General features: G+C 39.4%; 1 protein-coding gene across 2 annotated transcripts; it reads right to left on the bottom strand.

Moving 5' to 3' along the window:
- Positions 1–12,986: 12,986 nt before the first annotated feature.
- On the bottom strand, positions 12,987–49,584 carry MAP3K7CL (MAP3K7 C-terminal like). 2 transcript variants are annotated; one of them, XM_081074562.1, is made up of 5 exons: positions 49,314–49,584; positions 47,139–47,247; positions 33,510–33,571; positions 23,624–23,739; positions 12,987–14,157 (listed from the first exon to the last, which is right to left on the bottom strand). In XM_081074562.1, exons 2-5 carry the CDS (start codon positions 47,206–47,208, stop codon positions 13,977–13,979), a joined length of 429 nt encoding a protein of 142 aa, XP_080930688.1. In that variant the 5' UTR covers positions 47,209–47,247; positions 49,314–49,584; the 3' UTR covers positions 12,987–13,976. The 2 variants fall into 2 exon arrangements, with proteins under 2 accessions (XP_080930688.1, XP_080930689.1); XM_081074563.1 differs by having other exon boundaries at positions 23,624–23,700; positions 49,314–49,569.
- Between the last annotated feature and the right edge of the window lie 22,505 nt (positions 49,585–72,089).

The raw sequence follows: 72,089 nt of genomic DNA, 5'->3' as shown, positions 1-72,089 counted from the left end.
AGACTGGTTGAAGGGACAGACATGTAGAACCAACTGGTCCTATACCCACGTGTGACCATTAAAAATCAGGGGTATATCTCAGCTGTGGAGGTCCCCTGAAGGAGCAAGGGGTCCCAGCACCACATCAGGCTCCCCAGTCCAGGGTTCCAGTGCCAGCAAGAGAAGTCCCCATAATTTCTGGTTCTGAAAACCAGTGGAAATTGTAGCTGAGACAGAGGGTGGCTGGAATGCCAGGCATTCCTCTTAAATAGACCATGCACAGACTTACTGATGGAATCACTGGCTCTGAGCTCCCAGAGCTGGGATAGCAGCTGGAGAGGTGACAGAGATGTATGGGGGAAAACTGAGTTGGAGGGTCAGCTTTTTCCTGGACAGAGGAGCTGAAGGCAACTATTGTTTCTTTGTTGAGCCCTCCTTCCCAGCGAGCAGAGGCAGACAGCCACCATATCCGAGTCTCCATCAAGTTGGTTAACATCATTCATACATCATGCCCTGATGATTCGAGATCCCACCCCATCCAACTTTCAGACACACTCAAGCTGCTTCCAGTGGCTTTTTTGTACAAATCATCTGCTATGGCTCATGCTACAGAATTTCCTAGGGTCTCTCAAAAGTTTGCAAAACCCAGACAAGCAGCATCTAGTTTGAGCAGGTCCCATACCTCTGACTGAGCAGCCCTGAGTGTGGCACTAGCTCCAGCTAGCCTTGGTTCACAGCTTGGCGTGTCAAGGCAATTCCAAGCATGGTACAGGTGGCGATCATCTGTGGATTGCTTTGTGGTTCCTGTCGGGTGGCCTGGGTGGGACATGGGCTGTGGCTGAACTCAACCTACAGCAGGTCCCCTGGGGATGGCACGACCAGTGGCCAGCTTCTAAACAAGCCAAAGAATCACTGAGCTGCCTCCAAGGACAGCACACCTAAGTGGTGGATTAGACAGGCACCAGAGCCCTGCTGAGGCAGATCCTGCTCTGTAAGGTCAGCCCCTGCACCACAACTCCTCCATTGTAGTCAAGGCCAGCTCTCACAACCAATGAGCTTGACAGTCAATACTTCCCATTGATATGCAAATAGCAACCTAGGCTCAACTACAAGAGGAGGGAATGCACAACTTACACAAGGCACACACCTGGAGTGCACCACTCACGTGACCAGGGATATTGTGCCACTGAGCCCAAAAGCACACCTATTACATAAGGCCATTCTACTAAGACTAGGACACAGAGCAACCCTACCTAATACATAGCAACAAACACAGGGAGGTGGCCAAAATGGGGAGACAAAGAAACATGTCCCAAATAACAGAACAGAACAAAGCTTGAGGAAAATAACTATACAAAATGGGGAAAAAAAACAATCTACCAGATGCAGAGTTCCAAACACTGGCTATAAGGATGCCCAGTGATCTCAAGGAGAACTTCAACAAAGAGATAGAAAGCATAAAAATGGAGATAGAAAACATAAAAAAGAACCAGTCAGAAATAAAGAATTTAATAACAGAATGAAGAATACATTAGAATCAACAGTAGATTAGATGAAGCAGGATTGAATCAGTGATTTGGAAGCTAAGGTAGCAGAAAACACCCAAACAGAACAGCAAAATGAAAAAAGAGTCCAAAATAATGAGGAGTGTTTAAGGGGCCTCTGAGACAACCTCAAGTGTACCAACATCCACATTATAGAGAGAATCCTAAAAGCTGCAAGACAAAAACATTTACTTACTTACAAGGGAGCTTGTATAAGACTATCAGTTGATGTCTCGACAGAAACTTTGCAGGCCAGATGGGATTATCAGGAAATATTCAAAGTGATGAAAAGTGAGCATCTACAACCAAGCTAAAGAGCTTCCCAGAGAAGAAAAAGCTAAAGGAGTTCAACACTATCAAACCAGTGTTACAAAGAATCTTAGAGGGACTTCTTTAAGACAAAAAAATAAGAATATGAATAATAAAATGGCAATAAGTACAAACCTATCAACAGTTACTTTGAATGAAAATGGATTGAATGCTCCAATTAAAATATAGGGGGGCTTAATGGGTAAGAAAACAAGACTCTTACACATGCTGCCTACAAGAGACTCATTTCAGATCAAAAAACACAGACTGAAAGTATGATTGGAAAAATATAGCTCATGAAAATGGAAACAAACAACAAAAAAAGCTGGGGTAGAAATACTTATACCAGACAAAATAGACTTTAAAACATTAAAGATTATAACAAGAGACAAAGAAGGACCTAGTAATCCCACTTCAGGGTATTTATCTGAAGAAACCTAAAACACTACTTCAAGGAGACATGCTCATTTATATGTTCATTGCAGCATTTTTTACAATAGCCAAGATATGAAGGCAACCTGAGTGTCCCTGAATGGATAAATGGAGAAAGAAGAGGTGGTACATATATACAATGGAAAATACACAGCCATGAAAAAGAATGAAATCTTGCCATCTGCCACAATATGGATGGATCTAGAAGATATTGTGCTGGGTGTATTAAATCAGACAGCGAAAGACAAATGTCTTATGATTTCACTTATAACTGAAATCTAAAGAACAATATAAACAAACAAATGAAATAGAAACAAACTCCTAGAAACAGAGAACATTTTGATGGTTGCCAGTTGGGAGGAGGGTGGGGGTGGGTGAAAAAGAGGAAGGGATTAAGAAGTACATATTGGTTGTTACAATGTAGTCATGGGGATGTAGAGTATAGCATAAGGAATATAGTCAATAATATTGTAATAACTACGTATCATGTCAGATGGGTACTAGATTTGTTGGGGTGATAGATGGAGGGGGTTGGAGGCAGGGTGAAAAAGGTGAAGGGATTAAGAAGTACAAATTGGTAGTTATAACATAGTTAGTTATGGGAATGTAAAGCATAGGAAATATAGTCAATAATATGGTAATAACTATGTATAGAGCCAGGTGGGTACTAGTCAGGGAGATTACTTTGTAAATTATATAAATGTCTAAGCACTATGCTATACACCTGAAATTAATATAATATTGAATGTCAACTATAATTGAAAAATTAAAAATAGGGGGAAGATAAAGGGGAATAAAAGGTTCAAATTTCCAGGTATAAAACAAATAAGTCTTGGGGATATAATGTACAGCAGCATATAGTCAATAATATTGTGATAGCGTGGTACCGTGCCAGATGGCTGCTGGACTTATCATGGTGATCACTTCTTTAGCATAGGGAATACAATCAATAATATGACAATAACCAAGTATAGTCCTGCATGGGTAGTGTTGAATAGCTCTGATGTACACCTGAAACTGATATAATATTGTGTGTTAACTATATTTTAATAAAATTATTTTAAAAACTAAAATAAAAACAAAAAACATAAAGAAAAAAAAGGAAGAAAGAAATCACCCCAACCTACCCATGACTGATTTCTTGCTTTTTCCCAGCTATTTTTAACTAATCAAAACACGATAGTATCTATGGCATTCTGGAGTTTGCAAGGCTTGTGAGTCACATCCTTATTTACAGGAATGATGGGGGGAAAGTCAGCATGTTCAGCATTTATTTCATTTTTGAGAAGTGAGCAGGCAATGAAGAAACTATGGAGAAAGCTGTTTCATATAGAATTTTACCTTGTCCTACTAGCTCTTTATCTTTCCCTTTTCAAGACTCACACCTCAGAGAACAGCCACTGCCCAGACACATTCAGTGATGGATCAAATAGGTTGCATGTAGCAGACTGCACATACGAACTCTTCCTCATTTGGCTATTGAAAAACGTGGTTCCTCCGTTATTCACATTGGCTCAGTCCTTCTGCTCAGAATCTTTTCCTAAACTCCCTAGTCCAAAAGGAGCCAATGAAAAGTTTTCATTGACCAAGTCCTCAGGGGAAAACATATTTTCTAGCTTATGTGACTCAGGACATCACCTCACAGTCATTCTCTTAGTCGGGATAATCTGAACTCATAAAATAATCTACGCTCATAAAAGCCACTCCTTTTATCTCCTGCCCCAGAACTGCCTGAGAAGTGTGCTCCACAGAACTGCTTAGGACAAACTTTCAGAGAGCAAAAGGAAATGGGTGTGATTTTAACACTAACTTAATTTCAAACTCTCGACTGTCACACCTTTTTACTTCAAGGAACATTTGTTTGGAACCATGACAAAGAATATATTCCCATAAATCTAACCAAAGATGTAAAGGATCTGTACTCAGAAAATTATACAACACTGAAGAAAGAAATGAAAGAAGACATAAATAGATGGAAACACATTCCATGTTCATGGATAGGAAGAATTAATATAATTAAAATGTCCATACTGCCTAAGGCAATATACATATTCAACGCAATTCCTATCAAACTACCAACGACGTTTTTCACAGAAATAGAACATATAATCCTAAAATTTATATGGGACCATAAAAGACCCCGGATAGCCTCAGCAATCTTGAGAAATAAGAACAAAGTGGGAGGTATAACGATACCTGATTTCAAACTATACTACAAGGCTACAGTAATCAAAACAACATGGTACTGGCATAAAAATAGATACATAGATCAATGGAACAGAATAGAGAGTCCAGACGTAAATCCATGCCTATATGCCCATCTAATCTACGACAATGGAAGCAAGAATGTACGATGGGGTAAAGATAGTCTGTTCAATAAGTGGTGTTGGGAAACCTGGACGGACACATGCAAGAAAATGAAGCTGGACCACCTCCTTACACCATATACAAAAACAAATTCAAAATGGCTTAAAGACTTAAATGTAAGATCTGAAACCATAAAATATCTAGAAGAAAATATAGGAAGAAACTTCATGGACATTACCCGGAGTAAGATTTTCACTGATATATCCCCTCGCGCGAGCGAAGTAAGAGAAAAAATAAACATGTGGGATTACATCAAACTAAAAAGTTTTTTCACAGCAAAGGAAACCATCAATAAAACAAAAAGGGATCCTACTCTATGGGAAAAGATATTTGCCAATGATATATCTGATAAGGGATTAATATCACAAATCTATAAAAAACTTACTCAACTCAACTCCAAAAAAACAAACAACCCAATTAAAAAATGGGCAGAGGACTTGGGGAGACATTTCTCTAAAAAGGACATACAGAAGGCAAGAAGACATATGAAGAAATGCTCAACCTCACTAACCATCAGAGAAATGCAAATAAAAACCACAATGAGATACCACCTCACTCCAGTCAAAATGGCTATTATCAATAAATCAACAAACAACAAATGCTGGCGCGGATGTGGAGAAAAGGGAACGCTAGTGCACTGTTGGTGGGACTGCAGATTAGTGCAGCCACTATGGAAAACAGTATGGAGGTATCTCAGGAATCTGAAAATGGAACTACCCTATGATCCAGTAATTCCACTCCTAGGCATCTACCCGGAGAAATCCAAAACTCCAATTCAAAAATCTGTATGCACTCCTATGTTTATTGCAGCACTTTACACAATAGCCAAGATATGGAAACAACCAAAATGCCCATCGGTAGATGACTGGATTAAGAAGCTGTGGTACATTTATACAATGGAGTATTACGCAGCCATAAAGAAGAAAGAAATCTTATCATTTGCAGCAACATGGATGGATCTAGAGAACATTATGTTAAGTGAAATAAGTCAGAAAGAGAAAGACAAGTACCATATGATCTCACTTATATATGGAATCTAAAGAAAAGACTATGTGAATGAACTAATCAGAGTCAGTTTTGGGGACGCAGAGAAAAAACCGAGAGTGGTTAGATGGGTGTGTGGGAGGGGGTTGGGGATAAGGGGAAAGGTGAAGGGATTTGGAAGCAGCTGGTAACCACAAGATGGCCTCAGGGTTTTTCTTTTGAAAATTAATTTGGGGAAGGTATTCTATAATGTTGTAAAGATTTTGTTGGGTATCCGATGGACATGCGTCCTATTTGGGAGACCACCTCAGGGATACTGTGGATACCTGATCATGGCATTGTACATCAGAAGCTAAACATTAATGAATGCCAACTATAATTTTATATATATAATGTGATGGTTCAGTGTGAGGTCAGAGGGATAGTGGATGGGGGGAGGGGGGTTCACAGTATGAGGGATATAAATGATGAACGTCTAAGTATTACCTTGTTTTGTACACCTGAAACTAATAAATAAATTAATTAAAAAAAAAATTATAAAAAAAAAAAAAAAAAAAAAAAAGAATATATTCCCAGTTCATTGAAACAAAGAATGTTAGAATTGGAAGGGTCTTCGAAGAATCTGAAGGTTAATGCTATCAGCTTCATAGGTTATTTAATCTCTGCCTGCGGACATTTCACTTTCCTTGTTCACGTTTGATGTGATCTGCACTCCTATCTCTGATTATTTCCCTCTTTAAAAGTAACAAAAAGACAGGTGAAAAATATTAAGAGTTCTAATAGCTTAGAATATTTTGTTACCTGCTCTGGGATCAGCAACCTTAAAGATGAGATAAAGTATTAAAAAACAGGGGGACTGTAGAAATTTTCATAAAAAAGCAGGGTTATGAGTGTCGATTAAATATGTTAATGGTGACGGTGGAGATGGACTCAGTCTATCTTTTATTTGGCAGGCCACATGTTACTACTAAGGGTATACTTATTCTGTGGGGACAAAAATATTCTTTAAAATAACCAGGTAAAATATGTAAAATAACCCTATATAAGTAACCCATCATCCATCTGTCTGTCTGTCTATCTATCTATCTATCTATCTATCTATCTATCTATCTATCTATCTAAATATGTACATACAAATAATACTACCATCATGTACTGCTTAACAACGTTTTGGTCAACAACAGTCTACATACACAACCGTGGTCCCATAAGGGAGCTGAAAAATTCCTATTGCTTAGTGATGTCATAGCTGGTATAACATCATAGTATTAGGTTGGTACAAAAGTAATTGCCGTTTTTGCAATTATTAACTTGTTAAAGTGCAATTACTTTTGCACCAACCTAATACAATGCGTGACTCATGTGTTTGTGGTGATGTTGGTATAAAGAAACCTACTGTCTTGCCAGTCATATAAAAGTACAGCACAGACAATTATATACAGTACATACACCGGGAGTGCCAAAAAAATGTTTACAAGTGGACACTGGTCAACGTTGCTCAAGCAGAAGTGTCTGGATGCTGATGGTAACCACTGTGAGCACCTCCTGTAATTGCAGAAGTCAAACGTGACCTGTATTTATCCTTTGTTATTAGTATATATTGAGTATTACAATTTTAATAGTTTTTTCCTTTCTTAAAATGTGTGTACATTTTTTTGGCACCCTCTGTATACTGGATAATGATAAACAACTATGTTACTGATTTATGTATTTACTATACTATAGTTTTTATTGTTATTTTAAAGTGTACTCTTTCTACTTATGAAAAAATTTTTGCTGTAAAACAGTATGTCATTATGATCACTTAGTAAGTTATGTAAATGTCTTATCACTATGTTGTACACCTGAAACTAGTATAATATTCTATGTCAACTGTAACTGAAAAATAAAAATTACTTAAACATAATTTTTTTGAACAGTATGCTGTGTTACCACGAGCAACCACCTCAGACATCTCGTGTTTTCTCCGTCTCCTCATTGCATCATTTGCTCTTTTGCTTTGGTTTAATCTTGTGTCACTTGGTACAGTAACGTGCTACAGAGGCCTTTAGCCTGGGAGCAAGAAGCTGTACAGTACAGCCTAGGTGTGTAGTAGGCTATGCCATGTAGGTTTGTGCAAGTGCGCTGTACAAGCATGTGATGTTCACACAATGACACAATCATCTAACAACACATTTCTCAGAACGTAACCCAGATGTTAAGCGGTGCATGACTGTACATAGTACTCAAAGCAACTTAGAATGAGATAACTTAGGTAACTCTTATCTTAATATTGTTACCCTTGTGCTGAAAATTCTTAATGACTTCCCAATGCTTTTAGGATTAAGTCCAAAATCAACGTGACCTTGAAGTACCCACCTTATTCTACAACCTCAGCTTGTACCACCATCTCCCTACCTCTTTAAGCTCGGCCACATCAGCCTTCCTCCAAGTCTTTGAACATGCCACAGGGCCTTTGCACATGTTTTCACGCTGTCTAGTCACCCTCCTCCATCTGCTTTCTCTGCCTCCTTAGCTCTGACTCATGTATCTGGTCTTGGTTTACCTTAAGGAAACCGCACCTTAAGGAAACCATCCTCCAGTCCTCATCTCTCTTACATTCTTTCTTATGTGCATTCATAAACTATGTGTCTTCTCTGTTTGTCACTGACCTCGTTCACTTGGTGTATTTGTTATATATTGCTGCATAACGAATCACCCCAAAATTTAGTGGCTTAAAAGAACAAACATTTATTATCTCCAAGTTTCTGAGAAGCAGGAACCAGGAACAGCTTGGCTGAGTTGTTCAGAGTCTCTCATGAACTTACACTCAGGATGTCAGCCAGCCAGCCTGCAGCCATTGGAAGTCTTGCCTGGAGCTAGAGGATCTGCTTCCTGGTTCTCTGGCGGGGCCTCAGTTCACTGCTACATAGGCCTCTCCATAGGCCTCCTTGAGTCTCTTCAAAACACGGTCGCTGGCTCACCCCAGAGCCAGTGATCCGAGGAGAGAAGGAAGCTCGTATGTCTTTTATGACCTCGTGTTAGAAGCCACATACTGCCACTTGTGCTTTATTCTGTTAGAAACAAGTCTCTGAGCCCAACCCACACTACAAGGGAAGGAGAATTAGTCTCTACTTCATGAGGAGTTTTTTTAGATACATTTTAAGTCTATCCCAGGTGGATATTTAGGTAAATGTTTCCCTCCCTTACTAGACTAAGGGCAACTTGAAAATATTGTTCTGTTGTTCACTGCTGTGTCCCTGCCATCTTCCAGAATGCCTTGCAAAGCAGAAGCATTCGATAAATAGTTATTGAAAGGAGAGAGAAAGAGAGAGAAAGAGGAAGGAGGGAAGGAAGGAGGGAGGGAAGGAGGGAGGGGGGAAGTTTGTATTTAAATCCCAGGTCTGGGGAACTTTGTACAAATTACGTAACCTTAGTTTCTGGTTTTGCAGAATGGGGATAATTCTAGCTTTCTCTCGGGTTGTTATGAGAATTAAATAACCTATACAAAGCACGTAGTTTAGCCTGGCACAAAAAGGGCTCATTAAATGTTACTTCTCTTCATTTTCCTTGCTTCAATTACACATGCAATCCATCCCAAGCCACATGGATTCCACTTCTCATTATGTCTCTCCCATCCCTTAGTCTGTTACTGCATTTCAATTGCTACCACTCTCTTCTTGCACAGCCCTTTCTATTAGCCTCCTAACCACTCCTCATGCCTCTCATCTCTATGTATCTAGTGTGATCCTCCCACACACTGTAACCTTGTCATCTTCAAGTCCAGCCCTGACCATTTTACTCCTCTCTTCAAAATGTTTATTTTGTCCAAACTACCCCTGACATCCAAGGTGCAGTGCAACTTTGCAACTTAATCTTTCACTATCTCCCTCCACATACCCTATGGGAAGGCTACTTCCTGCCCCCAAATATGTGGCCCTCACCACATGCTTCCCCACCACTGTGCCTCTGCTCAGGCCAATCTTTCTTTCCTTGAACCCCTATTATAAACTTTATCTTATTGTCATGATGGGTCCTGCTCCCCTCACAAAAACGCAATATATGGTGAGACCAAAAAAGAACATGAATGGAGCCATAGATAGGGGGTTCGTACCACTATTTCTCGCTGACAGCTGGGTTGGAGACACAGGAAGCAGGAGCCGCACGATCCGCCATCTGCTTCTCTGCCAACCAACCAACTCCCTAGCATAGCCATGGTAGTTATATTAGTGGCTAATGGCTAATTAGTAACAGCTGATGGCCACCCAGCCACAGCGGGTGGCCATCTGATTAAAGCTGATGGCCATCTAACAATTGAGCCAGCACCTTCCCACGTGAGGCCGAGAGCCTGGAAACTGTTCTCTGGGTCTCTGTCCCCACACTTATTGCACCTATGTTCATCCTTGTCTTCCAGGATCTAGAATGTATGTGCTATTTCCGTTACCAAATTGGGAGCCTCTTGAAGACTGGGATTGTGTCATTCATTTTTGCATCTTCTATTGTTCCTCTGCCCTACACTTGGTATGTTGTTGGGGAAGGTCAACAAGAAGATAAATTATAATGGCATACACCTGAAACTTATGTAAAGTTATTAACCAATGGTACTTCAATACATTTAATTTTTAAAAAATCCTTACATCTGAAAATAATTTGTAGGTTAGATTTTTCTCACTTATCCTGAGTATCCATATTGATTGCTGAGAAATCAAAGTCATTCATAAATTAAATATGTAGCCCAGGCCAAATAATTTCAAAAGCAAAATCAATAAACTCCCTTTATATTTTTACAGTTAAAAATAATTTAAAAAAGGAATTGACCACAGGTTTGACCCAAAAGCTGGACCCAGGCAGGCCAATTGGATGCTCCCCACCCCCTGCCGTCCTAGGAATGTGCATTAGGCTTAACTTCCCTGCTCCCAGAACCTGTCCCAAGGATACACCTTGGGATAGAATGTAGTGTTGAGACTGTCTGGACTGGATATGATCACTTAAAGCCCCCTGGATAATTGACTGAACCCTCTTAGGGCCTCCACATAAACTTTTAAGATTTGGTGGGAGAGGGTGGAAAACAACTCGCCTTGTGGCCAGCCAAGACAAGCCTCATAAGTAAGTTCCCTGGTTGTTAAAGCTGCCACCACCTATCTGGAGTGGTCTGCCTTTTTTTTAGGTCTCTTCCTGCCCTCTGCATATGGGGGTGTCGTGAGGGAAACCCTGCTCACTGTGCCATTTGTCATGCGAGGGACCCTGCTCGCTCCGCCATTTGTCCTGTGAGGCAGCCTGTGGGGCCTCTGGTCCCACTCCCCACATAAGAATGCAGGATATGATGAGGCCAAAAAGGAACACCCACGGAGCCATAGGTAGGGGAGTCACACTACTATAGGGGAGGCTGGAGTCACATGACCTGCAACCTGCTCTCTGCTTCTCTGCCTGCCAACCAACCGACTTACCAACCATCACAGCCACGGCAGTTCTATCAGTGGCTAATTGGCTAACTGGTTACAGCTGATGGCCAACTAATCACAGCCAACGGCCATCTACTACCTGAGCCAGCACCTTTCCATGTAAGGCCGAGAGCCTGGAAACTGCTCTCTGGGACTCTATCCCCACAGGGGGCCAGTTTCAGATTTTACCTGGGAAGCTCCCAAAAAGGTTGTGACCCAATGTAAGTGTATAGCACCCTTACACTGAATTGAATTGGAATTCCACATCCCTTTTAGTGACTTATTTGTGCTGAGGTAATGATACACCCAAGCTCAAGTACCAGGATGATATAAACATGCTCTGCCAACATCAACGATTAGAAATTTGACTTCCAGCCACGTGTAACCACATTCTTTTCATGTCTACATAAACTAAACGCCCCACAAAGAGTAAATTCTTTAGTAGAGCAATGCAGAATATAACGCTGGTTAGATTTTCCTTTAATTCTAGCTCAAAAGCAAGCACGTTGACCTTAATAGTGATGGGTCTCTGTGTTCACCTTGATACTGACGGGTCTCTGTACTCCGTTTTAATGCTCTATGACATTTTCATTATGGCTAACAGCAGGGTTATTGTAAATGTATTTGAAGATAGTAAATTCTTAAGTGATTATGCATTCTATAGATAATATGCCGTGGTAAATAAGATTGAGGGAAACTTGCCAAATGAATGGAAAGACTGATAATGTAAGAAATTTTGCTTTAAGATTTCTCTGATTATGTTACCAAAATAGGTGATGTTTTCATATCATTAATGAATAAAAGCCTGCTTGAAACACACACACCTAGAGGAATGCTTGCTTTTGAGTCACCAATAGATATCTTTTGGAAACACACAGTAAAATTTCAGGCTGAGACTAGCACAGATATGAAAACTATTTACTTAGTGTCTCTTGAATGTAATATCAGTAATGTTCAAATATTTTGACCCCGTTAAATCATTTTTATTCTGATAAAACAAGGAGCTTTTGGAACTACATTTCCCTGTCCCCCATTTTCTATAAGAAGTCATGACTGCTTGAATTCTGTAAATATATGTAATCCTCTTCAGATGGGCAGCTACCAAAAACGAATCCTGTTCTGAAAGGTTTGTAATGAACGCTTATTACTCCCACTCCATTAACCCCAGATTTGTATAAATTTAGTGAACAACCCTTTCTTTGTATTAGTGTTTATAAGCCTTGGGGTTACTAAAAAAAAAAAAAAAAAAGTTCTGCCAAGATAATAGGGACTTTGACCTTTGGTCAAACGCTAAAGCAGCTTAAGGGTGAAGAGGGTCGCATGACATTAAACTTGATCTCTGGAAAAGCTTCACTTTACCAATGAGGAAACAGGATGCTTGCGGACCTCACGGACTCCACACCACATGGCAAGACACCCAGGGCCCTGCGAAGTGCTCCTCCTTCTTATTTGCCCAAGCTGCCCTGATTAGCCTAGCCCGAGTCAAATCAGCCTTGACACCACTGGCCAGACAATTTTTTGTTGTTGGGGGGCTGCTCGGGACACTGCAGGATGTTTAGCACCATCCCCAGCCTCTACCCTCTGGATGTCAGTAGTACCCACTCATCCCAGTTGTGACAACATCAACAAAAATGTCTCTAGACTTTGCCAAACGTCCTCTGGACATAAAGTCACCCCCAGTTGATAACGACTGGTCTTTCCCAGGCCATCTTATTGTTTTAATAAACTATTCTCTTTTATGTTTTCTGGGCAAATACCTAAGACGCTAGTACATCACATTCAGTATTAGAGGTAAGTTGTTTATACTATGAGAAACCACAGTCTTTCCAAGAAAAGGGATTTTGCTGCTTTTTTGGCACATGCCAACACAACTAAGAACAAACTCTGACTAGGGTTAGCCAATTCCAACTTTTAGCATAAGGGAGGCTAACAAAGGGGCAAAGTACAGACTGACAGTTTTGATCCATGTTTAATGAAAAAGAAGTTACATGAATAGAAATGGACATAAAACAAAAGAGATCAATTTGGGGAAATATCGTAATAGGAAGAACAAGGGGAAAAATCATTTTAATCCTGAATTTACTCAGACATTTCTGTTAGTTATTACTGATCCAAAATATCTCCTTAAATCCAAAACAAAGTCATAGTTATAATTTTACTGATGTTTTCATAGAAACTCGCCAAAGTAATGTCTAAACAATTCTTTTCCACTTTCCCCATGCCCCAGAACACACACAAGCAAAGGCAGAGATGTTTGCTGGGAAGTAACGTGGCGTGAAGAAAATGTGGCCTTATCTGCTTTTTATTACAACAGCAAGTTTGCACTGGCAAATGTGTTTTTGGCACAAACATACTTTCTGCTAATGCTGTCATGAGAAAGCTTTTATGATATACGACCATTTATTCTTAGTACAGTCAATCACTGGGGGATTAAATCTAACTGGTGAACATAAATATATGAGGAGAAGTTTCTGACGGTTCAGATTTGAGCACAATTGAAATAGCAAAGACGTGAAATTTAAAAATGCACAGATGTGGAACTGCAGTGAGCATCTTACCGGTTTGTTTCACGGCTTAATTCTGTTTATGATTCTTAGCGGCATCAGTCAATATTCTATTTTTATCGTTTTCTACCCTGACGTATAGTATGATCATGTCTTCCTAAATAAGAAAAAAAAAAAAAAAAACCAAAACCTTTGGAAATGAATGATGATCTCTGAAAACATCCTGGTAATAGGTTTGCTTTAATTGTCTTATTTAAAATAAAATATCCCTCCTCTCAAACTAGATTTAGCAAGCACTAAACTCATTACAGACGTTTGCCATGTGGGTAATAAAGAGAAGTGACAAGATTTTATTCACTATCCCTACAAAATACAAATCTTTTGGCCAGCACACAGCAGTCACCAACGTCTTGACGCGCCCACTGAATAATTTAAAGTTAGGACGAGCCCTGTCTCTTCTGATACTGTATTCTAAGTTTTTCCAGTTGCTCTACACACTGTGACTGGGCCAACTTCAAGGTCCGATTCTCCTCCGTCAGCGCCTCAAATTCCCGAGCCAGCTGAGCAGCATCCACCTTCTCCTTTTCCGCCTGATCCAGCTTGGCAATGAGCTCCTTTCTGCATGTTCGGGGGCAGTAAAGAAGAAGCACAAAATGTAACACAAATAAATTCAATTGTACAGTGATAGCATAACGGAAGCAGAATGTTTTGCTCTGCTCCTCTAAATTTTACCCATCTCTACTTGCCCGCAATTACTTCCTTTTATTTTGCCAGTGTCACGAGTTTTAGATCCTTTATTTTCTTCTAGCACCTCTAACCAGACACATCTAAAATACTACACATACATTTAAAAATGCTCAATAAATCCTTTGACAGTGAACAAAGGTGATCTTTTTAAGACAACAAATGGTAAAAATTCCAACTAGTTTAGGGGGAAAATAAAACAGAGTAACCTGTTTATAATTTAAGATACTTTCTATTGTCTTATGGGTAGGAGTACTATGTTTGTCCCTTACCTAGTCTTTGTCCTCCAAATTCAGTTATCTTCTGTTGTTTTTTTATTCCTGAGTTTAACAAATCTTTACTAGTTCTTTGAACTAGAGAATTCCACCTCCTTCCTGCAGATATTCTCTTCCATGGCTTTCCCTAGTCCTCACATATCTCTTGCAGCTCTAATTAACAAAACAATATCCACAACTGGTGCTGGCCTGACTATAGAACTCAGGAAGTGACTAGGGTTATTGGAGAGAACTTGCAATGATAACACCTTAAACAGATTCAGTTCTCAGTAAATATTTGTAAATAATTAATTGATGTAAATACACACAATAAGAAGCCCAAGATTTGCAGTCCAGGTTTATGTTTCATAAACATGAAACCCCAGAACAGGTCCATTCCCCTTATGTGGGTCAGTTAATTCTAAACTAGATCTGAGTTCTTCTTTGCCTCAATATAAGCGTATGTCACATGTCTTCCTTCCCTATAGGGAACAGTGCAGAGAAACCTGGAAGACTATGTCAATCAAGTGATGGAAATTGACGTCACTCGTAATTAGCTAGCAATTTACTAGTGAAATACACGTGACTAGCAATTTACTAGCAATTTACTAGTGAAATTGATGTCACTAGTAAATAGCTATCACAGGCACCAAAACACAGCACCCTTTCTGTGACATTCCTGCCCAAAATGCACACACCAACCTCAAAGGGAGAGAAATTCGACACAATTGCTAGCCTATACTCTTCAAAATGTTAGGAAATGTTCCATATTTAAAAAACTACAGATAATTGACAATTAAGCAATGTGCAATTCTGGACTGGGAAGAAAAATAGCTGTGAAGGACACTATTGGGAAATTGATGCAATTTAAATATGAACTATGAATTAGAATAGTGCCGTATCGATGCTAAAATTCTTCATTTCAGTGATGTTACTGTGCTTAAGTGAGCGAGTGCCCTTGTTCTTAGAAAAATACTGAAGTATTTAGGGCAGTGGAGCATGAGAGATACAACAGGGACAAAGGGAAGATAATCTGGAACACTGATATGCACACACACAAATTTCCTCTAGGCTCTTATCGATCTTTGAACATCCATGGTGTTTACAATATAAAGGCTCCCAATAAATACTTGCTGAATGAATAAGTGAAGAGTAAGTTACCTCAGAGACAAATAGAATATATTTTAAAGACAAAATAGAAATTCAATTTAATTGAAAATGTCATACAGCTAATACTGTGTTTCCCTGAAAATAAGACCTAGACAGACAATCAGCTCTAATTAATCTTTTGGAGCAAAAATTAATATGAGACCCATCTTATATTATAGTAACATAAGACCAGGTCTTATATTAATTTTTGCTCCGAAAGACGCATTAGAGCTGATTGGCTAGGTCTTATTTTCAGGGAAACATGGTAAGAAAGAGTCAGATGTTAAAGTATTTTTAGCAAATGTTTAGGGCTCTTTGCCAATAAGCATAGTTGAAGCAGAAAATGTTGACAATTAAATATTAGTAAAGTCCTTTATATAACTATGTTAAATAAATTGATTAGTAAAACTTACATAAGTAAAAAATGAAATAAGCCTCTAAACCCTCCACCCATCAGCTTATCTATTCTTTTTCTTTTTTTTTCCATTCAAATTAACTCTGTTACACATATAATTCAGATAGAAATAGAGTTTTGCTTTCAAAACATTACCAGGGAGTTGGCCGTACTGTGTTCTAACAATGGCTACTGTCCTGGTTCCATAGCTGAATTCATTTAAAACTCCTGAGGACATCTGTTAGTAGTTTTGACTAGTAGAGAAAATAAGTCACAGATTTTACAACTAAAAGAAATGGTCATGATTAGCTAGTCTAATCTTCTTAATATTGATTGAAGAAAATCAATATTAATTTCTTCCTTACTGGAATCAAGAAGACTTAATTGATAGGTTTCTAAATTAGTTTCATGTATTTGATAAGCAATTATACATATATTCAGTGAATACTGTCCAAATGTCTATTGTCCCCTGTCGAAGACCTATTTATATAGACATATTTATGCTCATCCATTAACAATTCATAATTAAACCTGGCACATCAAGCTACAGAGACAATCTTATAAATAGATGATCTTAGGAACAAATCAATATCTATAATTAGCTAGAATGTGGTCCTGCCTTTGCCTTCTTGTTTATCATTTCTATCATTTCCTTCTAGATAATGTGATATGGGGGTAGAAGACCACTGTTGCAGGAATCTTATTTCTGAAGTCACCAACCTGTAACATATGTTTCTACATGAGGTACTTCACCAGTGAAAAGGTCATAATCTGAGTACCCAATAAATCACCTGCTGTCCCCATCCTAAGCCACATGCCTGAAAAAGGTCTTATTTGCTAAAACAAATGAGGGAAAGGGAAGTCTAAATGAATTGGTCAAGAGAACTTTGAAGCTCTGTGGAAACTGATTCCAAAATGAAGGAGATTCTTTATATTGTAAGAGGTTAGGACATGGTTTCATCATTAGGACATATATGTCTCTGCTTCCAGAAAGACCACTACCATGGTTCTCGAACTTTCAAAATTGACTAAAGACTTTTATTTGGAAAATACAAAATCCTAGGCAGTTTGGCCCCAATGAGCTAAAGAGTTCTGGATAATATAATAAAACTCTACCTTCATCACAGGGAGAGTTTTATTTTAAGTAGTGATGTAGACTGCACTGTTGGTTCTTGAGAGATGTTTGTTCTAGTACAAGTGTTTATACACAGGAGAGAAGAAGTAGATGCCTTAAGATGAAAAAAAAAAGCACGTGAAACTCTGTCTTCATTTTAAGCAGGTGAAGGAATGCTACTGAAGTGGACTTGCCAAAGCACAGTCTAGACTGGGGTGAAGACCTACAAATGAATAACGCATAAGGAATACATATATTCTACGGGGTCTGACAATTAAGATCGTGAACTCATCCTAGAAAAAGTGCTACATACCCCACTGCTGAATATCACTACAGTCACCTTCGAAGTGCTCCCCTTGGGAAGCTAAGCACTGACGCCAGCGTCTAGTCCACCCTTCAAAGCAATTTTGGAACTCTTTTTCTTGAATGGCCATCAGAGCTCTCCTTGTATTACCCTGGATGTCCTGAATGTCATCAAAATGTCTTCCTTTCAATATTTCCTTTATCTTTGGGTAAAGAAAGAAGTCATTGGGGGCCAGATCAGGTGAGTAGGGAGGAGGGTGTTCCAACACAGTAATTTGTTTACTGGCTAAAAACTCCCTCACAGACAGTGCCCTGTGAGCTGGTGCATTGTCGTGATGCAAGAGCCACGAATTGTTGGCGAAAAGTTCAGGTTGTCTAACTTTCTCATGCAGCCTTTTCAGCACTTCCAAACAGTAAACTTGGTTATCTGTTTGTCCAGTTGTTTCTCCAGTCCTGGAGTTTTGCTAGCCGGGTTAGTCTCAGGAAACAATCTCTCCTGATGGAAAATGAAGTGAAATCCTGTACCATACCCAGGCGGCGTTTTACTATATCAGACATCTTAGGAAAGAGGACAGAACTTTTCGCCCATGTTGCTACATACTCTGCAAACACTCGCCAGGTAATACCTCCATTTATTGTATCTTGATGACACTGAAAATCTCACTTCTGGGGGCTGAGTATTTATTTAAGAAAATATTCTTGGAATATAACAGTGACATTTGGTTTTCAATGTTTTATAGTTGTGGGGTCCTTTTCAAAGAAAATCATACCCTGAAGCAAATAAAACAGATAAAATTGATTTCTCTGCCTGGCTATTATACAGTTCCTTGCCTGACACCTCCCCATTCCCAATATTTGAGAGGTTCCCCAGAACACAGTTTAAAACCTCTGTCTTTGGGAATGTCCTAAAGAAATAAACGTTTCTGACCAAACATAAAAATCTCTTGTTACTGGGGATTTCAGAATAAATTAAATACCGTGACTAAAACAGGGCTATTTTTAGACTATGCTTTTACAAATTACATATGCTGTCTTGTTCCTCATCTTTATATGTTCCTCTCAATGAGACTGTTGCTCCCCCATTCATTACTTTATGTATTTGTAAAAGACATGAAAATATGTCTGACGTTGATTCTGGTATTTCCATATGAAAACTCTTCTCTGATGTTTTTGCGTGAACCCACTAAAGTTCTATGACATTTTTTTCAACTTAATAATAAAAAAAGACAAATAACCCAATTAAAAAAAATAGGCAGAGGAGCTGATGGGCATTTCTCCAAGAAGACATAGAAATGCCAAAAAGCACATGAAAAGGGGCTCGACATTTTCAGCCATTGGGGAAGTGTAAATCAAAACCACAATGAGACATCATTTCACACCCACTAGGATGGTTATAATCTGAAAGATATTATAACTGTTGGCAAAGATGGAGAGAAACCAGAACTCTCATACATTTCTGGTGGGAATATAAAATGGTGCAGCCACTTTAGAAACAGTAAGGCAGTTCCTCAAAGAGTTACTTACGCATTGACTTATCATGTGATCCAGCAATTCTACTTCTAGGTACACAACACACGTGGCTTGAAGGCGTATGTCCACACAAAAACTTGTACGTGAATGTTTTTACTAGCAGCATTATTCATAATAGCCAAAAGGCCAAACAACTCGAATGTCCATCAACTGATGATATGGATAAATAAAATGTGGTCTATCCATACAATGGAATATTATTCAGCAATAAAACGGATATGAATTCTGACGCATGCTACGTGGATGAACCTTGAAAACATTATGCTAAGTAAAAGAAGCCAATCACAAAAGACCATATGTTGTTTGATTCCATTTGTATGAAATAACCAGAATTGGCACATCCACAGAGACAGAAAGCAGATTAGTGGTTGCCAGTGGCTGGCTGGCTGTGGGAAGGGAGGAATGGAGAGGGATGACTCAAGGGTACAAGGTTTTTTTCTAGAGTGATGAAAATGTTCTAAAATCGTGGTGATGCTTGCACAACTCTGTGAGTATACTGAAAGCCACTATTTTTTTAAATTACATACCATTTACAACCAGACTTTTCTAAGAGTTTAGCACCTTTTCTTACATTCCAAGTCAACCTTTTAAACGCCACAGCACCCAGTACGTCATATAGTAGAAACAGACAAGTGGTTTCTCCTTTGAACAAGATAAAATACTCTATCTAGATCAAAGCAACCTTTACTAATTGTAAATCTAGCTGTAGATCTAATTGTCGTTTAATGGTATACTTTAAAAACTTCCTGTCAAACAATTAGATAATACATTTCAAAAATAGTAAAGTGTCTGTATCTTACTTCCATGTATTTCCACTACATAAGCAAAAAAACTATATGCATTATATAAAAGCTTATAATATTTATTTTAAAAAGCATGTGCACACATGTAATTATAGAAAACATTTATTCACATACAAAAGGCCTAGAAAGTAATAGGCAAAATGATAGCAGGATTTCTGTAAAGATGTCAGAATTCTTGGTAATTTTTTTTTTTTTTAAGGAGGGCGCAGCTCACAGTGGCCCATTAGGGGTTCGAACCAGCAACCTTGGTGTTATTAGCGCCACACTCTAACGAACTGAGCTAACCCATCACCCCCTTGGCAATTTTCTAAAGCTTTCAATAAAACTGACTTTTTTTTTTCAATTGATAAGAAGAAAAAGAAATCCTATGAAAGTAAGAACAAGGTTTTCTTACATTATTGGTCAATAAGCCAGAAGTGATTCTTTAAATTCATTCCATGCTGAGTTTATAATCCTAGGAAATGTTTGAATCTCTTTATCCATCCAATAGACATGATTTAAAATAATAGTTATAAGCAACTCTTCTAGCAACTCTGCAGTCTCCCAAACTTGATCCAGGGAGACCCCCTCTGGAGAGGAGAGAGAAGTTCAGCTTAACCTGCGCCCTCGTGACTCCAAAAAAGAAAAACTCTTTTCCAAATACCTGAGCTAGCATCTCTCTTTGTGCCTAGTAGCTTACACTAGCCAGTCACCAGAGGCAGTAGGATCAGACACACTTTATGAAGTGATGAGGAAGAAATTTTCATCCAAATCAGCAAAAAACAAAGAGCCAATCACTTGGATCAAATCCAAATTATTTTGCTTGAAAACAAAAATTGTTTAGGAAAATATGTGTTCCAAAATCAATTTCCATTTCAGTAAAGTGCTAATGAAAACAATGATCACCCTTGGAGTGCTAATGAAAACAATATACACCCTTGGAGGACCAACCTCATTCATTTGTAAGTATAAGATATAACCACACTTCCCATCTTAACATTTTAGCTCAGCAATCCTTTAGAGCTGACATTGACTGCATATTTTAAATACAGACTGTAGAAATTACAAATAAAACGTGTACACAGAGGATGTTCCTATCTCCTGTAATCAGCCGCTCTAAATCACCCTCACTCATACGTGACCCTAGGCAACCCTCCCTGCTCGGTGATCTGGATACAATGAGATGTTAAAGGGTGTCCATGCTTGTAGGAAACTATGAATATACACAGTCAGAAATACAGTACACAGATTTACTCATAAATGGGTAACTACTGATAGCAGCATCCTACAAAAAGTGCCAACAGTATCATTGCTGTGAATTTTCCTTTGCTGGGGAAGAGAGCTGACCACGGTGGGATGGTTGGGGTGGGGTTATGGGCCAAGCTTTCCTCAAGGGAGGGGAGCACTGGGCAAGCTTAGCGGGAGGAAGGAACACTCTGAACCTCGAGCTTCGTGGGAGCAAGGGCGCTGGGGCAGGACAAGTGCATAGTCCAGGGTAGTTCAAGACTAAGGAGGAGATTGAACATTCCACAGAGGTACTAAAGTCATATTGAGGTAGGTCTTGAAATCCAGATCAAGAACTCAGTGTCCTGTTCTAGCCATGGGAAACCATAGGCAGGGAAATGGGTTACAATATTACATTGACCAAGATTTGAAGTACCAAGTCCCAATCCCAAATGACAGAAGCAGGAATGGAGAAAAAGGAATTCTTTCTTTATGAAAAAGAAAGAAAAAAATAACAATAAAAGAATTTGGCCTTTGCCCCACACCTAGCCAATTATTTAGGAAGGCTTATGAATAGCTAAGTTGGGGGTTTGGCCAACATCTTTGTGGTTTGGCAGGTTGTATAAAGTACACCCACTTGTCTGCTAGACACCTTCTTTCTAGAGGTCAGCTTTGCCTTTCTTATTTTGATACTGTGGTAATAGGTACCCCCATTTATCTTCGCTCTAAACACAAGCAGCAGGAATATGTTTCAATCAAAGACCAGATAAGTCACGCTCATCATTATCCTATCATATTTTTTTAAATGCAATATTAAAATATACACTTATAAAACATATAACTTAGTGGGTGAGTCTTGCATTGTCTCCCCCCAAATAAAGAGCCACACATTGGTTAATTTAAACATTAGGTTGGTGCAAAAGTAATGGTGGTTTTTGCAATTTTTTAAAAAAAACCTTTTAAACCAATTATTTTGCACCATCCTAATAACAGTCAACCAGGACATTCAATCTAAAGAGTTTACAAATAAGTACATAATTATTGGTTGTTGTTTTCTGTTGTGACACCACAGTTCACAAACACACACACACATACACACACACACACACACACGAAGAGACATTTATAGACTAGAGGTTATATAAGTCCTCCTTCACCTTCACCACTGGTCATGTCATTAATAAGCTTCTTCAGTTCCTTTATGAAAATTTTCTTAGGACTCAGAGTGGGTATAAATGTGCAATATGCATACTCCAATCAATTTAGGAAATCTCTTAGACCAAAAAGAAAGTCTCAGACATATGAGGAGAAAGTTGTGTTTCTGATCTCATCAATACCTTTCAATCCCCTGTAACCAAAAGTCCAGGTATGATTGTATGTTTGCAATACCCCAGAGTGAGGAAGTAAGAAAAGGCTTGGAAGGTGGTGACTGAAGCCTTACAGTAAGTATAGGAGTCTGGCCCTAAAATGCATACCACCCCCACCATGTTGTTCTGTCCAACCACCACTCTGGAGGGGTCTCCAAGGAGTTCCAAGAATTTCGTAAATTTCTCAAAACAAAATAGAGCTCACTTGCTTTGATTTAAAAAATCAGTGATAAATATACATCATAGATCACTCCTGTAAGAAGAAGGAGAGAAGGAGTAAGTTAAAGACAATGCATTTGGATTATGTGTCACTCATTCAACATAAACTTAGCCGGTACTGACATGCTATGGACTGTGCTGGACTTCAGGAAAACAATAGCGACCAACACCTGACACTTACCTCTCCAGGAGATGGAAACATCAATGAAAGGTTTCCCTTCCCTAATAAATGTGTTATTACAAACTGACCAGTGCTGTGACAGAAAGTTGTCTGATGCTTTGAAAGTATGAAAGAATAGGGATCACTGGGATAAACATCAGCAGAATTGAGTTCAATTAAAAAGGAGAAGAATTCTGAAACCAAAAGTTATGAGTGAGTAAAATTCCAGTGCTTTAATTAATAAGACTGTATAATTCCTGATGGCTGAATATTAATAGTAATAGAAACTGACAAGATCAAAACTTACTCAGATTGTTGGACTATACAATGCAGATGGTCTACTAATACATAGTCAACTAATACATTTATCTGATTTCAAAGAGCTATCTCAGTGGCTCCTTTACTTAATGTGGGAACTCCACCATATAAGCGTTCTTTGAAATTCAGCCTCAGCCTAAGTGTTCTGGGTATTCTGGGCATATTCACAGGGAATGTAGTATGGCTCCAGGTGGTATTTTGGCATTTTTAATTTCCTGAACTAAAGATGCTCACTAAACCTTAAGTTTTGGGGAAGGAAGCACTCTTGCTGTTCCTCTCACTATTCATAAAACAGTTAACCTACAGCAGTGCTGTTGGGGTCATGTCTATAATCAAACATGACATAATGGAAGTTGCCTAGTAACCTCTGAACCCTGGAAAGTCGGTTTTCCTCCAGCCCTTCTCCCTCCCTGTCTCCCCATGCTCAGCCTGTCCCTTCCCTACTTGAACCCCACCCCCAACTCCCGCACCACCACCACCCAGCCCTTCCATGACCAGTAGACAGTGGACAGCACTCAGTACTTACTTCCTTTCCTCAAGCAGAGCGATTTCCTTTTTGACCTCATGGTATTCTTCTGCTATTTGGCAGTGCTGTTTGAAGACCTGCATGGATTCCAGGGAGTCATGACAAGGTGGCAGAGGCTTCACAAACAACAAGAAGAAATCAGTCCATTTTCTTGCATCAGAATAAATTACCAACCATTTTTGCTTTGCTGACGTTCTTTAGAGGGAGAATTTTTTTGCACGAGAATAGCATTGTCAGTCAACAGAATTGGGCTGATTCTACTTGACTAAAAATAGAGAGCTGGACTGATATTCCCCCATGCTCATCTTCCAATGTCACTCACTGGCATTCTCAGGCCCGAGCCAGAGCTGAGAGACCCACTCACTACACGTCAGTTACCTGCCATGCGTTTGAGTAAAAATCGGTTCTCATCATGATTCTGCACTTCCCAGAAATCTTGATCTCTGCTTTAGAGTGGGCAGCGGTGGAAAATATTTCAGTTGTCTGTTTCAATGACCCCTTGCTTTTTGGTCCTGCAGCCTAGAGGCATAGTCTCATCTTGTAGAGTAGCCCTACAAGAAAGGCTGTTTTCTGAGAAATGCATCCAAACTGAAGAAATGGTGCGCTGGAAGTGATACTTGCAAGGATTAAGGAACCATGTGAAAGACCAAACCCCAAGCAAAACGATGCTTGTAACATGTGAGCGCATGGAATCATTTGCTTTCCTCCCATCCATGAGGGAATTGAAGGTCAGCAGGGCAAGCCTTGCTAAACCATAACTTTTTGAAAATCCTACTTTTAGAAATTCTTTTTTAAAGAACTAGCTCAGAAGTTCATAATTCTGATTTCTAGTTAGCAACATGTTATTAAAACCATTACATTTAGAAATGCTAGTTAATAGTCATTTAAGGAGTTTTTTAACCACCCTTTTTAATTATTTATAGGAAAATGCTATATAATATCAAAAATACAATTTCATTGTTAAATAGGCTCTTCAGTCTAATCCTTTCTTCGTAGTAGTCTATACATGTAAGGGACATATATGACTACGTCATAGTCTCACTAATTTTATATCAGTAAATTGAGAACTAATGAATTAATCACAAAATACCAGAACAGATACAAGAAACTTGCTCCTCTCAATGACACAGATTTCAATGGGTGTCATACTTAGCGACCCCACCCAGGATGCAATAGAAATTCTACAAAGTTTATTGTCTAACTGATAGATGAGATGACTTTTCTTATTTATCATGAGGCTTCTGAGTAGAGATCTTCTAAAGGAAATAAAATTCAAAATAGATTTGGAGGCAATTTACCTCACATGGAACATCTGTTGTGTTCTAATTCATGGAAAATCCACCAATAATTACTTTACATAGTATCTTTCCTTATTGCCCCATGAAAAAACTCACAGCATAAACTCAACATGATGGAACCATTACCTCTTTCTATCTAGAAATAAATTGGAAAGTAATGCCCGGTACTACTACAGTACAACTCACCCCGTGAGATAAAGCTGTTGACAAAGGAATTCAGAATTCCTGGCTCCTCCACATGTGTGTCATTGAAATCACCACCCCATCATCAATTCTCACCTGTTACACTGGCAAATTACCAGGTATAACAGTAAGGAGAATGAGAGCAATTTACTCTGGGCACTTTAGCCAAGCTGCTATTAAATCATCCATGCCCTCCCTGTAAGAAGGCTCCCGAGACGCCAGGTACCCTACCATATTTTGCGGTGTATAATGCGCACAAATCTTTTTGGCCCAAACTTTCAGGGGGAAAAAAATCTTTTGTTTTAATTTTTTAATTCAAATTTTTATTTGTTTCATTTGTTTTAATGTTTTAATTTGTTATTTGTTTTAATTTGTTTAATTTATTTGTTTACATGTAGGTATTTGTTTTTTGTATTACAAGGAAATTTTAGCATTTATTTTTTAACATATTATGGTACAAAAAATTTTAGGTCACAAATAATTACAAAACACTAGAACAGATACAAGAAATTTGATGTACTGGTAACAAATTTACAATATTTACACATCATAGAAAGCCAAGAACTCTTCCGTGTTGCAAGTTCATCATAAGTTCAACAACACGGATTATTATCGTATTCCAGGGTATTATTTTGCATATGGATATCGTTATTGGTTTCTAGAGTTACACTTTTAACTCATAAGCATAAATAAAAGAATTAAAAACATTTATATAGATATGGAATTAATACTACCCATGTGTAAGGCACACCCTTATTTTTCCCTCACAAATTTGGGCAAAAAAGTGCACATTATATACGGCAAAATACAGTATTTCCTGTCCTTATGAGCACTATAAACTATACTGAATTCAATCTACAATTTGCCACACGTAGGTACCTGAACCATGATTCAGCATAGTTAACCTATGTAAGATCCAGAAGATTCTATGACTCTGGATAAAGGTGTGCAGTAAAGAATATAGATGAAAGCAGCCATATAAAGGGAGAAGTGCCCTTTGTGCTATAATTAAAAAGGAAAACTGAAAGTTACATAGATAACTTTCTTAAGAAGAGAGGCCTCTTTCCCTCCTTTAGCTTGCCACGCTGCGATGCTTTTTATTAAATGGGAATTTTTCTCATTGGTTGTATTTTTGTTAGTGCTTCTGAACTGTGGAAAATTTGAAGATATTATTATATATATGGTAGCATCATCATGCTGCTAAGGGTATATGAGATAGGAAATATTTCAAGATATATTCAGTGTCCTCAGATACTCTTAGCAGGATAAGCACGCTACTAATACATAAAAATATTTTCAAAGTTTCCCACAATTAAATAGTGCCAATTAAAAGAGAACAAGAGAATAATACTTAATGTTCAGTGTTTCAGGGAGTAAAAGGATGCCAGATATCACTTCAGCCCCTAGCTATTTCAAGCCCTCGCTTCACCCCAACCTGACATATAAACTCAGCACCAGTACATGTTCTCCCAATTTTCATGAAAGCATTAAAGAGCAATATAGATTTTTTAAAAGCAAAGACAGACGTTATATTGCACAACCCACCATATTGTAAAATTGTCTTATTTGTTGCCAGGGGCTGGAGAGAGGAAGAAATGGGGAGTTGGTTAAATGGGTACAGAGTTTCAGTTTTGCAAAATGAAAAAGGTCTGGAGACCCGTTGCACAAGCACAATGTGAATGTATTTACTGAACTGTACATTTGAGAAATGAATAAGATGATTGAGATGTACCATGTAAATATAAACACATCCTATCAGGAAAAAAATAATTAAGATGGTAAAATTTATGTGCTGTGTTTTTTACCACACACAAAAAAAGTTAATGCGAAAAAATTATCCATTAAATCTTTCTGCTGCTGCCAGCCCATCTTCTAAGCATTGCTACCAGGACTTCGCACCTGAGGCTCATTTCATTGGCACCCAACCTTTCTCCCCAAGGAACTTAAAATTTCTCACCCCTTTATAATCCTGGGCCATTCATCGTTAACCCCAAACGTTGCTGGACAAATCAAAGTGCCCTCTGGTCAGCAGGACCCGCTGTCCTTAGAAGGCATTTGACATATCTGGACGTTTATTCCAGCCCAGGAAATTCACCAAAGAAGTTTTTAAGCACATATGTTCTTATCTCAACAGGAATTCTGGTGAATAAGAGTACTAAGATATTTAGGGTTTATACCTGATATAAAAAGTACAATTATAGAGTGATGGAATGTGTTGTTCTGTATGATATAGAATACTCTGATTACTTTGTGATATAATGTGTGTTTGTGAACTTGTGTGTATGTGTGTAGCATCTTAAGGTCCTCACTGATAGTGACCCTCTCTTACCTTCTTAAAACCCCTCGAAATAAGAGACAATGTATGACCAACAGTGTTCATTGATGTTTTTGCCTGAGGAAATAGATTCCTAAAATTCAAACATGAGAATCAAGTTTCCAATTTAAAATAGAGCTAATAGTAAGCTTATGTCATGTGACATTTAAAACATTGGCACTCATGAATTACTTGGCCACACATGGGTTTAAGATACTGTCTAACACACGTTCACATTAAAAACTAAAAAAATAACTTAAAAGAATGCCTGTGGTAACTGGATGAACAGAATCTATTAACTTCTTGGAATAAGAATTAACACTTTTATATTTATTTCAATTCTAATTGCTTAATTTCAACTATTCTTGTCCAAGAGATTTTTGGAGTTATGATATAATCCAATGCTGGGAATGGACAAGCAATAAAAAACTCTTCACGCTGATAGGGAATTTCTTTTTGCATCTGGAAGAGAAAATTTCCTTGTTACTTTCTCCATAATTACGCTACAATCCTCCCATATTTTGGGTACGTTTATCCCATACTCTTGCTCAAAGAATAAAATATTACATTCCAAGGAAAAGGAATCCAAAGATACTCGATTTGAAAATGAGAAGGTGAAGGCATTCTTCCTGTAGTAGCATACGATTCTGTGGGATCACAGAATACTTTTCAGACGCACCCAATGCCAGGGTATCTGGTCTACTCACAACACAGCCAGTTCTAAGAAGGTTAAATTAAGACAATCTCCTAACAGTGTCTCAAGGCAACTTTGAAACACTTTTCCAAGACACAGATTGGGGTTTGAGTGAGGTCAGAGCCCGGGAGGGAGCACTTCCTCTTCACCCCCTTTCCTCCATCTCCGCCTCCTCCAGCTGCTGCCTGAGGACAGAGCTTGCAAGGGCTTTAAATTACATGCCATTGCGGGTGAGCCACTACTATCTCTGGTATCCACCCCACTCATCAGGACCGATTTAACAAGATGAAGTAACAGAGAAACCACAGGCTCCTGTTCCAAGAATGCCAGCTTGAGCCACATCATCCCATCTCCACTCTATGCCCAGGGCCATCAGGTTATAGCAAGCTCCTCCTGAAATGGACTCAGGCCTCTGGAAAGGGCCCCATGGGAAAGGACCCAGCCAAGCCTCTCTCCACAAGGGGCAAAGCCAGCTTAAGCGTTTCCGTTTTCTACTTGGCTTCTTCAAACACTACTGGCCCCATCCACTTCAAAAATGTAAGAATTTAATTTTCCTCTCCCAGCTTCCCACACACAAGATATATTTAGGAAGCTAAATATTCTACAGTTGCTGAGCAGACTTTGTATGTATTCCTTGATTTCTCACTGTTACCTTTACTGGGGGGGAAGTAGAGGTGTCTGGTGTAAATTTGTGTTGTACTTTTAATGTCCCCAAATTAATAAGCATAATTTGTTAAAACTAAATAAGAAAACATAGTCAGGACTAAATGCAATATTTGAAAACTCTATTATCTTACAATTTTAAGTACTTTTAAAAATATTTTCAGAACTGACTTTTTTACTGTCTTTACATTATGGTCAAAGTCAGCACTAGTAAATATGTGGCATATCTTATACATTATATAACATTGGAATGAAGGATGTTTAAGTCCTTTCTATCGATGTTAGCAATATTAAAGGGAGCAATAACTCAAGAATGTCTCAAACTTTTCCAACATGGTATGTCCTAATGACCACTGGGTTTCTCATAAATAAATAAATAAATAAATAAATAAATAAATAAATAAATAAATAAAGGTACCATTGTAAAGCTCCAAGTATCCATATATATTTTCTCTGTGGTCACAGCAGCCACAGAGCACAATAAAATACCTTTCAACGTGTGTGAGAGAGAAAATGGCAGACATCTTCAGTGTTTCCTATGGGACTACTTCCTAATCGCGTTTCCAGCTGGATGTTCAAGAATCCTGGAATGCTAAGACCTCCATTTTCTACTATTTTCCTTTCCCAGATATCAAGCGATATATTGATGCAAGACCTAAAAGAAGTGTCTGGAGAGACTCCGCAGATGACAGGATATAATAGCCCACAACTGAAGTTCTGAATTGTTTATTTGTGGAAGTGACATCAGTTTCTGGACTTACCAGACACTGTCTGAGAGAAGGCAAGCTCAGTGTGTGCCACAGAGACACCTGTCACTGTCTTCTCAGATTGGATGGGAGGGCTTCAGGAGGAGTTGAAACTATTGCTCCGTTTGGTTAAAAGAAATAAAAAGTCATATTGCTTGCCAAGTACCTTAGCTCAATGAAAAGAAGAGGGCATCAGAACCTCTAACCCTAACTCAAAACTCCAAAGAGATGCTTCTCTTATTTCACTTTACACATATAATTATAAATGACTAGCCCTTAAATACTTCATTCGATAAAGGATTACACTAGGGAAGGAAGTTTTTGCAATGTACTTATTAGCATGTCCTCTGATTATAAAAACATACTCCTCATTCCAATGCTAACAATTAAGACCACATTGCAGCTTAGTTTTGGATCATCTATAGGTCAAACCTGATCTCCAAAACATCACAACATTTTTAAATTTGAAGACAAATTTGGTCCTGACTGAGACGCTGGGCCTATTAAAGGATTGTGCCATCCTTCAGATGAGAAGGAGATCCGTCATTACCTCTTTTTCAAATAGAAGGAAAATGAGGTCTAAAGAAAAATAATGGTTTTTCCTTCATTCTTAGAAGTAGACATAAAACTGGGCCTCCTTTCTTTTTGACTGTATGGTCTAAACTAGCTCTACCCAAACACTGCCTATAACGGTCATGGAGAATTTAGAAACCAATTTCCAGGAAAGGAATCCGCACAAAATAGAATCAACCTACCATCTGCCCCTGGACTGAGGCATAAGGCCCACAAATGAACATCATCAAGACATGTTCATTTTAACACCTACCTTGCCCCAAGGTCTCTTGCCTAACATTCTGCATTAATAGAGACATCAAGAGAAATGTTTGTCATTGCTATTCTTGCACAAGGCTTTTTTTGGCTTCTGTGAAAATAGAAGCACCATGAATTACATGCTCAAACATGTCCACATTCTTGGCAAAGCAACAGAAAAATCTTGGGGGTCAAATTGGTGATAGAGTATCTACCAAAGAGATATTTTATAAATGACAACAGAATGTGTCATGGATATAGAAAAGTCAGAACAGATTTTACAAGGTTCTTCTACAACCATATCATGGCAACTTTGAAAACCTGAAACAAAAAAAAATCTCCACCTATTAAATAATTTAAGCAGTCTATAGGTTCCCCAAAAAGTGTAAGGGAAAAACGGCTACCTAGATCCAGAATCAGAGATCTAATCTGAAGCAGAAATTTTATTTAGACCAAAATTTGACCTCATGCATGTTTCTCATCTCTAAAGTGGAGACATAATAATTAGCTTTTACAATTGTTGCAAGTGTCAAATGAGATCATTTGTGGGGAAATACCCCTTCCCTAGTGGTCTTCAATGTGCATGGGTGGGATTTAAATCAAAGAGTATGCAGTGAGTAGGGTTGGCAATAATCACCTGGCATCATTTACTTTTCACCAGGCAACTTTTTAAGGCTCCAGTAGAGATAATCAAGGGTCAGTTCTTCCTCAAGCAAATAGTGACAACCACAAGGCACTTCATCACTTAACTTTTATTCTTCCGAAGAGGATTACGATGGTCGGTAAAATTTCAAGAGCCATTACTATGTGATGAAAGCACATGAGATTGACTGTAAAGATGACCTACTCCATGAAATGGATTGTTCCTTTTGTACATAAAGCATTTTCATTGCTTTCAGTACAGAGACTTCCTGCTGCAGAATGGCTTAAATGTATATGCTTATGCTAAGCATGGAAACAAGAATCTCCTTTCAGATGTAGTTTTCTATGTTAGCTTTCCCCTCTCAATCCCGGCCATCTTGGTTTTTTGTCACTCATGCCCTGAGTGGAGAATAAAGGTAACAGGCAACAGCCCTAGACAGCGGCAAAACTAACCAAATGGCTTGACAACTGGTAAATGTTTGTAACAAACTCAGTCATATCCTTCTCACCCAACAAACAAGCAATTACTTAAACGCTTTGAGTTGTAATGCTGGGAATGTTCTCTCTGCTTATGAAGAGGAAAAGCAATACCATATTTTAAGGGTGGGGGAGAATCAAAATCCATGAGCTAAAAAGCAGGTTCTCAACTGCCTAACTCATTAAAGATCAATAAGGATGAAATGGTCTCGATGGATTAAAATAATTAAATGGACTTAATTTCCAATATATGTCAAGTGGAAATAAAGCTATAAAATTCAAATGGATCTTGCAATGCTTTAACAGAAATACTACCTGGATAATTGCCAGGGGTATTATGAATCCTGTGGAGAATGATCTATGAGCCAGGGAAGACCATTAATGTTCCCAAAGGAAAAAAATTCTTTGCCAATACAAAAAACGTAGAATTAATGGTCCACAATTTGATGGGGGAACGAGAATCTGAATATGCTTTTACTGTTTGATTTTCAAAACACGTTTCCTCCTTATTTTCATCTAGCTTCCGTGATAATAAAAGAGCTTTGGGGTGACAGTAAAACAATGGAGGGACAAAAAACTGTGATGGGGAAAAACATGTAATTATTATTTTACAATCCCAACTACACCACCAACTGCACACGCAGCCCTTCTGTGATGACAGAGCTGATTTGTTCTCCATGGTGACAAGAAGAGATATTGGAGGGATATGGTTAGATATCAGAAACCAGGACAGCTGGCTGGGTTGAAGACCCTGCATGGGGCACAGGAGAAGAGGGAGATAAGATGGCTGATAGCTACAGAGAACTTTTAGAAGAGGACAGAGCAGTCTATGAGGTGATCAGTATAACCCTCCCACCTCCTAGAAAATCTTCTATAATCTCTACATAATTGATATTGTCTGTTGAGTAGACAGACAATTGGAGGGCTGTGGCAAGGCCCAGGACTATGGCAGAGATGAGAATGAGGGCTCCGCTAAGAGGCCCAGTCACACATGAGTAGTGCTGGGTTGATTTTTAGAGGTCACTTCAGCAGTGGAGCACCAGCTTCCAGGTTTTCAACTCAGTGAACTGGGGACTGAGACAAGAACTGGAACCAACGAAAAGGGACACCATCTTGGCTCTTCCCACCAGGAGGGGCTGTTCAGGACCCGGGGTCCCAAACTCAAATGACTTCAGGAGACCAAGCATACCCACTGATGGGGAAAGCTTCTGGGAACGTCAGGGCCTGTTGGGATCTGGAGGTTTCAGAACCCTCCTAAAGGCTCTCCAAAGCAATATTTAGAGGGGGGAAATGGTGACTACGCAAACTTCTGTGCACGGCATTCAAAACCCCTATTAGATTTGTCTAAACGTGCCTGCAAAGGGAAGCACTCAAGTGAACATCCGACCCAAGGCTAGTATCCAGGAATTTTAGGCAGAATGTCTTCCTAAAGCTATCTTTGCCTGGACTCACAATATAACATCCAAAGAAAATTAAAATGTCATTAATTAGCTCCTTCCAAATAATTCTGGTGTATTAAAATGGGACATCCTTCATAGGTCACCCATAAACTAAGCACACGAAATGTCTTTCTCCTGGGTCAAACCAGACAGTACTCAGAAGGTTTAACATAAAATAACCATATTCTATTAAATGCTGTCAGAGAACTGGGAAGGGGAGAGGGTGGAGTAGAGAAAGGAAGTATTCTGAAGTCCTGCCACATGTGAAAAGTATCAATACAGTTTATTACTAAATCACTAACCCCAAATGGGCCCAGTCTGCAATGCAGTCGATCCATCCACAGAAAGGAAAGCAGGGACTAACCCTGTTCCCAGGCTACGGACTCCTCAAACTTAGAGCTGGTTTACACCGCACATTCTTGATATTTTGGTGCTGCAGCCAGATAACCAGACAAGGATGTTGCATGAGGTCTACAGCCTGACTTTGGAGCTCTAGAAATGCAAACCTTGATGAAGTGAAAGCTCCCCGCTCTGTCTCTAGACTTTCCCAGTTAGGCCACTCCTCAGTTCAGTATATTTTGTGCCACTAAAAATCAAAGAAAAAGTAGGAAAATCCTTACCTGTAGCTGCTGGTCTAATTCTGGAAAGGCCAGAGGAATGGAGTCTTCAGGAGGTGTATCATCTAAAATATGAAAATAAGATGATCCTTCACTACAGAGCCCTTTCTCTCACAGTTTTCCTGCTATTAAACCACCTTTAGACTTGCATAGGTAAACCATCCATATCTACTGCTTCAGTTATTTTCATCATATTAGTTGGGAACAGATAGAATGCAGAAGACAATTTCACTCATTTTCAGTACAAACAGAAGCATGGAGAGCTTAGTCGGCTAGACCAAAATTTTGCAAACATATCAGAATCTTCAAATGTTCTCTGGTAATTCTCCAATTAAGAAATACTGCTCATCTTTCAATACTCCTATGTTAATATATATATATATATACACACACACACACATATATAATATAATTATGTATTATATTTATATAATTATATAATATATAATTGTATATAATATAATTATATAATATATTATATTGTATATACATTACATATTATACATATATACACATACATATATACATATATATGTATGTGTGTATATATATACATATATCATATATATGATATACAGGAAAGTGCTTTAACAAGGTACTAAAGAGGGGATCAGAACAACCTTAATTGGACACAAGAACATGTTAGTGAAAAAGAGAAGCGTTAGTTCTGCTCTGATTGACTCCCAGAGTGACAAGCTTTGATGGTTTTGCTCTCTGCTCTTACCACAAACCACCACTAAATGGCAGTTAACCAGAGCCTCGTCCTGGGTTACAGGAGGCAACAGGCAGGTACCCAATCAGGGTATTCCTTCCCAAGGCACCAGGCTGCACCCCCAACCTGAAGCCCAGTCCACTGCCCTGATGCAGGAGAGCCTGAAATGAGAGAGATGGGCAGCTGTCTTCAGTTGCCTTAAATTGACTGACTGGCAATAGGCAGGTGTGGCTGGATCAAAGATACAGTTCTCAGAAGCATCAGCAGAAACCTGAGGAAGTTTGACCAAATATCCAAGCCACCCCCAATCTCTTCAAGAATGTACTGCTGACCCAGCCCTGGCACGAGAGGTCAACCCCTTTATCATCAGAATTGCCATATCTCCAAGAGGACTCTGGCTCTGTCGTTCCATTGGCCATTCATCTCCCACCCACCCCACCCCGCCTTGTTGACAACACCTATTCCAGGACACGAGACTGGGAATAAGACAAAATGTAGGCACAAAGAATAATTAAAAACCAAGGCTAATTTTAAATTATAATAAAGGCAAGAAATCGTTTTTACGTTCTCACTACCATAATCAAATTTATTTACGAAAACCTTCGATGTTCTGTTTGAACTAGAGGAAGTAACCCAGGTCATACGCAATGCAGAAGCAAGTAGCTGCTCTCTACTCACTGGAGCACAGTCTAAAATAAAGCGCAGCAGCAGGAGTGCCTGGCTGCTAAGGGATTACATTGCTTTGAAGGCACCGAAGATCATTACCAGAAAGATAATTCAAACAAGGACAGTAGTAACCTCAGCCAAACACCTCAAGGGTCACGTCACCTAATAGCTCTGGTATATATAGTCAAGAGTGGTATAATAATACTTCCATTTAGAAGTGGCTTAAGACAGGGACAGTGCATCCCCCAATTTGAATCCATTTGTTCCTGTACCTGGGCCAGACAACGGAGGCCCATGGGTTCACTCATGCTAATTAGCTTCACAGAGCCAGTAGAAATGGGAAATCTTCCCAAGACCCTTGCTGCAGGCTGGAGGACTGTCTTAAGAGGAAACAAGATCCAATGCCCAGGCCCTCTGAATGCTCTCCTTCGACTCAGATTAGAGGTGACAAATTCTGCCAAATACTGTGGCTTTTTAAATCCACCCATCCTTTGCAAAGAACTGGACAAAAGACAGAAATATTCATTTGTTGCCAACTGACCCTTTAGAGGTAGCCTTCATTTCAAAACCTATAGTTTGTAAAACTGATTTGGGTCAAAGGTGATTTAAATGTACTTCAATAAAATATCAATTAACCCAGACATCATGATTATTTTAGCTCACTGAGTTCAAGGCCAGAACAATTTGGCATGGGTAAATGGGAACATAGTATACTCTGGCGTCCCAACCCTAATAATCATAGATGAGCAGGCACTTGTTGGAAGGAGAAACCAACTACTTCAGTAAAGTACCAGAGCAGACAGCACAGGCTAGAATTTTAAAAGACAGCCAGGAATGGAACTCAAGGCTTAACGGGACTTAATCTACCTTGCTCCCTCTGAAGTCACACTCCTTCCTGCTTAATTATAAAAAGGAAAAAAAAAGTTATTAATTTGCTGACTCTATTATATATATGGTATACATATATACATATATGTTTATATATATATACATATAGAATATATATACACATACATATATATACATATACATACCAGAGGTGCCAAAAAAATGTACACACATGACTTGTATTCATCTTTTTTTATTGATATATATTGAGTATTATAATTTTAACAGTTTTTTCCTTTCTTAAAATGTGTATACATTTTTTGGCACCCTCTGTGTGTGTGTGTGTGTGTGTGTGTGTATTTTATACATATATGTAATATATATATAATATATATATATATAATACCTCGTATGACACAGAATGAAGCCCATTTTGAAAATCTACATCATTATTTATAGTTATGCCAGATAGGGCACAAATATGTGACTGTGCTGATAATTTTGCAGACAAGAAAAGGCTTAAAATTGGATTCCTTGAGTTGGTAGAAAAGCCTGATTGATTTACATAGAAATGAATATATACTGGGTATTTTAGAACAACTCAAATAAAAGTAAGACTTTTGTTTAAACACGAATCAAGTTGGGTTAATCTAACCAAAAAACGGCAGGGCAAATAAGAAAACCAAAGACAGATGTAAGGAGACTACTGAGTCTGAATGCCAGTCTTGTATGTCACTGCTCGATACCATCTGGTTTAGCTGGCATCCCTGCCAGCCAAAAATTTCCGGGCTTGCGAAGCTGCTTACCAAGCTGCCCCACGTTGATGTGTGGTGTGTTTACTTTTAAACAGAGGCTGCTGTCTTTGACTGGTTTTAAAAATAGGCAAATATTCTAAAAGCAGAATGATGAATCACAGGATTGGGCCAAAAGGAAAGAAGGAAAATGACTCAGACAGACGAGGAGCACAGCTGTTCCACAAACATTTGGCCGAATCGTTGTAAAACATTTTGACAGTGATATTGGATCGGAGTTCCTGAGAGCAGTTAAGTTTGTTTTGACAATTCCAGAAGCACAAAGTGGATTGTACAGTAGCTATGCAAGATACACCCTTGGCAAATTTGCCTTTTTTAAAAAAAGAAGAGCAGTTGCCAGATACGTGTATAATGTGACAAAATCAGTATGCAAGCACATTTTTATTAAAATGTACTTATTTACCATAGATTTATTGAATACCTATTATATGCGAGGCAATGACAGGAGCTCCCTGCTAAATTGGCAGATTGCTTTACCATATTTTTTAATGCATTAAAGGAAATAATTCAGGGCTTCTTTTTCAAACTGGTACGGTGGGCTTGATGGACCAAGCAACACATACCCAACACATACCCTAAGAAACGTTTTTTAAAGAATGAAATATAAATCAAAGAATTAAAGAGGATTTTTTTTTAATAAGCAGATGTTTACTGCCTGTTTTGCAAACATGACGTGACTAAGTCAATGGTACTTAAAATAGAACTCTCTTATTGGTATCCCAACCATTCTGACATACCATAGTACATTTTATGATGGGCTCATCTCAGTATCTACTGAACAGCTGTTGGGTTGTTTTGGTGGTTATTCTGTTCCAGATTCCCTTGAAATGCCTTCTCTGCATTTCTCCATGAATCAAATAAGTGGGACCCACTGGGTCTGTAATCCAAATCCTCACTGTTAGGTAGTACCTATCGCCATGCAGTCAGAGTTCTCAGAGAACGCTGCATCTGGGAGAGGTTAAGCAATCGTCTGGACCAGTACTCTCAGTGTACAGCAAGAGGCCAGGGCCTCGAGGAGGGGAGGCGTCTCCTAAAACTATGGGGTGCCTCCCAATCCGGGGCTCTCTGCGATACCATTCTGTCTTTCTTCACCTTCTGGTCCACAAGTTTCCACACTTGTGTATTTCACAAGCCAGTAAAGATTTCCCCAAGACACTGGGAACCATGCCTTTTAGCGTCCACCTTTTTATTTAGCTAGTGAAGATGATTTAAAAATGACTACCGTGTATCATTAGTATATCTTTATGACAGAGGGAACATTTTAGCACCAAAATTGTAAGACAGACAAACTTAGGAGTGTCCATTCTATGGGATCAGTTTAGCTTTATAGACAAAAACAAACACACAGAAACACCTCACGGCGTGTCCTTATTTCTTTTTTACATCAGCGAGGTGAAAACTTCATGAAAGCCAGACCAGGCCCGCGACCCGGCATTGGAGAACCTGTTCCAGACAACAACTTGACTGGACTTTGGAGTCAATTATACCCTTCCTACTGCGCTTTCCATCCTAGACATGATGGGGTCTAGGCTGGGGAACTCTAAATTCACACACAGAAGACCCCAGGAGAGCGAGAAGCCACACTCAGAGGGCATTCCCAAGCTCCACCCCACCCCTTGAGAGACAAGCCTGCTCAGAATCCACTCAATCTGTCTACATTTCCTGCAGCCACTTCCAGCTTGGTGGGCAGGCGCCTGTGCAGTCGCTCGGAGCACTTTGACCAGGCGGGCCCCACACTTGGCTTACTGACCTGGCTCTAATGTCTTGAAATTCTTAATTTTTGACCAAGGAGCTCCACAATATTTTTCACTGTCCCTCCATAAATTATGTAGCCGGTCCTGACTGCAGTATGACCCCTAGTGCTGGTGTCCTGGAGGCCATCCTTCAGGGCACCAGGGACAAGTTGACACTTAAAAGGTAAGTGAAAGATTGAAAAGGGTGACTGGATTTGGAGCTGGGCTGCACCCTCCACAACCAGATTGAAGGACAATGACCTGGAGCTGATGGGCCCTGGAGAAACACACTGTTCTCCAATATTCCCCAATAAAATTAAAAAAAAAAAAAAAAAAGGCAAGTGAGTTTGGGCAATGGATACAGTGTTGAGGCTCGGGCAAAAGACTTTCCTGGGAACTGTTTCCCTGTGAACACTCCTAATCACTGAAGACCCAGTGGGCAGTTCAACAATCTGTAGCACAGAGCAGCATTTGAAGCTCAGGCCAGCCACTTTTTTTAACCGGTGAATGTGGATGGTCAACAGAATTTCTTTGAGACTCAGTATTGTCCTCTGCAAAATGGGCATGATATTCCCGGTCTCAGAAACTTGTTCTTAGTCATGGAATACATAGGTCAATCATTTAGCCTAAAGTCTCGCACCTAGGAAATAATCAGTTATAATAATGAATGCGTAATATAATCAAATTTAGTTTCCATTGCTTTTCACCATAAACCTGACCAAAAGGGTGATGGGGAGGCAATGTATAAGGGCGTGTGCATATGTGAGTATCTGTGCAACGGTGGGGATTGACGGTATTATTCTTCAGCATCTGAATAATATAAAAAGAACAGGCAGGCTTTAATTAATTAGTTCTCCCCATGCCAGCTAAGGGAGATTTCCCAGGTGTGGCAACAACTTCCGGTCCTGTAGGTTTACTCTTTTCAAATTTAAATCTGAATTGAAGAAGGGTCTTGCTTTCACTTCCCTATCAAAGCAAACACTTTATATATGAAATATTGACCAAAAATATTTAACTTATGCATGAAAGGTCTTTGAGTACTTTCATTTTAAATCTAAATCAAGATTAATATTTTATTCATAGAAATAAAATAAGTAATATAAGGCTGCCAACCCACGTTAATAATATATCAAACAACTTTTTTAAAATGTCTAGATATCTAGGTTTTCATTAGAGTACCACATCATTTTGAAACACATCGAAAGCTTTTTGAAACTTTGTTTCCTGCTTATTAAGCATTAAAGTTGTGAAATTTGTGGACGAGGTGACCGAGTGGTTAAGGTGATGGACTGCTGGAGATGTGAAATTTTTAATACACATTAGATTTTCAGGTCCCATAAAATTGACAGTATAGATACAGATACGTATATAGATATAAATACAGATATGGATACAGGTAGATATTCGGTATGACACCTGGCAGGTTGTCAATTCTTTATAATTAACAATGATTGTCATGTTTCCTCAATCAGTACCTAAAATTATCAGGCAAACAAGATCATACATCAAATAGATTAAATGCTATTTCTCTGCAGAGAGAGATCTGATTCAGTTTACAGACAGGTTTTATGTTTCTTAGAAACATTGGTCTAGTCACTATTATTGTAGCAATCACTTGTGGATCTTATGGATTTATCCTTTTATAAGAATAATTTTACTTATTTAGATTATAACATACTCGCCCAGAAACATTTGCTTCAAAAAGAGCCTCTTAGCTCTTTTTATTCCTCTGCACACCACTAAATAAAATTTACCTCTACTTTTCTTCTTTCCTAACTCCATGAAAATGTATCAGAGCTAACGTTCCTCCTTCATTTCCCATGACCACTGGGGAAGCTCTTTGCTGTCAGAAGCATTCATGCTTCTCTCTTATTACATGGACTCATCCTCCAAATGGGTAAATACAAAATACAAATAAGAAAGACAAAGTAAAAACAGCTTCAAGGGCCTGACTTTGAATCTCTTCCTATTATTTATTAACTACTTGATTTAAGTTTCTTAACTTCTCTTAGCCAATGGTTCACGTCTGTAAAATGGGTATAATAATATCTTCCCGCAGAGTTATTGCCGGTACTAAATGGATGAAATGATACAACTAAAAGCACATAGGCAATTAATAAACAATCGCTTCCTTTCTGGCCTTTCTTTAAGGCCTTAAGCAACAGATTCCAATTAGTAAATTCAGTTGTATCTCAAAGAATCTTCATCGGATATTAGAACAACAAAGTAGTTATAGATATTGTATTACTGACTTCATAGTATTTGATAGTTAAATTTCTTTTTTTAAATTTATTGGGGTGACAATTGTTAGTGAAATTACATAGATTTCAGGTGTACAATTCTGTATTACATCATCTATAAATCCCATTGTGTGTTCACATAGTTAAATTTCTATTATGGTTCTCCGCTTGGGGTCCTGTAAAAGATATAACTATAGGAGACCCCCCACTCCCACCCCAACCATGAGGAGATTGTTGTCACTGCATGCTGAGGCAGCTTTAAAGGTAGGGTCAGAGCTGAGACAGAACGGGACTTGAGAGAGTTCAAAAAGGCTCCCCTACTCAGCATAATGTTCTCTAGGTCCATCCATACTGTTGCAAATGGTAAAATTTCATTCTTCTTTACGGCTGAGTAATACTCCGTTGCATAAATGTACCACAGTTTCTTAATCCAGTTGTCTGCCTAGAGAATATTATACTAAGTGAAATAAGTCAGATGGAGAAAAACAAATACCATATGATCTCATTTATATGTGGAATCTAGAGAATAGAATAAATGAGCAAACTAAACAGAAAAAGTCTCAAAGATATAGAGAAAAAAACTGATGGTTGCCAGATGGGAGGGGTGAGGATGGAGAAGAAGGTAAAGGGATTACAAAATACAAATTAGTAGCTACATTATTGCCACAGGGATATGAAAGACAGTTTGGGGAATATAATCCATAATGTGGTAAAGATTATGTAGGGTGTCAGATGGGCACTTGTCTTATTAGGGAGACCACACCATGGATTGTGTAAATGCCTCTACAAATGTACACTGCGCTCTACATTTGAAGCTGAAGCTGAATAGTGTTGAATGTCAACTATATATAACTAAATATATATTAGGTTGGTGCAAAAGTAATTACAGTTTAAACGGTTTAAAAAAAAAAATTGCAAAAACCGCAATTACTTTTGCACCAACCTATCTATATAGTCACGGGATGTGGAGTACAGCATAGGGGATAGAGTCAATGGAATTGGAACAGCTACATACGCTGCCAGAGGGGTAGTAGATCGGGGGCGGGGGATTAACACTTTGTGAGGGGGGTAAATGTCTAACTATTACATTGCTTTGTACACCTGAAACTAATTTTTTTAAAAAGGCCCCTCCAACCCCCACTTCCCCAAATACTATCCTTAGCAAGTTGGCTGGTAAAAAGTTGGCACTTTATCCTTTGACTTCCTACTGATTCCCTTATGGATATGAAAAAAAAAAAAAAAAAACTCTGAGAGAAGTAAAAAGATAAACATCAATATTCTACTGTTTAGTGTGAATGAGGTTTTCCAGAGAACTAGGATTGAGAGCACAGAGAAGAAAGTGCCACAAACTTTGGGGCCCTGAGGAGGGAGAGGGAAAAAATACCAAAAGGCACCACAGGTAGAAAACATTAAAGGAAGGGAACAATGACAAGAGACAATTCACTTGCATCAAAATTGTGCTGAGAGCCAGTTTTGCAAGTTACACACAAAAAGACATTCACACAATACCCAGTTAAGTTAGATTCCAGAGAAGCTATTTCAGCCACTGCACGTACTTCCTGCAAAACTACCCTGATATGTGAGGAGAAAACAGTATTACTTAAAAGAGACCAACAGAATGGATCTTGGATTTTTTTTTAACCAAATGTCATATGATTATTTCAGGCCTAGCTATGAAAAATTCACATAGTTGAAAGAATTTTTTTTAAATAAAACATTGAAAGCTACCAGATTGTGCTGATACCAGTATCCCTGACTCTTTCTAAATAAAAACTAAAAACTTAAAAAAAAAAAATTAAAAAAAACCAAGGGCGAGGTCTAACTTTACATGCCAGATTTTAGCTCTGCTAAAGATAAAGAAAATTCTCAAGTAATTGACATGAAATCCTCATCTCAGTCCAACTCTAAATTCTCTCTAATTGGAGAAGGGCCAGTGATTCTATAATAACCCAAGAGGTGGGATTCTTATGTTTCTTCTGCACATTTTCTATTGGGAAAACTAACTCCACCAAGGTGCCAATTTAGAAAGTTAACTCTTTAGAATTCCCAGTTTAGAAGTAATGCCAATCATATCATTAGTTTATTAAAAACAGGTATTGTTGCTTCTGTGAATTATGGTTAACTGCGTGCTACTTAATGAAGGATTCTGATGATAGGCTTAAAATGGTGATGGTATTTTTAAAGGGCTTTCCCCCCCATAAAGCTTGCTTCCTTTATTTAAGCCCCTGGAGATCCATGGTCTGGAGTCTTGTGGCTCATCTGCTATCAAGGAACCATGACCAACTCCGCATGTACCAGGGCCAGTCTGTCACCGAGTCCTTTCAGTCCTTCCTTCAAAACATACTCTAAATTCCGTCATCCCATTCCATTCTTTAATCCAGGCTCTCATCACTTTGTCTCCATACCATTATAAAAAAAACCTCTTCCATTTTCTCCTCTCCACATTCCAGACTATTCCACCAATCAGACATTTACCGTTTTCACCATATTACCCCCTTGCTCATGAACTTTTGGCACTCTATTGCTTCTGATCAAATCCAAACACTTTTGTTGAACTTCTCAGACTGGCTTGGTAACGTAGTCTACTGCTATCTAAACAGGTACATATTCTAGGTGAGGCGACAGCACAAATATCTGGCTGAAAGCAGGGCTCAGTGAAGGGCATACTACTATTTCACACTTCAGACCTCTGTTCCAGTTGACAAGAGTTTTAGTATTTCTGACATATTAATGCTTTCCCTGACTCTTAGGTTTTGTTCATTCTTTGTGTTTAGAGAGCAAAGGAAGAATTGTTAAAAGATGTATAGCCCCCCTTTTTGGTACATACTATCCAAAAATGATATCTTTCTTACACTGCCTTTCAATACCCTACCAATCTGCAAGCCTAGGTTGACTGCCATGTCTTCCAAGAAGCTGTTCCCATCTGCTCTGGGTAACACAATCCACCAGCTGGATAACTAATCCCAAATTATTGCAGGTCACTTGTACTGTAAACTCTACCTTGACATAAAGTAGAAGTGTGAGATGTAGGCAGGACACAAAACTGCTTAGGGGTTCATATTTTCTGGAATACTCCAAAATCGATGATTATACAGGCTCCAATTGAGTACATGTGTATCAAGCACTATGCTAAATGCTTCACCTATAGGGTGTGATCTGATTCTTACACCAACTCTGTAAATTACCATACACATCTTATGGGAAACTGAAGGTCGGCAAAGTTGAATGCTTACCCAAGGTCGTACAAATAGTGATGGAATTGGGCTTAGAAATCATGTCTTTCTGACTCCAAAGCCCTATGTCCTGAACCTCTATATCAGGGGTGTCCAAACTTTTTTCAACGGTTTTCACCAAGGGCCATATGTGATAAAATACACAAACAGCCAGGCCACTCACTCGTCGTGAAGTACGTATTGCCTCACCTGGTTTATTTAAGTAAACTAAATATATTTTTGGAATTTGCTGCAGGCCAATTACCAAGGATCATGGGCCGCAGTTTGCCCACGGGCTGCAGTTTGGACACCCCTGCTCTATACCAAATCATTTCAGAGAAACATGCAAAAAAAGAAAAAACAGTCCTAACATGACTGGAGGAATGAGCACTGCATTGGGCTCATGAGAAATGGACAAGACAACCTTCTCAGGCACAGATGCCTTCTTTTCTCATGGATCCTTCTTATGCTTCAACCATAAATTCAGCAATATGGAATGACTCCCTAAAAGTCCACCTCAGTCGTCCCATTTACTACGAAAGTCTAGGATGCTTTCCTTTCTTTGCTCCATTAAACATGTGGTCTCTTTGCCACATGCACTGGAACTTATTTTATTTATTTTTATGAATTTGTGTCTTTATTTTTAAGATCACAAGTAACACAGTTAACCTTTTTTTAATTAACATTTATTGGGGTGAGAATGGATAGTAAAATTACATAGGTTTCAAGTGTACGATTCTGTAATACCTCATCTATGTATCACACTGTGTGTTCACCACTGCACTGGAATTTAAAAGGCATGCACAGTGTGAATGATGGCAAATGTGCTTCAGTGTGACACTCCACATGTTCCTTATCCAAGAATTCAGAGGGAGTGTCCCCAAATATGTGCAAAGCATCTTTCCCTGCACTTGCAACCTCCTGTGCATGCAAAAAACAGAACAGATTTCTGGACCTACTGCATCAAAATATACAGGAGTATACCCTTGGAACATGTATTTTTTGATGAGTGTTCTCAGGTGATTATTCTAAGAAAGGTAAAGAAACACAGAACCCCAGTTCCTGCCTTGCATTCTCTAGTTAGGTGCTCTTTCTAGAGATATGGGGACACACTGATCATAAGGGGAAAAAAATAATTTTGATAGCTTCTTTATAAGGCTTCCTGTGTATCTTTTTGTGGAACTACAGCGTAGGAATTGAAATAAATGACCACCCCTAGTTGAAGCTATCAGGTAAAAAAAAAAAAATTCAAAAGTGGGAATTCTTGGCACATTTGAAAGACACCAGAACAAATCAATCTAAAGTAAGAAAGATGAAACAACATGCAAGAGTTCCCAGTCAAAGGCCAAGAGACGTCAAAGGATGGTGGCAAATTAATCATAACCTGTATATCTTGTTATTCAAGGAAGAGTCTATTCATGCAACCCCAAGATCAAGATTCACCTCTCCACAGCTTTCTTCTGTACATAAATTCTATTAAAATAAGACTAGGGAACAGTACATTTATTTGTCTTGTCCTAAATTATGATCTAATACTTTACTTAGAATATAAAAGATATACTGAAATTGTCTTTGCATTGCTGCTGATTGTAACAGGACTTGCTCTGCTTATATGGGACCTGAACACAAGGAAGAAAACTATATATCTTCTTTCTCCCTGGATTTGGGTTTACATGGGTCCATCTTGAGAGCTAGCCACTCAAGCACTATTCCTCAAAATCCTGCATTTACAAAATGCATAAAAACAAAAGGGGCTTTTCCTTTCTGTTTGCTTGTTCTTAATCAATGGACTATTTTTTTAGAGCAGTTTAAGGTTTACCGATAAATTGAGCAGGAAGTACAGAGTTCCCACCCTGTCTCCCTACACGCACAGTTTTCTTTTTCTTCTTAGAGAAGCAGCATGGAATGATGCAGAGAGTTCAGACTATCAAGTCTAGGAACCTGAGTTTAAATCATAACTCCATTACTCACTAATAGGGTGGTCTCGGGACCTTAATCTCCGTCTCTGCCAATTGGGAATACTACTGCCTACATTACATGGCTATTTTAAAGATTAGAAATATCGCTTCTCGGCCTTTTGGCTAAGACCAAGTGTAAAGATTAGGAATAATATATGTGAATGCCTAACACAGAAGACAAATGAAACTAATGCTAGTTTCATTTCTATGTTGGGATGGGTTGGTTTGCCTACTGAGAGGATTTCCCTTCACTACTGTCATCCAAGGGGACACATACAAGGACATATTATATGTGTGGAAATGAATGGGGATAAAGGACAAGAGCAGGGCACGGGAAGAGTGTGGGAAAACAGATGATGAAGGTCGAGGCTTCACCGCTTCCTACTCTAGAACCAATCCTCCACTAGGGGCTGCACAGTCCTGGAACCCAGGGATAGATGTGTCACCATCATAATCACTGGTATAGTAAAGCCTGAATTGCCTATGTCAGACTTCACATAGCCCGGGTCCTCACTTTGCATTATCTGGGGATGAACCTGTCTCTTTTCAATCATTGCTTTTTAAAGCAATACCTTTACATGTGCATTGTAGAAGGAAGGGAGAGAAGGAAGGGAGGGAAAGAGGGGAGGGAGGGAGGGAGGAGGAGAAGATGAGAGAGAGAGAGAGAGAGAGAGAGAGAGAGAGAGAGAGAGAGAGAGAGAATCAGTTCTTAAAAGACCCAAAGTTTAAATGGTAATGTTGTTTGAGCGTGTGATTATGTGATGTGATATTAACAGATGACATCAGACTGAGGGCGACGGCTGACACCAGTGGAAGAGATCCAAGCCTTCCTTTTCTCACCTCTGTGACCCCACACCACCTGAGGGCCCCTGTGAGAGGTAGTGCAATTCAATATATGTGTTAAGAGGTCACTGAGGGCAGCCATGACGAAAGGCTCTAAGTATGGCAGCCTCACCTCAGACCTTACTATTTCGAGAAGGTCCGCCTCACCTGTCCCATTCATCACTCTGGCTGAAGTCTGTTTATTCAGTCGGAAGTGTGGGAGCACCAGTGAGAAACCAGCGTTAGGAACTTAGGCTTCAGGAAATGCTGCTGGAACTGGGACAGTGATATTTTTATATCCCCCCCAACCAACTGTCAGCTCTTAATAAACATTTCCTCATGAAGTGTTACCAGTGACATACTTTGCTATCGTTAGAAATTGTTATAGCCCCATGAATTTTATAATAAAGGAAAGCTAAAATGGGGAAAGAAGAAATGTGCTAAAACAACCAAAACATGGGAAACAGGGGAAGCATCACCAGAGGCACTTCTGGAAGCCTCCCTCAAGCAAGTCATGATGAAAGCCACACTCTCCATCACTAGGTCATGCCAGGCATGCATTTTTAAATGCCTGCTGTGGAAGTAGAAAAGGTGACAGTAAAAAGGAGGCAGGCAGGGAGGCGGCCCTTTCTCCCTGAGCAGAGCGTACCTGAGGCATTATCAAGGCTGAAGGCAATGCGTACTGGCTTATCCGCAGGTACCCTGGCTGTGCTGATCATGTGGGCACCTGAGCCACGGCCTTCCCCTGGGTCTTCCAGCTGTGAGGACAGAGAGAGCCATTGTCACTTTATCCAATGTCATCCCTCAAATACTCAGAGGCCCTTGGAAATTAGGGGAAAGTCATTAAGCATGGCTTTCTTATTTCAAAGATACTCCTAGTTCTTAGCTTTCGTTCCCTACATTCAAAGTATTCACCAGCCCCATTTAAAATACTTTTTCTGGCTTATAAAAAAAAATGCTTTGGAAACATACATGTAGAACGAAGTGTACAAGATGGAGCAAAATCTCCACCCAGCTCACTTTTGTAGTATCCCTTCACACTGACCAGTCCAACCTTGACCCTTCAAGGTCTCATATTTTATTTTTAATGGAGGGGGATAAAGATATCTTAATAGGGCATCACACGGAAAAGTCGACATTGGATGTGAATTACTGATCTGGGAGCGGGAAAGAATGAGTATCATGAAATCATTTGAAGACTATCAAAGACTATTTTAAAATATCCCACAGTTATATTATAAATATTATATCCTTTAAATATCTGATTAATTACCTGTAAATCTATCAACATTTCTAAGTTTGTTCATCTTAACAATGCACGATACAAGCAAAAGACAAAACTTGAAAACATCCTATTGATGTTTGACCACACTTATTATATTATCATTTAATTCACAAACTAAGGTAGAATGAATGGAAACATATCCTACAGGTAAGATGGGTTGGGGTGGGCAAAAGCACATGACTATTTCTTTGTTACAATAAGAGAATTTAACCCAAATATATTTTGACCAAAATACATAATAATTTTTGTTCACTGGGACTAGGAAAATATATTGTTATAAATACATATCTTTGTTATTTAAATAAATATATTTAACTTTTCTATTTTCAGTCAAGTTTCCCCTAAACCTTCTACTTTCCTTCTCATGTAGACAGTAAACCAAAAACTCTGAATGATATTTTAAGGAAAATGTCTCTAAAAATGGCAAATATAAATCATCTCTTTAGCCATCCTTAGCAAGATTCTGGGAACTGCTTCAGCAGGACGTTTTTCTCACAGCAAGGTTTCTGAATCTTTCCCATAACTTTTCTTTATCTAAAAATAGTGTCTAGAACACTGAATTTTGTTTTTACGATTATTTATAGCCAAAGAGAATGCATGTATATATGTGTGTGTGAGTGTACACACACACACACACACACACACACATTCAGAAATACATACATAAGAAATCATCTTACCCAGTATATGGAAAAAAAAATAGGCTTTTGTTAAATATGTAGCATAGCTTTGGAAAAAAAAATAGCAACTGTTTACCACCCAGTTAGAATCATATTTGGTCCATTCATTTAACACTACAAATAGCAATGAACCCTAAGCACTCAGAGTCATGTCATTCTAAGTCAGAAAAGTGTAGTAAAATGAAACATTTAACTTAAAAAAAAAAAAAAAGGTAACATAAAATCACTGTTACTTGACTCAGGATTTGTTTTATCTCAGCCCTGAGATACATTTCTGGGTAGTTTCATCTGCTTAAAATCGAGCATCTTGTTAGCCACCTGTTCCTGGGGAATAGAATAGACTGTCTCAAATTTAACCAAACAAACAATAAAAGTCCCCTTAAAGTAGTAGCTAAAAGAAAAGGTCTTATTGTTATACACTGTACAACCACCAAACCATTTTATCATAACATCTCAGGATGAAAAGCTGCGCTCCACTTTTGGCTAAATCTCCCAGTGCTTTCCTGAACCAAGAACTAAAGCCCAGGAGGTGGAAATTTGCCTCTAGGGTTTTGTAAGTAGATCTCTGGTACGATTTCCAGCAACTGGGAAACAGAATTGATAAACATAGCTAAATGGGCCCCTCCCCTCCGCACAATTTAGAGCATCTGTCTGCCTCGGAAAGGATGCCATCGGCGAAGCTTGGGGGGATTTTGAGTTCCACACGGGCGCCGACCACAGGAGCCCCTAAACCAACTTGCCTTTTCATCACACCGCCTGGGGAAACGGGCCACTGGTTCTCCTTTGGGCTGTACCAGAGCTTTGGTTAAGTTGCGGGTGCGCCGAGAGTTTAGTTGGGTTTTCACACCTGTTGCCTTACCTCACTTAGTTGAGTGTCTGCACTTGTGTAATCCAGGGCCAGCCACTGCCTTGGCCAGTCGCTTCGTGTGTGGAGCAGAGAGTTAGTGAGAGCGCAGGCTGCACCTGCTGCATTGCAGCCACTGACAGTCTGAGGAGCGCGGACAGCTGTCAGGGCGGCTCACTGCTACCTGCTCGCCCCCAGACCCGGCGTCCCACGGGGCCGCCCTGCTCCGCTTCCCGCTACAACCCCTCTCTCCTTTCCTTGCCTCTCCAACAGCCAGGATGTTGTCATGCTTCTAGAAAAAGCAAGAGCAAAAGAAAACCCTCCTCCTGTCAGAGGCATTGATAAACAGCAAGTTGTGGAGAGTCCAAATGTTTTAATTCATTAGTCCTGGCAAACCTAAAATACAAACAGACTTGCTTCACAAGACAGGAATGTCTTCAGCGTGACCCAATCGGTGTCTGTGTCTATTCCAGCAAACTGGCAAAGATAGCATGACTCCAGTCAGCAAAAATGTCGGCCGCTCCAATCAGCTCCATGAGAGCCAGCCAACTTGGACCCACTGTGGCCGACTCGCAGATGATAGTAGCAATGATCCCGGTTAAGAACGTGAGGGTTGAGGTTGAGCCGTTGATGGGCTTGATGACTTGATCCCATCTACAAATGCAACCGACCACAAAATGAGTCAATGGGACGTAGGAAGGGAGTGTGCGAGCAGCGTTCAGCCTTTTGAACAGCTAGAAACCTGAATGTCAATAGTACTTTAAAATAGTGATGGTGATGGGGAGGTTAAATAATTAAGGAGAAACAAGTATTAAGAGAATTCAAAGACAAGCCACAGACTAGGAGAAAATCTGCAAGATAACGTATCAAATAAAGGACTGGTATCCAAAATATGAAAAGAACTCTTAAAACTCAACCACAAGAAAACAGGCAACCCAATTTTAAAATGGGCAAAAGATCTAACAGGTACCTCACAAAAGGAGATATACAGATGATAATGGAGTATGTGAAAAGATGCCGAACAATGTATGTCATTAGGTGATTGCAAATCAAAACACAATGAGATACCCCTACGTTCCTATTAGTACAGCCAAAACCCAAATCACTGACACCACCAAATACTGGTGAGGGTGCAAAATGGTACAGCCACTTGGAAGACAGTTTGGCAGTTTCTTACATGACTAAAGGCACTTTTACCATATGACCCAGAGACCATGCTCCTTGGTACAGTGGTACCTTGGTTTTCGAACGTAATCTGTTCCGGAAGACTGGTCAAGTTCCGAAACATTCGAAAGCAGCCGACAGCTACACCTCAGGATCTTGCACTCAGCGGAAGCCGTGTGACATGTTCGACTTCCGAGGCATGTTCAAAAACTGAAGCATTTACTTCCAGGTTTACAGTGAGTGTAAACTGAAACGTTCATCAACAGAGACGTTCAAAAACTGAGGTACTGCTATATTTACACAAGGGAATTGAAAACTTATGTGGAAAACAGTTGAAACAGGAATTGAAAACAGTCTGGAAAAGGCAAAATGATGGAGGCAGTAAAAAGATCATTAGTTGCCAGGCATTCAGGGAGCGGGAGAAGGGTAGCTAGGTGGGGTACACGGGAAGCTTCTGCATGATACCCTAGTGGTGGACACATGTCAGTATACATTTGTCCAAACCTACAGAGCGTACATCACCAACAGTAAAGCCTAAGGTAAACTATGGAATTTAGTTAATACTAATGTGTCAATATTGGCTCAATTGTAACAAATGCACCGCACTAACGCAAGATGTTGATAGCAGGGAAAATTAAGGGGGAAGGGAACATATGGGAACTTAACTTTTCACTCATTTTTGTTTTTCTGTAAACTTCAAGCTGCTGAAAACGATGTTAAATAAATAAATAAAAGTTCTTAGTAGGTTTCTTTGACCTAATGAATAAAAGGTTAATTTGTTATGATATACACAGCAATAAGCTGCATGGCTTCAGATGATTAGAGCACTCACGTTTCTAACTGCAAATCTTTCCAGGAATTACTATTACTGTTATGATGTTATTTTATAATTAAGAAGATCACCGTACATGATGCATTTATAATTTAGCAGCAGAATCTCATCCAGTCTCATCTTCATTTTCTCAATGATCCTATAAAACAATCATGATCTGTGTTGCCTATTGTCCAATAGAAGAGCAAACTGAGACTCATACAGTTTAAGTAACAGGCTCAAGGTTAAATGATCTTTATGGAACAAAGGACCCAGATACGATCCAGGTTTTTCTAAGTTTTAGTTCATGCTATTACCACTACACCAGAATGTACTCTGTATGAAGCATTTACTTCAATTGTCTCATTAACAAGAAGTCTGGCTCTCAGCTTTTGGCTTAGAGGAGACAAGGGTATAACTTTCTTTAACGTCTAGGCTCATCTGACAGCAGCCATCTTTACCAAAAACCCCAAGGAAATGAAAGTTGTAGATCTTAGGTCTGCTGGTGGGGAAGTGGATACCACACCTGCACTGGCTCCTGGGTCTGCCTTCAGAAAAGCTGGTGGTGACCGTGATATTGCCAAGGTAATCAGTGACTGGAAGTGTAGGATTCCAGGGAAACTGACCCTTCCAATAGAAAGAGCCAGAGTGAGTCTTGCACCTTCCCCTCTGCCCTGTTCACCAAAGGGAACCACCGAGCGATAGAAAGAGGCAGTTACACATTAAACACAACAGAAATGATCACCTTTGATGATATTGTCAAAAGCACCTGACAGATTCAGCGTAGATCCTTATCCAGAGACTTTTCCAGCATCATTAAAGCAATCCTGGACTGCCCAGGGCATGGGCCACAATGTCGATGGCTGTATCCTCATGACATCAAAGGTGACATCAGCAGGTATGGTAGATGCCCAGCTAGTAAAGGGCTACAAAGGAAAAATAAATTCAATTAAAGGATAACTTGACAACAACAAGAAACAAAAAGAACACATCTAAACAGTCTAAATGTGTTCTGTCCAAGTCTGATCACATAAATTCAAGATTTTCCAATTATAATTACTATTCACCAGGTTTTCTGTTCCCATAGGAGCAACGACGTATTTCTTGGCTCTTTAGCGAAACACTTCCAAGAAAGTAACAAATCTGAAATCCCTTCTCACAACTGTAACCCAAAATAACCACATGGTATTTTGAGAATTCAATAGAATTACGCTAATTCAATCCAGAAGGCATTGTGTGTGTCAAAATATTAACAGATTGACAGTATGGCTCTGCGTAGTAGCAATATGTATAATTTTTACTTTCTTCTTTTCAGCAATAAATGTATTTTTACTGTTATGTGGAAAGTTATTTTTAATAGCATTCGAGGAGCTTTTCAGGGAATGAACTTGCTTCTGAATTAGGGTGTAGAACACGCACAGCAGCTCATGGTACAGACTGTTGTCACCACTAATGTGATTTCATTAATTCAATAAGCACTTTGGGAAGACTTAGTATGTTCCAGGCTGGCTCCCAAATTGGCCTCCATACTGGATTCAGTCTTTTTAAAAACACCAGGCTTTGCCATGACAGTGACTCAGTAGAAACCGGGGTGGGCACAGCATTTTGTAAATATAAGCAAGAAACACGAATGTCTATGCACGGCGTTTAGAGAATGGTTTAAAAGACATTTTCACCAACACTTTCAAGTTAGCTCTCCATTGCTATGTGATGTATGCAGCCTATAGTCTCCCCAAAAGAAATATTTCATGATGGTAAAATAATCAGTCTCCTTAAAACCATCAGTCAGGATTTTTTTTTTTTCTGTAAAGAGCCAGATAATATATGTTTTACACTTCATGGGCTATTGCAATCTCTGTTGGAACTAATCACCTCTACCATTGTAGCCCAAAAGGAGGCACAGACAAGACGTATTTGAATGGATGGGCTCCGACTTTATTTACAAAAACAGAAAACAAATGGGTGTGGCTATGTTCCAATAAAACTTTATTTACAAAAATGGACAGCAGCCTAGATTCAGCCCTCAGGCCATAGTTTACCAACTTCTGCCTCAACTTACCTCAATCTGAACATCCAGTGGACAACCAAGGCACAGCTGCCCCACAGTGCCATGTGGCACAGGCAGAGTCTTTTTGGAGAAATATAACTTCTGTTTTTCTGCTACTCTCAGTTCCCTCTCTTCCATTCATCCCTCCAACTCCATCCTCACACAAAAAATTCTAGCATGTCATATTTTCTTCAGTCAGTGCCGTGAAAGCCTCAAGTTACTTATTAACCCTACTGTTCTATAAAGCACTGATATGTCTGTTTGAAACAAACACAAATGAATAAATACTTAAATCAGTAACTACAAAGATTAAGCAGGTTTCCTTGATCTAATGAATGGAAGGCTGATTTGTTAATGATAGACATCACAATAAAGCTGTACAAATTGAGACCCTGAGATTCCTCCAGTTGGATCACAGGACTGCAGGGACTTGCTGTATACTGTGATCTAGTCTCGCGTGATTGTTCTTCTGAGTGGCCTCGTCCTCTGCTGCAGATTCCAGTCAAGTTTCAGGGAAGATTTCCCATGTTCCGCCAAGAAGTCTCTTTGTGCTCCTTCCTTGCATCAATGTTGTCATTCCTTTCAAACCTGCTTGTCAAGGAATACATTGAAAGATCACAGTGCAAAGGCTGAAGATGAAAAACGAAAGCAAAGATTGATGCTGAAAAACAAAACAAGACAAACCCTCCCCAAGAACTTGTGATCATACACTGTCACAGCCTTTCATTTTAAAGATGACTGAGGGCCATTTTCTTAACTCAAGTTCACTGTAGGCTTAAGATAGCAGAATGATCAACTTTATACCATTTTTGCCCTAAAGCTCAAGGGAGAAGTGAGTAGGATTAGAACCAGTAAACCACTCAATGGGGTCTCTTTCCTGGGCCTTGTGGTTCACTCACTGATGGAGACAGAACAGTGTACAGGCTGTCTGGGTCGCCAGCTGGCTCTGGCTCTTGCTGGTGTGAGAAGTCAGCAGAGTTACTTAACTAATCCCATTTCCCCGAAAATAGGACCTAGCCGGACAATCAGCTCTAACGCATCTTTTAAAGAAAAAATTAATATAAGACCCGGTATTATATTATATTAATGACCTGGTCTTATGTTATAGTAAAATAAGACCAGGTCTTATAATAATTTTTGCTCCAAAAGACGCATTAGAGCTGATTGTCCGGCTAGGTCTTATTTTCGCGGAAACACAGTCCATGCCTCAATTTTCCCAAGTATGAGGGGTAATTATAGGACCTATCTTTTGGGCTGTTTTGATGATTAAATGACTTAACACAAGTAAAGTACTTACACTAATGCAGGGGGAAAAATAAGTACTACGTAAGTAGAAATTATTATTTCAAGGGGAAAAAAATATAGGGAAAACCACAGCCAAAGGTGTTAAAAGAATTAGAAAACCTAGGTTTGAATTGTGGTTCTGCCACTAAAAGCTGTACAACTTTAGACCAGACACTTCACACCTCTGGGCCTCAGTGTTTTCATCTAGATCATGGGTCAGTACATTTTTTTCTCTAAATATTTTAGGCTTTACAGACCATATAGTCTCTGTCACAATTTCTCATCTCTGCCATTCCTGTTGTTGAAAGTATAATAGACAATATGTACAGCGAAGGACAAACTCCAAGAAAACTGTGTTTATAAAAAAAAGTAAATAAATGGGCAAGCTGTATTCCAGTAAAACTATATTTATGGACACTGAAATTAGAATTTCATACAATTTCTAAATGTCACTAAGTATTATTCTCCTCTTGCTATGCCAACTATTTCAAAATATAAAAACCATTTTTAGCTAATAGGTCACACCAAAACCTGGGCCAGATTTTATGTGAGCCATAGTTTTCAGACCTTTAATCTATATAATTAGCCAAAAGGCAAGCATGGGATAACTCAGGGTTTCCCAAAATGGAACTGGAATAATATAATATGTGTGTGTGTGTGCGCACGGCCATTGTTTAACCATTTAACAATTTATATAAAATTTAAATGGTTTTATATTGTATACGTTTATTATTTATAGTTAATTAGATTTGACAGTGTGTTCCTACTTTTATAATAACTTAGACACCAAGCTCTTGAGGAGAGAATGATATTTCCTTTAATAGTCTTGACTATGGGAAACTTATATTTATCTTATATTTCAACATTTGCATCTTTCCCAAAAATATAACCTGGAAAGACTAATAAAACCAAGTTTTAAAACTTGTTACTATAGTCCAGGTAGGTTTATTTCATTATTGTAATGTTATCCTAAGGAAAAAATAAATTCCGTACTACCTGTAAATATCCCAGTGTGTATCCGCAAAGGCGAGACACCCCCTTCTTTAACATCACCAAGTAGCATGATCGCATCAACCAACCACGAATCCCAATATCATCAAATATCCAGACGACATTTAACTCCATTTTTTCACAAATGTCTTAAATTATGTTTTCAGTTTATTGTTTATTTTAAGCAAGACTCAAACAAGTTCTAAATATATGGTTGGTTGCTATTTTTTACATTATTTAGAATCTATAGGTGCCCCTTCGACCCCTTTCCTTTCCCATCCCTTCCCTTCCCTTCCCTTCCTTTCCCTTCCCTTCTTTTCTTTTCTAATTTGTCAAAGAAGCCACAGAGTCTCCCAGAGCTGAACCTCCATAGTCATTGAACGTGCTTCTCTATGTTCTAGATTCCCAGTAAATTGACAACTGGATACATCATCAGAATCATCAGAATCATCAGATTCAGGTCTGATTTGTTTGTTTGTTTGCAGGGCTACTTCATAGGCAGTGAATAATATTCTTTTGAAAGAAAAAAAATTCTCCAATATTGCCTTAGAAAAATTTAATGATAATAACCCTTAAGCAAGGACAAGCATAAAACCATGTGTAAGCTTCTGATGAAACTCTTATAAAACCAAATTAAGCTCTTATAAAACCAAGCTAACACATTAAATACACGTAAAACAACAAAGCTAAAATACAATGTAATCACACTAATTGAATATGACAGCACTTTCCTGAAAATGGGCAAGAGCACAGGACCTGAACAGGGTACTCATTCCATATACAGCTTCATTCAGTTCGTCTGCCCACTGCTACAGGCATGACGACTGGGTCCTCGTGGGACTTTCCCTGTGACCTGCCTTGAAGCTCATGTTTGATTAGCGGCTATGACACCCTTGGCTGGCACACAACGAGCACACATGGTGAGGAAAGTGCTGAGCACCTGGTGTCTGCAAACGTTGGCCTCCTTTCGCTCTCCTTTTTTTTTTTCTAACCGCAGCTGCTTCTTTTGTACCACATGAACACAAGAAGAAAAACCTGTTAAAATCAGAAGGCCTACACACATGTATCCTGAATGTTTTTCAAACATTTCTCAAATGAGTTTCAGTTTTCAGGTCCTAACTTTACTGAAATTATTAAGAAAACTCCTTGAACTATTTCTAAAAATCCCAAACAATGACCTGCGCATGGTCCATTAAATACTGTGACCTTAGGGAAGACCTGCCTGGGGAGAAAGATGACCTCTCACCATGGCCCCGTCTCAACCAGTTAAAAAGTGAAAAATTGAATTCCCCTATGCAAAATAGCCAGTATAATGCTTTTTCCCCTCTAGACTGACCAGTAGCTTTGCCCTGAAGTCTTAAATTCTTTCCTAAGATGTAATAATCCAAAATGGGGAGAAAACTCAAGTATAAGATAATCCCATTAGATGAATGAACTCTCTTATAAATATTCCTTAAAAGTCAGCAGGTATATTTAAACTTTCTCTGCAGATAAAGTTTTGAATTCTTTATCTAGGAATACATATTTTATGATAATAAAATGCATCCTTTAGGAAACAAATATTAATAAATTATTTGAATGTGATATTGGTTTATGGTTGTGACTGTCTGTTTTGATTTATTTGCAGTGATTATTATTTCAGTTGGCTCACGTGGGTTACTGATGATCGAGTATGTTTGCAGTGGCTAAAAAGAATCCAAAATGTTTCAGTCTTGTCTGTATGTGATTTCAGGGAAGACTGGCAGACATGGGAATGTCCAAAGGTAAGTTATACTAAAACCACAGAGGAGTATAGCTGAAGATGAATGTATACGAGTGGGGTTTATTTATAGCTGGCATTTTATATTATAAAGCCAGAATTACTGCATTCAATTCCTGATTGCTTTGCGCTCTCTCCGTGTGTCTTTACTTTGAAAGCCTCTTACTGCAAGAGATGGCCAAACACCAGCCAAACCTCCCCCGTGAACAAGGGGGGGAAAAAGAAGTTTTAGCTCTGAATTAGGATTCTTTTCATTGATGGAGTCAAGAACCAATTTAACATTAGCTTGAATATCAAAGATTATTTATTGGCTCACATAAACACAACATTCAGGGGCCTTCTACTTTCAGAAATGGATTTATCTGAAGACACAAAGACATCAGGAAACTGTCTTCCTGCACCTCCTGGGTCAGCTTTCTCCTATGTTAGTCCCGTTCTCAGATGGAGTCTCCTCATGAGATGGCCAGTAACTGCTTAAACTTACATCTTACCAACTTTACAAACCCAATGGGAAAAGGATACCTTTTTCCTCAAAATACTTGAGTAGAATGGTCATTGGCCAAACTTGAACAAGGGGTAGAAGTAGTTGAACAACTGAGGCTTGCATCATGGGCCCACCCATAAAGTTGGGTAAGGGGGAATTATTCTCCAAATTGATAAATTGATTTTGGGAAGAAAGAAAGGGGGGCAGAGGAAAAAAGAAGGAGGGAGGGAAAAAAAGGCCACTTAAAAAGTAGAACATGTCAGTGTCCCATGAGACACTCTGGTTTCCAGATGGTGGTGAGAAATGACATTGATGGGGCAAATACTATGTGCCAAACACCCAGCTAAGCTCTTGTCATACGCATGACATGACATCAGCTGATGCTCAAACCATCCTTTAAAATAGCTCCTGTCATTCCTGTTTTACACAAGAACTGAAAATCAGAAAGTTTTAGTAATTTGTCCTAGAGCTAATAAAGTATTAGGTTGGTGCAAAAGTAATGGTGGTTTTTGCAATTTGTTTTTAACCTTTTAAACCGCAATTACTTTTGCACCAACCTAACAATAGAGCCAATTTGTTTGCCAAAACTGAATCTCTTCCTCTACAAACCAAAATCCTATTCAGGCATATGGCTAAAACTGCCTTTGTAGGAGATGTCTTTTTCTAGTGCCAGAGTAGGAGTCTCAAAAAGCCATTTCTATATGAAGGAGAAATGCAAAGTCTCAGGAAGTACAAAGAGGTTTGCTTATTTCAGCTAATACCAGTAGATACAAATCTGATCTCCTCTTTCAGTGGATAAAACCATGAGTTATTCCCTGAACAAGAAATCAATATGAACCCTCTATAATTAGCCATCAGAGAAACATGCAATATTAGAGTGGAATAAGATTTTAATCCAATTCCTTTTTAAAGAATAAGAGTTATGCCTTTAGACCGAAGAACAAAAAGATGACTGTTAAAAGTTCACACCTGTTCTGGCAGCATCATCCTCTTTATTAATTCTAATTTAGGCAGGAGTACAGATATACCAACCAAATATTACCTTTGAAAGCAGAATAAGACTGTGAGAAGGTAGGGATTCAAACATTTAAATTTTGAAGAAAAGGTAGAAGTGAGGTAGGAAAAATTCCTAATCTCACTGATCCTTCTCACACAGGACTTCCTCCCTGTCATCTCTCCATGCAGAGCTGGCAGATGAATTGGGTGAATTCTTCCTCAGAAATGCTTCACAACATCCACGTGGTGACTTCATCATCTAAGCGCCTACTCTGACTCTCTTCTAGATCATTCTTCACACAGGGACCATTGTTTACCTGCCTTTAAAAAGAAAGGAATGAATCACTACATAACCTGATGAAAGCATCTGTTGAGCAGAGGGAGCTTTCAGGGACCCTCAATCACACAGACCCTGTCGTGCAGGGTGTCTGGCGGGGCGGCCTGCGGGGTCTCTGCTCCCGCTCCCCACATAAGAACGCAGGACATGGTGAGGCCAAAAAGGAACACCCACGGAGCCATAGGTAGGGGAGTCATACCACTATGGTCTCACTGGAGGCTGGGTTTACACGACGTGCGACCTGCTGTCCGCTTTGCTGCCAACCGACCAACTCTCCTCGACTCTCCTTACTCTCTTTCAGTCTCCTCCTTCACTCTCCTCGGCTCCCCTCCATAGCCAAGGCAGTTATATCAGTGACCAATGGCTTAATGGCTACATGATGGCCAACCAGCCACAGCTGACGGCCATCCACTATCTGAGCCAGCACCTCTCCACATGAGGCCGAGAGCCTGGAAACTGCTTTCTGGGGCTCTGTCCCCACAGACCCCTTCCAAGGTCCTTGAAATGGGTTCACGTGGTCAAATGTCTTTGTAAAATTTCCATACGAGAGATATTAATATTTTTAACTGCATCAGTTAAGACTTCTGTCTCTTACAACTCCAATTTCCCCTCTGTCACATTTCCCCTGTGTTAAGTAGAAATGGAGTAGCTGTGGAAATTTGTCTAAATGGAAGTTGAATTGGGGATACATGCACTAGCAATATAAGAATGTGGTTCTCTGTCTCAGTATGGAGTCTAAGTATGTTGCTGGCTAAGCCAGTGTAGAAAACACTTTCAAGATTATCCCATCACCCACTGCGTCAACTGACACAGCACGACAGCACAGAGGTGCAGGGCCATCAGTCATCTCATATTGATGTGTCCTAGAGGGCATTTGTGATTTTGTACCCTTGGTCCCCAATAATACTTTATGAGCTTCAAGCACTACTAACCAAGATCCACACCCCTATTTCTAAATAGCTTCCAGGTAAAGAAGGCAGATTCAACGTTTCCTATTTCTAAAATGACAGTAAAGTTTTATTGTTGTGATTGTTTTTTACTTTTATTGGTTTTGTTTTGCTTTTAGGCATAAATCCACAAAGACGAGGAAAATGAGGAAGGTAAGGATACAATGGAAACAAAATTCTATTGTGCTGGGAAACAGGTGAAAGAGTGGTAAGAAAATTAGTAGACCAGAGAGAGTTGAATCAAACTTAAAGCAAGAAAGCTGAGAATCAAAACAGATCACACTCCTGACAAAAATAAAGAAATCAGTAGTCAAAAATATGTTGGAAGTTCTCAATAACAGCACTGGAAACCACAAGGAAATGGAGCTAGTCTTGAATATCGTCAAGGAAAAAATAATTTCAACCTAGAATTCCAGACCTGACCAAACTATCAATTAAGTCTAAGGATCAAGGTCTTTAAAAAAATTTATGTCCTGTGCACTTTTCTCAGAAAGCTACTGGAGTAAACCAGTAAAGAAGAAGCCTTGGATACAGGAAACAGAACAATTCAATAAAAGAGAGTAAAATAACCCTTCAATGACAGTAAAGGAGATTACAGAGTGACCTGTGTGCCAGGAACAGAGGGCAACACATCTGCCGTTCCCACAGAAGCAGGTCCAATGGCCTGGCTCCTTAGGAACAGGAAATGGTCAGACTTTTTTGGTACTGTATGAGAAGAGATTTAGACAGTTGGCAGAAGAGCAAAGACTTTCAGGGTTAAATTAGTGATACAACCATGAAACAAAAAAGCAAACAAACAAACAAAAAATGAACTCCAGGGTCAGGCTGGAGCAAAGTAAAAGTAACTGTAGTTGACTATTTGCCTTAGCTGTGGAAAGCATTTAAGTGACCTTAACAATGTAAATACAGAACATTGATCTCACTAAAATTATACTGTTGGAAGAAGACGGCATGGGAATGATGCTTGTGTGTGTGATGAATAGGGGTGCCAGGAGGAAAGATCCAAATCCTCCTCCTCTATGGTGGGAAGCCAACAGATAATGGCTGCGATAGCTAATGCAAACACATCTTGTAGATACGGAAGGTAAAGACCACATTACTGTCTAGAGAATGGTTACCTCTGGAATGGAGATGAGAAGGAGGAGGACTGAGCCCTGCTGGGTTTTTTTAGTAGCAAACCATTAATGTGCGAGCATGTAAAACACTGATAAACATTAAAATGTTTACAGATCCATTTGTTGACTCACTCTTGCCTAGAGGATGACATTCAGCATTCAAAGCCCAGCACAATTTGTCCTCTCCTCTGCTCACCACATGTTCCACCCTCCTTTCAATGGCACCACCCTGAACTTCTTTCTCTCAGTGCCCTCAAACATGACAGCTCCGTGTCACATTTGTGCCTTTGCAGATCAAGGTCATCTCTGTTGTTAACTCCTCTGTGTAGCTATTCGGACCTTGGTGCTTCCAAAGCCCGTTGTTTATTTTCATGCTAAAGCACTTAGCACCATGTAGAGTTGCTTCCATCTCTTTACAAGTTGCCCCTGCCCCGATTAAATTACTGGAGCAATGACACATGGGCAGTGCCTGGTCTATAACAGGAGCTCAATAAATATTTCGAGAACTAGACTGAAGCTGGAATAAAAGCATCTAGTAGGGAAGGCCCCACAGAAGCCAGGGACGCAAGGAAAAAAAGTTAAGAGATATTGGTTTACTTCACTCATTTCTTGAATTTTGTCTTCTGTTAGACTCGGATCCAAGTTAACCCTTTAACTTTAGACCTGGTTTTTTGTGAAGAATCAGTAGCTAAAAAGCCGTAGGTATGACCCAATGAATCTAGGCACCGCCCCCAACCCATCCTAAAAGACATGTTTGAAGAGGATACCTGCTCATTGTTTGCCATGGACTTTTGTGTTCCTGGGGGCATCGAGTCTTCGGGCCAGAGCTGAGTGGCTCCAGAAAGTAGAGGGGATTTATAAAGCTGTGTAAGGGTGTGAGGAGAGGGGATCAGGAATGGGATGTGAAGAAGAGAAACATGAAATTCCAAAGGGGATGCCCAAAGGGAGGGCCTTAAGTTTTTCTGCGTGGCATGTGATGAAACCATCCTCTCTAGTTCCCTAGGAAATACTCAGTAAAATCCATATCCTTCACCAACACTTTTGGAGTTGTGGATTTGGGGGATGTAGAGAAATAATGAGTCTGAACTCAGAGTCGGTTTCGGGAGACAACAGAGGTTCCAATGGGCACAGTCACCTTTGGGTGTGACGGTAATGTCACAAAGACCCATGACACAGAGTCACAGCATTCATCTAAATGAGAAGTTGCTGGTAAAGAAAAAAGGGGCTACCTTGGCATGCCTGACAAGTTCAATAACTGACAGTAACCACCTGGGATGTTTTAATCATAAAAAAATTCCAAACTGAGCAGGTTCTAATGGGAAGCCACAGCCTAAGACCTACAAGACAGATTACTCTTTATCTTGAGCAAGCCCTGGCCATTGTTTTTATGCACCTAGATACTTAAACTGTCAACATTATCTCTTCTCCAAACATCCAAAGTTAAACAACTCTGGTAGCAAGGGCAAGACAACCCCAGCATACCTCTTGTTATATTTTACCCACATATCTCTGTAAACTACATATGTTAAATATCCTGTACCTACCGATGTAACAGAAGTATGTGTCTCTCCGTTTTGCTTTTTATCCAATCCTAGAGATTTCCCTGCTCTAGTTGCTCCCTCTCCCATAATCTACCACCAATGAATTTCAGGTGAACTTTATTACTCTTCTCCTTTAACTCTAATGTATAAAATAAACTGCAAAATTGCTAATCCTTGGAGCATTATGTCAATCCTTTGAGATTCTGCTTCCAAAACTGTTCCCTAAACCTTGGCTCAAATCAACTTTTTAAACCTTTCTTTAGGTTTGGAATGTCTTTCGTTGACCCTGGTATGGAAACATTTTGTGATTGATGGTGGTGGTATTTAATCAAGTTACCAACTCAAACTTCTCCGTGTGATTATCAGTTTACATATAGTCAGTGTTTTCAGAGGTTTGTCAAAAGTACAATGACACAGAACTGCAGTGGTGTGTGTACATAGCTTAGCAATTCACCTTTCTGGAAAAAGTCACTAACACAAAAACACAAGAAAAAGAACTCTAGTTCCACAAACGGCATCAAACTGTCTTAGAAACCTTTTTGTCTTGGTTCTGTCTCTCACTCAGTTAGCCACATTGAGAAAGTCATTTCACATCTCTGAGCCACAGTTTCTCATCTGGAAGGTAGAGATTTAAAATTGATTTTCTCTAAAGTTCTTTAGGATTTTAAATTCTTTCATTTTAGGAGGTAAGCAGCTCCAAAATGAAAAAAATAATTATCCTCAGAATTCCTTCCCTAGTTTTGATTCAGTATGGAATCAACTGGTTTGTAATTAACCAAAAATACATTTCACAGCAATCCTTAAGAAAAGAACAGAATGAAGATAATCCCTGTTCTTTTTTTCCTGTTGAAGCCAGTTACCAATACCATCCCCAATGTTACTGTCAAACCCATTTAGTCCTCAGATATTTTGTACCAAGCAAAATTCATTCAGTCCCTGATTACACTGTGCAATCTGAGGACACCCAGAAAAGTGACAAGGAAGAGATCATGTTTTGTCCATCGAAACATTTTTCAAATTAAGCCATCACATCCGAAAATAGTGGATTAGAATCACCCGGCAGAACTTCTTCCTGAAAGCATGCAAATGCACAATCCTTGTTTAGAAGTAGAGTGTCAATTACTTGTGCAGATACAAAAATGACTAATAGCTAGGGTCTAATAAGACACCTGTCAATTTCCCTTTTTTTAGCTTACGTACTTTCAATTCATAGGAGTTGCCCAACACAAGCAGCATTTTGCTGACAGTTCCGTGTGTGCTTAAGCAGTGATAGCACTCAAACTAAAATGGAGTTTCAGATATGTCCATCCACTTCCTAAAAATACATTTTAAAAATTACAGTATTAACCATAAATGAATGGCTGCCCAGCCTCTCAAATGGGATACAGAAATAGCATTGTTAATTCCATCAGAGAAGGGGCAGCTTCCCATCATTACTCCAGCTAAATGAGAATGAAGATTTCCTAGAAGAGTCTACAAATAGAAACTGACATTTTCCTGGAACAGAAAAACCCAGTGGAGGACAGGAGACGATCTCCTCTTGAGATCTGAGAATATATTAAATATAAGAAATCTATCAATAGTTAGGACAGAGTTCACAAATGCTTTTGTGTGTGAGATGAGAGCATGTATCATTAACCAACTAAAAACTGTACTCAAGGTGAACATGACCAAGATAAGAGGCAAAGTGAAATTTCACAGGTTGCCAAATTAATCCAGATCATTCAAATTAGACAAGTCGGTACTGCAGGGCCCTTTATGGCCTGAGTTCCATGAAAATGGAAGTTATTTATCCATTAGGAAAACATTCCTGAACATGAAAAAGTTTATTCCTTTGAAAAGCCCTCTGGACTAACAATAGCTAATTCATACTTTGAATGGCAAAATTATTTCTATATTCAGATTTTTAAAGAACTCTCTGCAGAGTCTATTAGCATGCTTTTAGAATTATCTTCCCAAATTTAGATGCTGAAATTCACAATGAATAAGAATGACATTCTCTTTCCATCCAGAAAAGAAATATAACTGAAGATTCATCAGAACATAGACAGAATAGTATTTTGTACTCCATTTATGTTTTTTTAAACAAAGATTTCAAGAAAATTTTATCTGCCATTGATCTGAGATGTGTTTAGTAATTTTCTTTAAAGACACATTAAGAACAAAACGGTAATTTTAACTAGGTCTTTCCAGTTGTGTTTCCATCAGCAGTAACAAAGAATGTGATTATATTACCCATGAACTAGAAGATTTCCTTTAGGCCACCTAAATATCCCTTGGTTTACCCTGGGAAGAAACTCATCCATCATTTAAATTTGCATTTATCTATTTAAAATAGTATATACTTATAAGTTTTGTTTGCATTTTGATGACAAGATCCCAAATTCATTCACTTGACTTGTCTAAATTCATATGGCTTAATAAGGTGAGAACCACATGGCCTACCATTGTCAGAGTTAGTATATCCTGGGGTCTATTCTAGAGTCCACAGCACTGTAAATAAAAAACAACAAAACACAAAACTCATGAGCTGCATATCGTCACTGTCTACTGCTGTGCATGGAACATTAAAAACATTCAGCAACTCTGGTTGGATGAAAGGCCTTCGCTTTCACAGGCCTTCACTTCACTATACAAACATAGAGGGCACATAGACAACCCTATGATGTACCAGAAGCCATAGAACACACAGAGCCTAAGCCTGGCTTTACCACCAACTCTCTCCGTTGTCCTGAGCGAATGACAACCTTTACGGTTCCCAGATTACCCAGCTGTCATTTTTTCAGGTTTAACTAACACTTACAGAGATTGTATATGTGCCTGGCACTTCTTTAAGGGCTTTAACTCCAATAATTCATTTAGTCCTGACAAGCCTATAATCAGGGTGGTGACACTGGGCCCCAGGCTCTGAAAGACCCCTATGTGGTTTAAGGCTCTGTTGTCAGCATTGAACGTGGAACAAGGACCCAGCATTTTCATTTCATTGAAATTTAAACAGGGGGCTCCGACAACTATGTAACTAGTCCTGTATAAGAAGTTAGAACTACTGTCACCCCCACTTTGCAGATGTGGAAACTGAGGCAAAGAGAGGTTACGTAACTTGACCAAGGTCAAAAAGCTAAGTCATTAATGGAGCCAAGATTTACACTCACGGAGGGGAGACATCAAAAGCCATGGTGCTCAGTTTTCAACTAGTTCTGCAATTCCAACTAAGGTCATTTATTAAAGGAATGTTGATTTCACTCTTTCCTCCTTCAATCAATGCTTTTTATAGATGCAGAATTGCAGTGGATAAAGAAAAAAGAGATTTTGCATTCACAAACAAGCCAAATTTGAAAAAAGAACTGCTTAGCTATATGAAAGGTGAGAGGGTTTTAAATGGTCGTGGCAAGGGCTTAGCTATTTAAACGACAAGCTAAACGGGATGCCTGTGGGGCTGTTTCAAGTTCTGATCCCCAAATTAGAGCTTTTAGGAGTGGGATCCAGAGGCCCTACGCGGGGAACACCAAGTTAGCCGAGAATGGCAATGCCACAGTAAGGGGCGGGACGCATCAAAGTAAGTACTCTCCTCACTGCCTTTTATAGCCGTGAAAACGGCCGAACAGCCCTGTGGTCCAATGGGCAAACATAAATAAAAGGCTTGCATCAGCTGAAGATCAAATACTAAAGCAAAGAGTCAAGATTCCCAGAGGGCTATGAGTTAAAGGTCGAGCCCTCCGTGGAGAGAAGCATCTGGCCTTGTTAGTCTCTCTGATTTTCCTGCCCAAACCTTTTCCATCCCCATCTTCTACCTAAGGTAACTGTGGGTGTTTCACTTTGACTAAAATATGTATACAAGGATGTTGCTTGCAATGTTGTAGGACAAAACACTTCACATTGCTGAACTTCAGTTTACTCACATCCAGAAAGAGAGATGATAGCAATATAGACGGCATAGAGTTGTTACGAATATTATGAAGCTCTAACACAGTGCCTGGCAAATAAGTTTCCATGTCAGTTTTTTTCATCAGCTATTAACAAAACACTCAATTAAAATGGCTTAACCAATGGACAATTATCCTCTCACATAACAAGAAGTCTAGAGGCAGGATTGGTTCATTTAATGACTTAATAAAGTCAGGGCTTTTTATTAAGTTTCCTGTTGTTTTCGTAACTTTATTTCCTCATGGTCTCAAGGTGGCTGCAGCAGCTCTCCACACCACATCCCCACATGACAACTTCCAAACGTAGGTGGAGGTGGTAAGAGAGGAATATTTTTCCCAGAAGCCCTCAGCAGACTTCCCCAGAACTGGGTCACATGCCTACTCTCAATCACTGGAAAAGGAAATAATAGGATTTGTATGATTCATTTGGACCACTTTTCTATCTGAATAAAATAGAGACACACAGAGAAATTACTTTTTCATAGGCTACCAGCAGTTTCTATACTGTTTCCTTTTATTCCTGAGATTTAACCCTCCAGATCAGGTCAACTTTCTTAAAGTCAGAATTTAATACACCCCAGAATTTGAACCAGCCACCTTCATCCTCTTCACAGTTAGCCTAAAAGCCCTAACTTCTTTCTTTGGCAACAAGCCACAGCTTGGGTAAGACCAGTCAAAGCCATAGGAAAGAGCAAGGCAGGGTCCTGTACTTAAATGACTGGCAGTGTAAACAGGTTCTCATGGTGGGGCTCAGGGGCAGAAAGCAGGGCAGAGGATGGCTCCCACAGACTGGGCACACGGTAGGGTCAGCGTCTGAGAACAAAGACAAGGTAGGAACTGGTCTGTGACACAGAGCCAATGCCTATTGTTCAGAGCTGAGTCATCAGGAAAGACAGATGGTGAACTAGAGGCAGAGGTGATTCAATTCCAAGAGTTGCGATCCTGCACTCTCCAGCCAGAGGTCATGCTCCAGGGCTCCTCATGTGGTTGTGCAGACCACAATCGATCAATCGTGGGAGGGCCTCAGACCCAGAGGAGAGGGTGGGGGCCACAACCCTGCTCAGCGCTGCTCTCCAAGCCACGAGCCAAGGCTGAGCTCCACGAGCCTGGAGAAGGGTGCACCGCCTTCTTCGGACTGAGTGCCCTTTGGTACACACAAAGGAGCTGTAGGCTTGCCAAGGCCTGGGCCCCCCACGCCAAGGGGCCTTTTTCTAATTCATGTGGGCACTCCAGATGAGTCACCTGTAGCCCTGGCTGCCTTGAACCTAGAGACTGGGGACTGGGATGATGGAAAGATAGGGAGATTCAAGGAATCCCAATTGTGGGAAGAAAATAAGTCAGACGGCCTAGGACTTATTTTGCAGAGCTATCGTCAGCAATATTTTAAGGAGAAGAATTTCTTTCTGTCCTGCCCTAAAAGGCATCTGTCTCCATGCAGTCCTCTTCCAACAGGGTTAAAGTGCAGGGCCATATGCATTCCAGCCAAGAGGTAACTGCACAGGACTCACCCTCAGCCCCATGCTGCCTGGGTAGATGATTTAAAGCACTCCTGAATGTCACCACCCCTGCTCCCCAACTGGCTCTTCTTTGCTGAACTTCCAGACCACGATCTATGAAAAGAATGTCCCTCTAAGTGGACTTCTTATAGGGAAGTATACCATATTTTCACTCCCTGTACCTCTATATGGAATGTTCATGCTCACTGCCAGGAATCTCCTTCCCTAGCCCACTTCCCTACTCCAGGTAAACAAGCACATGCTCTTTCCTCAAGGATCCCACAGAACTCAAATGTCCTTGAGGTCACTAATCACAGTTCACTGGGATTATTAGTGTTTGGATATAGACTCAATAGCTAAGCAGGAAATGCCTCCTCAGGGCCAAAGACCTCAGCTCAGTGCTAGAGGAGCTCAATAGAATGAGCAAGGGTGAGGATGAAGGGCAGCATCTGACCTGTGGATGGTTAATAATCAGCATGGCCTGGGGGAGGGGTGGAAGAGAAGGAAAGAACACCTGTAAGAGGATTGAGAAACATCAGAGAGAAAGACCTCCCTTAAACATAAAATCTGCCAAAGACAACCTCTAGAGTCACAAAGCAAAAGATCAGGATTGGTGCAGAAGCTAATCAGGAATGGGGTCCCACCACTAAGCTGGGGTTAGATAACCTGAGTGGGAACCAAATGGCTCCTGCTGCAATAGGAGGCTGCTAATGAGAGCTTCTTCCCTTCTCAGGAAACATGTGCTCCTCAAGGTGAGAAATCCTGTCTGTGGCTCTCCAGCCCCCTGCGCATGATCCTTCAAGCTGGCCCACATTTGACTAAGGAGAGCTGGTTATTCACAAGTAACTGTTAAATAACTGTTCAATATATCTGGTGACGGGCAATGCTAGGACCGAGTGTCCCAGAGGATAGGCCAGTGAGACACCAAGGCATGAAAAGACTGCAGGAAGGATATGGCAGAGACGACAGTCCCTACAGAAAGTGAATCCCCACCTCGGTTAATGAGGATTAGCTGGAGGACATGCTCTGGTTCATCACAGCGTACTTTCGGGGTGATGCTTCCTGGAGTGCTGTAATTAGAGACGGCCACACACACATTCTGTCATTTAGGCAGGTCCACAAATACGCAGCCCTTTCCTGTGTGTGATTCCAAATACTGCTGGCTCAGGACAGTGTCAAGTTTCTACGCAGAACTCTTCTAATCCAGACAAGCTTTCCCTTTGAGCAAAGGAGGTTCTCAAATTCACGGTCTGTGGGTAAGGCCGCTCTGCACAGACTTGGAAACAGCAAAGCCCGCCTCCACGTGGAAGACTTGCTTATTGTTTACCTGCTGTACAATCGGAAATGAAATGACTACTGGGGGCCTCCCAGCATAGACTGGGTACGATGGGATGGGAAAAGGGAAGGCATTCAAAGGTGTGCAAAAGGGTTTTCTCGCCGGGACAGCAATAGTTTAAATGTAAATCATAGCTCTTGCTGGGAAAGGAGCAATGACTTCATCCCAGACCCTGTGTATTAGTTACAGTTCTCCACAGAAACAGAACCAACGATATAGATACAGATATAGATATAGATATGGATATAGCTATAGATATACATATAGATATACATATAGATAATAGAAAGATGTAGATAGATATAGAGACATAGAGATATAGAGATAGATGGATATAGAGAGACATAGAAATATAGAGATAGATAGATTAGATAGATTAGATAGATTAGATAGATAGATAGATAGATAGATAGATAGATAGATAGAAAGGGACGTATTATGAGAGATTGTCTCACACAATTATGGAGGCTGAGAAGTACCCAGTGATCCTGCCTCCTGCTTTTCACACCCACATAAATGTCATTTTACATGATGTATCATTCATGATGTATTTGTAAAAATCCCGAGCCAGAGGTATTCCACTAAGCTGCACCCCAATTCTTGACACACAGAAACTATGAGCTAAACAACAGTTGCTGTTTTAACCTGCTAAATTGAGGGGTTATTTGTAACGCAGCAATAGATCACTAGTATACTCTTCTAAATGATTTGTAATAGATATCTCTAAATTGCAATAACCAACAATTCTGCAACCTATATATTAACGTCCTCATTTTACAGATAAAGAAACAGAAGCTTAGAGTATTCCAATGGCTTTCCCAAGTTTCAAATAGCAAGTAAATGACAGGATTACAATTCTAAATCCAGTTTGTCTTCAAAGTCTACACTCTTTTCCACTAATAAGTTATTCCCTTATCTAGCTCTATAGTGACTTCAACCTCTCACTACTCAGTGTCTTCATCAGTAAAATTAGGGATTGAAACAAATTATCCATCTCTAATGTTATAAAATTTCATACCCCTCCTTTGTTTTATCCACAGCCCAAGAAGCAAATTTAAATGCTTTTCATACTAAGGAATGTTGAGGGGCTGAGGATTTAAAGATCCCTTGAGTTAGCTGAAAAAATACAGACATTGAAGTAAAAAAAAAAAAAAAACACTGGTGCTTGGGAATCTCCATTGTTTACGTAGCTGCTGCTGAGAGCTTCCCATAGTCCCAGTGCTGCCACTCAGAGGATATAAGGGGAATGAGGTCTATTTCTTAGAGTAACCAAAGAGGCTTCTACTCTGGCCAACTGCTGTACTACAATTTCTTCACAGAGATCCCACAACTGCAACAATGTAATAAAAGCAATAAACTCAGTGTGCATACTCTTAACACAGTGACGTGATAAATGGAATACGTGGAACAATGCAGAGAAAGAGGGGTACCACGATCAACAGTGTGATATTTGTGGATATATTTACATATATTGAGATGCTGTTTCACTCTGTTATGTTTTGCTATCATATGATTGGCTTTCTGTGTGTGTGCTGTTTTGAAGCTTCCAACCCCTGTCAGTGTGCCTTCAAAAACACTTAACATTTAAACTACGCCTCAGACCCAAAACAGTGGGGAACTACTGCCCTAAACCCTAGAACAATGGCCTGACTTGGTCAGCGAGGGGACCCTTTTAGCATAAGCCATGTCAGAACTCTACCTGACACTTTGCATCTTTGGGAGTTAAAGGAATAGAGACCTTCAACTCTAATCTGATGAGGAGACTGTTATACTCATAACTGAGGATGGAAATTCCAAATAAATAAACAAACAGATAAGGTAGATAAAGACACAAAGAGTTCTTCTCTTTCTCAAAGGAAAGATGCCTAATAACAAATCCTTTAAGGTTTAATAATGTTTGGCAAGGCACTCTAGTTGGAAGAAGATGGACTTTACAATCTAATCATTTATTCATTCATTCATTCATTTCCTCAACAGCTCTGCCACTTACAGCTAGGTGAACACAGACAAGTTACTTTCCTTCTCTGAGCCTAAATTTTCATCTTTGCAAAAAGAAGAGAATTATAAAACCTCCCTTGTGTATTATTGTGAAGATTAAAGAATATAGTACTTTCTTTGAAAGAACAGAGCACTGCAGTGCAAATAGTGAGGATTCAATAAATGTTCAGTCTCCTTCTTTTGCATTTTTTTCTTAAGAAATTTACATTTGATCTGTTTTTAAAAGATCACCCCCGGCTACTATGGAGATCATACATAAATAGAAAAAACAGAAACAAGGAAGTGAGTCAGGATGTTACTACAGTTGTTCTGGTGGGAGATAATAATGGCTGTGACTGAGAAGATAGCCATGGAAAAGGGGAGAAGTGGGTAGATTTGGAATGTGTTTTAAAAGTAGAGTTAGCAGGACTTTCTTTGGGCATGAGGAAAGAGAAAACCCTCTGTCAAAATTTTTAGTTAGCGAATTACATCCCAAAGAAAGTGAACTTGGCTCATTTATTGATGCTGTCCAGATCAGCACTGTCCAGTAGTGATGGAAATATTCTGCACCGGTGCCGTGCAAT

This window comes from Rhinolophus hipposideros (assembly GCF_964194185.1).
Source record: "Rhinolophus hipposideros genome assembly, chromosome: 2".
NCBI lineage: Eukaryota > Metazoa > Chordata > Mammalia > Chiroptera > Rhinolophidae > Rhinolophus > Rhinolophus hipposideros.
Note: the sequence above shows the minus strand (reverse complement) of the source record. Positions and strands in the feature narration are given on the sequence as shown.

Coding starts and splice junctions, on each gene's coding strand:
- MAP3K7CL (XM_081074562.1), bottom strand. CDS start 47,208: ATGATCAGCACAGCCAGGGTACCTGCGGATAAGCCAGTACGCATTGCC. Junction 33,572..47,138: donor CAGCCTTGATAATGCCTCAG/GTACGCTCTGCT, acceptor TTCATATTTTAG/ATGATACACCTCCTGAAGAC. Junction 14,158..23,623: donor GCTCTGCTTGAGGAAAGGAA/GTAAGTACTGAG, acceptor CCGAACATGCAG/AAAGGAGCTCATTGCCAAGC.